Genomic DNA, 72,089 nt, shown 5'->3' on the forward strand with positions numbered 1-72,089 from the left:
AGTTAAAAGAGTTGCTTTTTGATTTTCGCTAAACGACATTGTTGGTTTAAAATGTGCGCTAAAATCAGTCGAATAATTTCAAAGTAAAGACCGGTGTTTATAAGAACAACTTTGTAACTCCAGCAGACAACAATGTAAGGAGAATTGTAACTTAAGGGTACTTGGTAAATACTGTATTGATTATCGAAACAGCTAATTTTCATGTCTATTTCATAAAAAATAAGTGTATTTCATAATAAAATAATAAATATACGCACGAGAAGCATGTGGAGTACATAGCGTGTTTACATTTTACGTATTTCCGGTACTGTTGGCATGCAAGTGACGAGACTGGCTGGGATTAGTCACCTGCCTACTATAACAACTGCCGCCTGAAACTAATCTCATAGTTATTATAATAGATAGATTCTGGCGAATCGCCTGATACAGCATCATTCCAATGACGAAAAGGTGTAGAAAATAATCTTGAATTTCAAGGAGTTTTACTAGGAAAACAGTCTCCAAAAAGGACACAGGATAGACAATATGCACCATCTTCTGAAGGTGAATAACCTGGTAGCCAGGGGAACATCAAGCCACTGGTATTTTTCACAAGAGCCACTGTCCTCAAACCTGAATCTAAAAACTCTAGTAACACAGAAAAAGGAAAACGATTATTCAAACTGTTGCTGAATTCAGAATGCTTTTCAACTTTGTCTGAAAATATAGGGTGTTGGGCATAATAATCAGCATTTATAAAAAGCTAGATGGAAGTAAGCTTCCTTCACCAAACTGTTGTCACCTGCCAGAACCAATGACACAGAACTATAGAGACAATTCCTTGAAGCTTCTGGCCTAATATTGGCCATTTAATATTTACTACAGGTGAGACAGAGCTTGGCTCATGAATTACAAAAAAATTAAGTGGATATCATTGATATATTTATGATTATTTTGCTTAAACAGTTAAACCAGTGATCGAATATACTTGCTCAAAATAATCAAGCAAAATAAAAGGTAATATTTCAATAATGTTCCTTAAAATACTTTAGTATTGCTATAAAATATCACTATAATCCTATACGGTTTACACAATAACAATATGCTATAAATAGACTGGAATATTATAATACACATCGCAGATATTTTACATAATGCAAATTTCAACATCGCTTTATTATGTTAAATTAAGCTTCTACACTATTATCGTTTATCATGTAGGGTAACATTTATAAGTCATAACTATACACTGTATAAAGGAAAGATAATATACACTATTATGCACAACAGCGTGTATTTATAGAAATATAGCAGGGTGCTAAAGCCAGGCGTGCAACATGTATAGCAGTCAGTTGAACTCTAAAGGAATTTATATGTTGAAGTTTCTAGTTTGAACACCAACAATACTTTATACTCCATACCTTATAGCAGTACACAACTCCCCCTTCTTACCACGATTTTTAAGAGGCACATAGATTTCTGCTGAGAAATCCTGACTCAAGGCCTTCTCTTTGTCAAACAACAACATTAAAAGCTGATTGCTTGAAATAATTGTTGCAGCACGATAATCATCTTTTAAAGATTATCGTATTTTCTCAAGAGTGTTAAGATCCTCTTGAGAGATTGCATTTCGAACGTCTGCGTATATGTCAATGCTTGACATTGCAACAAATTTTTTTCACATCCAAGTTCAAACCTTCCTATCACACGAGATCAGAAGTAAAAAGGCTGGTTTGAATAGATTTTGCAATTTTCAAGGAGAATTAAAGACTCCCTTAAGATTCAACTCAGTCTGGCCACATCGCAAATTAGTCGATATAAGTCCGGTAAATTTAAACTGACCAATCACAATGCAATAATTGCACTTGACCCTGTTAAGGTCCAAATCAGTCTGGCCACCCCACAAATCAGTCAAGATAAGTCCGAATGGCTTCTCTACAAATAAAATAAGAGGGCAGGCCCACCCGACTCTGCAAATTTCTTGCAATTAACCACTGCGAGATAAGTCCAAATAGCTTCTCAACCAATCAAATAAGAGGGCAGGCCCACCCGACTCTGCGAATTTCTTGCAATTAACCACTGCGAGATAAGTCCAAATAGCTTCTCAACCAATCAAATAAGAGGGCAGGCCCACCCGATTCTGCAAATTTCTTGCAATTTCCCACTGCTCCAAGTAAAAGCACACATTGTTTTTCTGAAACTGAACCATTAACTGGACTATGATATGAATTTCCTATTACAATCCTGGAGGTCATTAATTATTCAGATTCAGAGATAAATTTGGGCTAAATTGCAGAATACCCGTCCACTAGTCATGGAAATGATGTAGCCACTATTTCACTGGATACGCGGATACGCAGTCGAAAATTGTAAAGCAATGAATAGGTCAGCGGTAACTCGTTTTTTTATGACGGGTATTTCATTCTTCCACAGATATATAGAACTAACATATTTACTGCATAAATTTATGCAAATGTAGCAGAATACCCCGCAATTTTTTAAGGGACGCGGTAATACAGCATAAGAAATACATGACGTAATATAAATGTAGGTATTAGTTTAAGTGGATACGCGGATACGTGGATACGCAGTCGGTTAATATTCTAAAGTTCATCAACCTTAAATCAAAGACGCTCGGTCGAGCATGCCGATTCCTAGTAAAACTTGGGGAATGTCAACAGATAAACAAATTGTGAATGATCATCACAAGACAATAACAATATTAAAGTTTCTATGTATATAATATGCGCTTTCTAGTCTTAACTTCATATAATAATACCAGATTATGAGGTAGTATAAAATATATTAAATTGTAACACTGTCAGTTTTGTAAATTATTGGCTACTCACTATTCCAATCTATTCCAGAAAAAACAGTAAGGATATCAATAAATTATGTTTATCATTCATTTGAATACAGTTATTTCATGCCTGCAATGCGCGGTCACTGCCATCCAAGAAAACGTATTTATTAAAATTCATGTCAAAATAAAACCATTTCTTCGAATGGCTAGTCCACTGAAATAAAATCCACTTAATTTGATTAAGCCGGCGAACGGTCTTGTTTTGCTCCCAATAACACGATGTCATTATCCATTCTGCAGCGAAACAAGGTGGACACCCATTTCCCACAAGAAACAGTAATAACTTAAAACATTCCACGTCGCAAATAGGTTTTTTCCAAAATATTAATTTCATGTCTTGCGGCCACAAAGCCAGCGAATAGAAAATATCGCCGTCTATAAGCTTCAGTAGAGTATGTCTTCTCTCTGATATTGCCTTCGCTGTCGCGGCGCCCACAAAGTCTTTGAACTTGAAAATATCAAAATCCATTTCACTAAATCTACTTAAAAAAGTTTGAAAAACTTCCAGGTCGTTAATTCAAATACTTTGTTTGTGAAGCGGGATCATTTAATTAACACGTTCACAGAAGTGGCAATCACATCAACCGAAACTTCTCCACTTGCCTGTTCCTCAAATTACAAACGACTGCATACCACACGTATCCGCGTATCCACATAAACTAATGCATACATTTATATTACGTCATGTATTTCTTATGCCCTTACTATCATATGCCTCGTTCTTTAAAATATTAACCGACTGCGTATCAACGTATCCGCGTTTCCACTTAAACTAATACCTACTTTTATATTCGCAGTCTTAAATTTATAAATGATCGTGATCACAAACGGTTTGCGGAAATTTGCATATAAGCTTCAGTATCAGTATGAATAAAATCTAAACTTTCACTAGTTTTAAATAGAAACTATATACTGAAGCAAAATCAAAATCTCTTTGAATCTACAATGTCTGTAGTCATGCATGCACGTGCACAAATTTTAGATATTCTCATAACTAACTGTTATTTCAATTAGCGATTTTTTATTCAGAATATATGCATAATATACTTGTTATAGAAGGGGAATAATGACATTTATATATTTTCAAACATTATAGTACTTAGCTATTTACATAATTAAAGTATGGATACACTTTAAAAATTTCCATACATTTTTAACGTCTACAAGAAATCTTAAAAATAGGTCACTTCCTTTGTGTTCATAACGCCACAAGAACTCTGCCAAGTGGGACGAAAACATGTATTTTCGTGTGCCAAAGTCAGGCATCTTTGTCTTTGCTTGTCGCCAATGACCTTCTATCTTGTTTGTATGATCGCCATCAGTGTTAACAAACTCTTTTGAGTGATTAACACACTTATGAAGATATCCATGCTTCTTCAGGTTCACATACGCTTTCCAGCAGTCTGAGACTATCGTGCTACCTTCGGCTATGTGACGCTTTATTAATGGCAACAAGGTCTCCTCGTCACGTTTCTCAACGGCTACCATAAAACTTCTTCGAGATTCTTCTTCGATTCCCCCAAATACCCATTGCCCTTCAACTTTATGTCCTCAATGGTATTTTCTCTTTCCAAACTTGCTTTCGTCGATTTGAACAGTCTTTCCTGGTCCGCCGATCTTTTCTTCTTTCTCTAGAAGTGTGACTTCGCAAATCTCTCGGCAAAAGCTATCCCAATCTACTGCCGTATGTTCGCTTATGTTGACTTTGTGCCGAATGTTCTCCTGGCTTACCCCTCTGCACCACCAGTATGTTAATTTCACAATTTCTGCAAGGGTTAGGTTGCTTTCCTCGAACCAACTGTCTTTTCGAATCGACATTTCAACCCTGTGTCGCTTCCCGTCAATTTGCCTCCTGCATTCCCACTTTAAACCGTCCGATCTGTCATTTGCGTTTACTAATTTCATCATCTCATTGCAATGTCCGCATTTTCGACTCCCGGCTATTAACTTCTCATCCATAAGCCAGCCAATCAGTTTATCCTTATTACACAAGATTTCTTCTTTGAGACGGTCATAAGTCCACTTATTATTTGTTTTGTTTTCAAGAAGTGGGACACTTTGTGATTATTTAACGTCGTCTATATCAATTGTATTTTAAACTATATGCATTGTTCTAATATAGCTTAGATTTTCTCTTTTCAATGTAACTTGCATTTTTCAGCTTGTCTCTGCAGACTGTCATTCAAGTATTATTAATTACTAAATAAGCCGGTAGCTACACCACGTAAGTGTTAAATACTGCAAAGCCCTCATCAGTGTAATAGCCCAAATGATGAAGGCCCGGTTTAACGGACTCAAAGCTTTGCAGTATTTACGTGGTGTACCTATACAAGCTAATTTACTTATTTTGCAAACTCACAAGAATATCATTTTTAATTATACTATTACTATTCATCTGCGATATTATGTCATCATAGTGTTGCATCAAAATTAAACACAAAGGAATTATCATGTTTCTCAAACTCGACAAAATTCTTCATCCGCGCCTTCAGCCGCTATTGCCGATTTGCCGCCCCCAGGTGTTAATACCAGCCGCGGCTGAAGTAAGTGTCTTCAAACGTTTCCGTTTTTGAATGTTTGCCCGACATATATTCGTTTACATTGATGTTTTTTTAATAGCCCCCTCAAATTGATGCGTTTTTCTTACACTTAGCGTAATCGTTCATTTTCAAACGATTACGCAAATAACGATGAACGCATTGAGATGCATTTCACACCTCTTGTGTGGCTCTTCACATGCAGTTATCCCATTAAATTCAATACACTGTATATGTCTATTCAAGTTTTTCTTAATTATGATTAACAATGTTACAACACAACGTTCAATTTCGAGTAACAATATTTCTTAATGCTGTGTGTGGCTGAAAAGTCTATTTTTCTTAGCGACGCTAATTACTCATAATCTGTCAAACACCAATGCCGCTTAGGTGGAACATTACACCGTTATACTACACCATGACGGTGCCGCTCCATGCACATAAAATGCGCAAGCAAGACGTGTTTGGTCACTTTGTTTTTACAACCGAACTCTACCCGCGATATCAGAAAATCGAAATGGCAACCTCGAATCCCATCACGAAAATCGGACGTCAGCATGAAAAGACATGGTCCCGTCTTCAGAAAAGATTGTCCGACTGTACCTTCGATTACTCCAGAATCATGCCGGATAATATAATCACTTTCCTGATCCATAAGGCCACAAGTGTCAACAGCTGCCTCGGCTATCTCCTACCGACGATCCTTGCCACTGTCTCCTACCTATTGAGCAGAGCAAAAGTTACCGTTTCAACAGTGAATCGTGATCAATCCACAAGCCTTTACACGATATTCGTCGGCTACCCTGGCACCGGGAAATCTCCTGCTATTGAACATGGCTGTATCAAGCCACTTCAAAGTGTCCTGCGAGACGACGTTAAAAACGGCCTTCTTGACCGAACAACTTCCTCCGATGCCGCTTAGGTGGAACATTACACCGTTATACTACACCATGACGGTGCCGCTCCATGCACATAAAATGCGCAAGCAAGACGTGTTTGGTCACTTTGTTTTTACAACCGAACTCTACCCGCGATATCAGAAAATCGAAATGGCAACCTCGAATCCCATCACGAAAATCGGACGTCAGCATGAAAAGACATGGTCCCGTCTTCAGAAAAGATTGTCCGACTGTACCTTCGATTACTCCAGAATCATGCCGGATAATATAATCACTTTCCTGATCCATAAGGCCACAAGTGTCAACAGCTGCCTCGGCTATCTCCTACCGACGATCCTTGCCACTGTCTCCTACCTATTGAGCAGAGCAAAAGTTACCGTTTCAACAGTGAATCGTGATCAATCCACAAGCCTTTACACGATATTCGTCGGCTACCCTGGCACCGGGAAATCTCCTGCTATTGAACATGGCTGTATCAAGCCACTTCAAAGTGTCCTGCGAGACGACGTTAAAAACGGCCTTCTTGACCGAACAACTTCCTCCGATGCCGCTTAGGTGGAACATTACACCGTTATACTACACCATGACGGTGCCGCTCCATGCACATAAAATGCGCAAGCAAGACGTGTTTGGTCACTTTGTTTTTACAACCGAACTCTACCCGCGATATCAGAAAATCGAAATGGCAACCTCGAATCCCATCACGAAAATCGGACGTCAGCATGAAAAGACATGGTCCCGTCTTCAGAAAAGATTGTCCGACTGTACCTTCGATTACTCCAGAATCATGCCGGATAATATAATCACTTTCCTGATCCATAAGGCCACAAGTGTCAACAGCTGCCTCGGCTATCTCCTACCGACGATCCTTGCCACTGTCTCCTACCTATTGAGCAGAGCAAAAGTTACCGTTTCAACAGTGAATCGTGATCAATCCACAAGCCTTTACACGATATTCGTCGGCTACCCTGGCACCGGGAAATCTCCTGCTATTGAACATGGCTGTATCAAGCCACTTCAAAGTGTCCTGCGAGACGACGTTAAAAACGGCCTTCTTGACCGAACAACTTCCTCCGATGCCGCTTAGGTGGAACATTACACCGTTATACTACACCATGACGGTGCCGCTCCATGCACATAAAATGCGCAAGCAAGACGTGTTTGGTCACTTTGTTTTTACAACCGAACTCTACCCGCGATATCAGAAAATCGAAATGGCAACCTCGAATCCCATCACGAAAATCGGACGTCAGCATGAAAAGACATGGTCCCGTCTTCAGAAAAGATTGTCCGACTGTACCTTCGATTACTCCAGAATCATGCCGGATAATATAATCACTTTCCTGATCCATAAGGCCACAAGTGTCAACAGCTGCCTCGGCTATCTCCTACCGACGATCCTTGCCACTGTCTCCTACCTATTGAGCAGAGCAAAAGTTACCGTTTCAACAGTGAATCGCGATCAATCCACAAGCCTTTACACGATATTCGTCGGCTACCCTGGCACCGGGAAATCTCCTGCTATTGAACATGGCTGTATCAAGCCACTTCAAAGTGTCCTGCGAGACGACGTTAAAAACGGCCTTCTTGACCGAACAACTTCCTCCGATGCCGCTTAGGTGGAACATTACACCGTTATACTACACCATGACGGTGCCGCTCCATGCACATAAAATGCGCAAGCAAGACGTGTTTGGTCACTTTGTTTTTACAACCGAACTCTACCCGCGATATCAGAAAATCGAAATGGCAACCTCGAATCCCATCACGAAAATCGGACGTCAGCATGAAAAGACATGGTCCCGTCTTCAGAAAAGATTGTCCGACTGTACCTTCGATTACTCCAGAATCATGCCGGATAATATAATCACTTTCCTGATCCATAAGGCCACAAGTGTCAACAGCTGCCTCGGCTATCTCCTACCGACGATCCTTGCCACTGTCTCCTACCTATTGAGCAGAGCAAAAGTTACCGTTTCAACAGTGAATCGCGATCAATCCACAAGCCTTTACACGATATTCGTCGGCTACCCTGGCACCGGGAAATCTCCTGCTATTGAACATGGCTGTATCAAGCCACTTCAAAGTGTCCTGCGAGACGACGTTAAAAACGGCCTTCTTGACCGAACAACTTCCTCCGATGCCGCTTAGGTGGAACATTACACCGTTATACTACACCATGACGGTGCCGCTCCATGCACATAAAATGCGCAAGCAAGACGTGTTTGGTCACTTTGTTTTTACAACCGAACTCTACCCGCGATATCAGAAAATCGAAATGGCAACCTCGAATCCCATCACGAAAATCGGACGTCAGCATGAAAAGACATGGTCCCGTCTTCAGAAAAGATTGTCCGACTGTACCTTCGATTACTCCAGAATCATGCCGGATAATATAATCACTTTCCTGATCCATAAGGCCACAAGTGTCAACAGCTGCCTCGGCTATCTCCTACCGACGATCCTTGCCACTGTCTCCTACCTATTGAGCAGAGCAAAAGTTACCGTTTCAACAGTGAATCGCGATCAATCCACAAGCCTTTACACGATATTCGTCGGCTACCCTGGCACCGGGAAATCTCCTGCTATTGAACATGGCTGTATCAAGCCACTTCAAAGTGTCCTGCGAGACGACGTTAAAAACGGCCTTCTTGACCGAACAACTTCCTCCGGTTTGATCAAACATCTCTCCGTTCACGGGACTGGATTTATCGTTTCTCCTGAGGTTTCTGATGTTTTAAATAAACTCTTGAAATCGGACGAGGAAACCTGTTCAGGAGACGCTATGGTGCTGTGCAAACTTTTCTCGGGCGAACAAATTTCGTTTCATTATGCGACTGAAAATACGAGAGAGATCGACGCAAACACACCCTTTTCCATCCTTGGTTCAACTCAAATGCCTAACGCTGCAAAACTTATTGCCAAGATGGACAAAGGTCAAGGATTACTGGATCGCTTTTTGATTTCGGTTCCAAGCGCACGGTGCCCAAAATCAAAAGAAATTGAACAATCGCTTCAATACCTATCCACCGAGTGTATTGACGACTTTGACAACATTTATCGCTTGATCACCCAGTTTCATACGGATAATGTGTTAAATACACGTTTGATGACGAGGCTGAAGACGCGATGAGAAACGAACGGGATGCCTTCATCAGTGACATCAACGATGCCATTGCCGACGGCGAAACAACACCTCCCAAGTCTAAGAAATTGGACCTGTTACCGAGAATGGCCGCAACCCTCCATGTTTTACAACATGCTATGGAATGTGCCTTAGCCGCTCAAGAAGACATGTCAACAATCCCTACGACCATACCTAAAGAGACGTTCGAGAAAGCGAAATTGTACGTGGATCATGTTGAGAATCAAAAACACATGCTGTGTGAGGTTAGTAACATATTGTGCCCACAAAATTTTCATACGCTTTCATAACATATCTTGCGATTATCGTCTCTACACTAATATAATATATTTATGTATATAAATTGATGGACAGATATATAGCGACCGTTCCCTTCCAAAACTCCCTATATAGGTTATATGTTTAACCTTCCGATATCTATAACTGCACTGTTTAACAATAATCTCAAATGCAAAATTGCTGTTTTTTAAAACGTTTCAGTTCATCAAGTCCATAACTAATGACACCTGTGATGAAGAAAGACCACAGCCGAACGCGGGGAACATTAAGTCGGGAATATTGATATTTCCAGGCCCTGTTGTTACGTACAGGGCTTTCGTTCAAAGCGGCCCCGTTTGACTAGGGGAATATCGAACGAAGAATTCGTTAATGCGACAGAGCAGCTAAAGGAAGATTATGGCCACACCATTAATGTCAGAGTTGCTAAGTCATCAAAAACGACGAGTCTGTTTGTCAAGAAAGCACCAAATCAATTCGAAGAATGGCCCAGTGAAATTTTGTGCAAAAGAGCAGAATACGAAAACAGCTACCATCGACCATGTCACAAGGCTATATCGCCAAGCATACGAAGATTGCTTCGCCAACAAAACATTTTGACCGAGGAACAACTGAACATGTAGATTTGGAAAATGTGCGCATAGATGTGTGCTAAGACATTAACATAAATTTTTAGCTAGTTAGAAACATTAAAAATATTTTCATTACATATATTCGTCAGTTACTTGTTGTCACCTTGACCTGATATATATTATTACATTAAACATTTTAAATTGGTTGATGAACAATTTGTTGAATTGCTATTATTTATAACAAAATTATCGGCTACTCATTATTCTAATCTATTTCAGTTATCAGTCATTTGAATAGAGCCACTTCATGCATGCTTGCGATCACTGCCGTCCAAGAAAACATATTTATTGAAGTTAATGTCAACTGAATTAAACTATTTTTTCGAATAGCTGTCACAATTTAAAAAATCCATCCTCACAAAACTAACACCTACATTTATCTTACGTCATACATTTCTCCTGTCTTATTAACTTATGCCTCGTTCTTTAAAATCTTAAACGACTGCGTATCCACGTATCCGCGTATCCACTAAAAAATAAAGCCTCTCTAGCTTGAGAATCTGATCTCTTTAAACAACTGTATGCATCGTTCTTTAAAATCTTAAACGACTGCGTATCCACGTATCCGCGTATCCACTAAAAAATAAACTACCTCTAGCTTGAGAATCTGATCTCTTTAAACTAACTGTATGCATCGTTCTTTAAAATCTTAAACGACTGCGTATCCACGTATCCGCGTATCCACTAAAAAATAAAGCTACCTCTAGCTTGAGACTCTGATCTCTTTAAACAAACTGTATGCATCGTTCTTTAAAATCTTAAACGACTGCGTATCCACGTATCCGCGTATCCACTAAAAAATAAAGCTACCTCTAGCTTGAGAACCTGATCTCTTAAACAAACTGTATGCATCGTTCTTTAAAATCTTAAACGACTGCGTATCCACGTATCCGCGTATCCACTAAAAAATAAAGCTACCTCTAGCTGAGAATCTGATCTCTTAAACTAACTGTATGCCTCGTTCTTTAAAATCTTAAACGACTGCGTATCCACGTATCCGCGTATCCACTAAAAAATAAAGCTACCTCTAGCGAGAATCTGATCTCTTAAAACTAACTGTATGCCTCGTTCTTTAAAATCTTAAACGACTGCGTATCCACGTATCCGCGTATCCACTAAAAAATAAAGCCTCCTCTAGCTTGAGAACTTTGATCTCTTTAAACAAACTGTATGCATCGTTCCTTAAAATCTTAAACGACTGCGTATCCACGTATCCGCATATCCACTAAAAAATAAAGCTACCTCTAGCTTGAGACTCTGATCTCTTTAAACAAACTGTATGCATCGTTCTTTAAAATCTTAAACGACTGGGTATCCACGTATCCGCGTATCCACAAAAAATAAAGCTACCTCTAGCTGAGAATCTGATCTCTTAAACTAACTGTATGCCTCGTTCTTTAAAATCTTAAACGACTGCGTATCCACGTATCCGCGTATCCACTAAAAAATAAAGCTACCTCTAGCTCGAGAATCTGATCTCTTAAAACTAACTGTATGCCTCATTCTTTAAAATCTTAAACGACTGCGTATCCACGTATCCGCGTATCCACTAAAAAATAAAGCCTCCTCTAGCTTGAGACTTGATCTCTTTAAACAAACTGTATGCATCGTTCTTTAAAATCTTAAACGACTGCGTATCCACGTATCCGCGTATCCACTAAAAAATAAAGCTACCTCTAGCTGAGTCTCTGATCTCTTTAAACAAACTGTATGCATCGTTCTTTAAAATCTTAAACGACTGCGTATCCACGTATCGCGTATCCACTAAAAAATAAAGCTACCTCTAGCTGAGAATCTGATCTCTTAAACTAACTGTATGCCTCGTTCTTTAAAATCTTAAACGACTGCGTATCCACGTATCCGCGTATCCACTAAAAAATAAAGCTCCTCTAGCTTGAGACTGATCTCTTTAAACTAACTGTATGCATCTTTCTTTAAAATCTTAAACGACTGCGTATCCACGTATCCGCGTATCCACTAAAAAATAAAGCCTCCTCTAGCTGGAGAATCTGATCTCTTTAAACAAACTGTATGCATCGTTCTTTAAAATCTTAAACGACTGCGTATCCACGTATCCGCGTATCCACTAAAAAATAAAGCCTCCTCTAGCTTGAGACTCTGATCTCTTTAAACAAACTGTATGCATCGTTCTTTAAAATCTTAAACGACTGCGTATCCGCGTATCCACTAAAAAATAAAGCTACCTCTAGCTCGAGAATCTGATCTCTTAAAACTAACTGTATGCCTCGTTCTTTAAAATCTTAAACGACTGCGTATCCACGTATCCGCGTATCCACTAAAAAATAAAGCTACCTCTAGCTCGAGAATCTGATCTCTTAAAACTAACTGTATGCCTCGTTCTTTAAAATCTTAAACGACTGCGTATCCACGTATCCGCGTATCCACTAAAAAATAAAGCCTCCTCTAGCTTGAGACTTTGATCTCTTTAAACAAACTGTATGCATCGTTCTTTAAAATCTTAAACGACTGCGTATCCACGTATCCGCGTATCCACTAAAAAATAAAGCTACCTCTAGCTTGAGAATCTGATCTCTTTAAACAAACTGTATGCATCGTTCTTTAAAATCTTAAACGACTGCGTATCCACGTATCCGCGTATCCACTAAAAATAAAGCTACCTCTAGCTCGAGAATCTGATCTCTTAAAACTAACTGTATGCCTCGTTCTTTAAAATCTTAAACGACTGCGTATCCACGTATCCGCGTATCCACTAAAAAATAAAGCTACCTCTAGCTCGAGAATCTGATCTCTTAAAACTAACTGTATGCCTCATTCTTTAAAATCTTAAACGACTGCGTATCCACGTATCCGCGTATCCACTAAAAAATAAAGCCTCCTCTAGCTTGAGACTTTGATCTCTTTAAACAAACTGTATGCATCGTTCTTTAAAATCTTAAACGACTGCGTATCCACGTATCCGCGTATCCACTAAAAAATAAAGCTACCTCTAGCTGGAGTCTCTGATCTCTTTAAACAAACTGTATGCATCGTTCTTTAAAATCTTAAACGACTGCGTATCCACGTATCTGCGTATCCACTAAAAAATAAAGCTACCTCTAGCTCGAGAATCTGATCTCTTAAAACTAACTGTATGCCTCGTTCTTTAAAATCTTAAACGACTGCGTATCCACGTATCCGCGTATCCACTAAAAAATAAAGCTTCCTCTAGCTTGAGACTTTGATCTCTTTAAACTAACTGTATGCATGTTTCTTTAAAATCTTAAACGACTGCGTATCCACGTATCCGCGTATCCACTAAAAAATAAAGCCTCCTCTAGCTGGAGAATCTGATCTCTTTAAACAAACTGTATGCATCGTTCTTTAAAATCTTAAACGACTGCGTATCCACGTATCCGCGTATCCACTAAAAAATAAAGCCTCCTCTAGCTTGAGACTCTGATCTCTTTAAACAAACTGTATGCATCGTTCTTTAAAATCTTAAACGACTGCGTATCCACGTATCCGCGTATCTACTAAAAAATAAAGCTACCTCTAGCTCGAGAATCTGATCTCTTAAAACTAACTGTATGCCTCGTTCTTTAAAATCTTAAACGACTGCGTATCCACGTATCCGCGTATCCACTAAAAAATAAAGCTTCCTCTAGCTTGAGACTTTGATCTCTTTAAACTAACTGTATGCATCGTTCTTTAAAATCTTAAACGACTGCGTATCCACGTATCCGCGTATCCACTAAAAAATAAAGCTACCTCTAGCTTGAGACTCTGATCTCTTTAAACAAACTGTATGCATCGTTCTTTAAAATCTTAAACGACTGCGTATCCACGTATCCACTAAAAAATAAAGCCTCCTCTAGCTTGAGACTCTGATCTCTTTAAACTAACTGTATGCATCGTTCTTTAAAATCTTAAACAACTGCGTATCCACGTATCCGCTTAAAACTAATACCTACATTTATATTACGTTATGTATTTCGTATGCCTTACTATCATATTCATCGTTCTTTAAAATATTAAACGACTGCGTATCCACGTATCCGTGATATTTAAAAAGCGTGGCTTGAAAAATTGCGGGGTATTCTGCAATCGCTCCAAATTTGAATATTTAATTACTTTTTCACTAAAAAAGTCATGTGACTGACTGGACTTACCCAAGATCCGCCGCTGTCTCTGTGCTATAAATTGTATTTTTTAATTTTAAAGATGAATTATAAGATCCACTTCAAGCTGAAATGGTTCTTGTCACACAACCAATGTATTGTCTGGTCTAAAATGCAATAGTTGCTCTTAACTGACTGGTTTCTTTTTGGTTTATTTCATTGTGGTACACACCATCTGTCTTATATATAGTAGGATTGTTGTTGGACACCACAGCACCATCATTAACAAATGATAATTTATGTTATATGTATACTGTGTATTGTATAATCTATAATAACTACATACCTCTGAATATCTGATGATGAAGATGTTTTTTCCCTCAAACCTTTCACATTCTCCTTGTTGAATCCTGCCTTTGGTTTGCATTAATTCTTATAGTCTCTAAGGACACGTTCATTTCCTACGCTTGTTATATCCACCTTCCAAGGGTCAAATTTCTCCTTCTTTGCTTCGTTGACAAAGCTTTCGAAAGTTATGGGGGGGGTAATTCACTTGGAGAGCGTCTGGAAGTTGACAGGGCTTCTTCCATCCTTACTAGGGGTCTCTTTCATTCTTTCTTTGTCTTTTGTGGCTTCTTGTGGGAATATTTTCAGTAGGAATGCTACCACACACCAAATCTTTTCTTTTTGGAGCTAAATAGATTTTTAAAAAATTAGCATATAATATTACAGTGGATACTTGAAAATAGTGTGTATCTATCAATTGATTCGTGGTGTATGTAAATTAGCCTTTCCATCAGCATCGAAAGGTTTGGTAAAGGGTTTGTTCTTATAAATTCAACAGTTACCTTTAGAGTTTTATGACCAATCCAACAGCTGTGAATGACCTTTGCATTCTGATAAATATTCATCGAGATTCATAACAAATCATGTAAGCGCAATTATAAATAAGCTAGAATACTTAATATACACATTAATACACTCAGGTTTGAAGCAAAGCTCGAAGAGGTGAATATTGTTGTTCTCTATCAGTTTTTTTCAGATCAGGTGTAATCTAGATCCCTTGTTCTTAAGGTGAAGGCACTCTCTAGCGTTAGGTGGTTCTTAAATTTGGGAAGGCAACAACAGTTGTACACCACTCCTTCTCAGTCCCAGCAAAATTAGCCAATCCATAAACAGTTAATAATATAATAACAAAACTGTTATAACTGGGATATATTATTCTAGGATGTATAATTTTACAGCTGTTTATTGATGAATCAAAGTCTGGTTCTTCCAAAGAAAGTTTAAAAGAGGACATGAGGTAGAAGAGCAAGCGCAGAAGATGAAAATGTCACTGTTATTTTTTGTGTATGAAGGGATAGAGTACATGTCTGAATTGTCTTGTATATATATCATTGGAGAATTTTTACATCATATATTATTTATATAAATACACAGTATATGAGTGCATCAGTAATTCTATTTCCCCAGTGAATTTGTCTGGCAGTGAAAATAGTATATGAGAATCCTAAGCCTCAATTCCATCCCACCAGTGGACAGGGTTTCTAAAATACATAGCAAAACCCGGCAGGCGGTCTTTCACCATTGTCACCTTGCACGAATTTAGAGATCGCTAGCCATGCAGGCTACTCTAGCATTTCTTTCAATGTTGATGATTGCCATCCCTGATGATGACAACGGGAAATTTTAAACAGCGAGATTTTCTTTCTAGCCATAAAAGGCACAGTTTGCACCGGGCATATCTTTATCTTACATCACTTACAAAAAGATCACTTACGATAGAAGGAAAGGCACACGCACCATGTAATTCTATACACCCTCAAAGTAACACCTGAATAATTGGAGAACAATAACATTGTCATCGACTAGCCTAACCTCTCCCTCCATTAACTGTGAATTTACTAAGTTAACATAATCATTACATCATAGTAACTACAAAAACCTTAACAATTTTAGGAAAGTCAGTTGAAGCTTGTTTAGCATAGTTAATCAGCATAGTTATTGTGCTTTTCTCTGTTTTGATCACCACATTATGCTTACAGGTTTTTTCATTGCTACTTTTCGCATTACTACTTGAATCTAATTGAGACACTGAACTGAATTGGCTGGATCATCAGCGTGGAGGTTAATTAATTTGTATGCTAAACAAATAAAAAAATTAACACTATATAATACAGCATTTGATAAGACAAATATTACGAAACAAACTCATGGAAAAATTCAAGAAATTTTTTACTCTGATGCACAAACTCTTTCTTATTAAACATACATAGTTCCATTTCTCTCTATATATATCTATATATCTGTACATCTGTAGATCTATATATCTATATATCTGTATATCTTTATATCTATATATCTATATATCTATATATCTATATATCTATATATCTATATATCTATATATCTATATATCTATATATCTATATATATCTATATATCTACATATCTACATATCTACATATCTACATATCTACATATCTACATATCTACATGTCTACATGTCTACATATCTACATATCATGGCCAGAAATGTAGGACATTGCGAATGAGCATGCGTTGGTACACTATGCCAACATTGTCCGACACGCGGTCAAAAAATATAAGGGCACCGCCGTTTGTTTCATACTTGTGCGATTATTATCGTAGTAATAAGGTTTGCAGACTTTCAAATCTCACAACCACAACATTGCTAATGAAATAAAACAAAAATAACATTGCAATCTTACCTTCAAGTGCGTACATTTCTAGCTGCTCTAGTGTTGATTTCGCTGCTATGGAATTGCATATTACCAGCTTCATTTTGCTCTGCAGCAGCAGTTTAGTTTGGATGCAGACGGCTTGTTTACCGTCTTACCCCATTTGCAGACTGCCTATCACAGACAACACAATACCACATATTCCTTCTATTATTTTCAGTTGGATGTGTTTTACTAAACAGCGTATATTTTAGCAGTGAAAACACGAAAATCTACCGCTTGGGTTCATACAATACGGCGATAATGTTGAGCCCAAACATTATTGAACAGCATAATTTCTTTCTTGATCTTTTGGCGGCCATGCTTGCATTTGGTATCAACAAGAAGCTTAGAAACTGAGCTTTTTAATGTGATGGTTAAAGAGGAACAAACAGTGTTCGAGAGTGACAAACGCTGCAATATACCACGCCTACCCCCTTATGACTCTCGCGCGCTATTCCGATAAAATTCGAATATCCAAACATGAATATGTAAATATGTCAGATATCCTGAAACAATTTAATTTAAATAACTTTAAGCAAAGGATTTCTTTATTTTCTTGTGTGTGCTTAAATCATTCTGGCAAAACTTTAGTTAATGAGAGTGATATCGCTTTGACTATTGGTATCCCAAACGAGTATTTGAGAAGTTGGTAAGATTTAAAACAAAGTAGCAGATTGACTGATAATTCATTCGTTGAAATTCTGAATGCATTCTTGTTGAAGCATGTTGTTCAACTTCATGAAAGTAAAAGGATTAACGAAGTACTGAGGAAATATTGCGGGGAGATAAAGAGTAATTGCGGCAAGTTTAATGGTTCTCAAAGGTCAACGTATCTTGCAAACGTTAAGCGGCTTTCTGTTTATCATCATGAGATAGTTAAGGCGACTGAAGCTCAACAGCAAGTCCATGAAGCAAACGAAAAGGTAGAGGCATTATCAAAGGAGAATCAAGGGCTGAAAAAGAAATGTGAAGACCTGTGGGAAACAATAGAAGCATTAAATAATAGCAAGACCACAATTGATCAAGCACTGGAGAGCAAACAGAAAGAGTATGAGACTGCTTTGGAGAAAAATGAGGAACTGACACATTATCTTGATAAACTTGGACATTCTGTCAGCTTTACGAACACAGGGAAAGAAGTTGCCGAGGTTGGTAAAAGGCATCAAAATCAAAAACTGAAGGAGCTGAAGTCATATGTGGAACGTAGTCTGTGGTTTGCTGAACCTTTTGGCCTTACTTTAAAATCAGCCTCGTTTGCTGACAAATGTGATTCAAGTTACACCTTGACGTATGGCAATACATCACAGAGAAAGGCATTTAAAGATCTTTCAGAAGATGAGAAGACCAGAATTAAAGAAATTCTCAAGTTCTGTAGTGCTGCGAGGCAGCCTATCATGAACTCACCATGACACCAGCTGGAGAAATATTGCGATGATCATACTTGATAAAACAATGTAAAGATTCATTGAATGAACTCACACACATCGAACGCACACCAGGAGAAGCTGAAGGTGTACAACTTAACTTTTATGATGCCCTCAGCAATGAAATTCAAAAACATGTAAGTATGTGGAATAAATTTTAATCTTTATAAATCTTTCGCACACTTTGTATTTACATATATTTCTCTTAGATCATGATCATGACTGTGACCCGACCACCACCAAAACCCTCTCCAACTCCAAACCCCAAAATGATTTTATTTAAACCTTAATTTTAAATTGTCCAATTGGAAAACAGAATTTGTTCCACATGACCAAATTAAATACAATGCTGAAGCTGGGAGCATTGAGGTACATTGCCCCATAATGAATTAATCAACAAGCATTCATTACAATACTAATTACCATAAAACACTCTTTTATTTAGATGGAAAAGTGTACCATGGATGGACTTGATGTCCCAGTCAAATACAGTATTAAACTTAGTGGCGACGGTGCAAAAATGACCCGACTCACTGGCTTCATTGTCATTTCTTTCTCTATTTTAAACAAAGGGGAAGCTGTATTATCATCAAAAGGTTAGAGACTGCTTTACTGCAAGTTATATGGAAAGAACTGGCACCTTTATATCTCCACCCCCTATCCTATGTGCACTGGACTTTTTATAGAAAATTATTTGCTGATGATTATACTATATTTACCCAAATGTTAACAAGCTGTCCCCTCCCCCCCCCCCTTCTAGTGACCCTTTGTTTGGTATTTTACTTTATGTCCATCTTTGTCTGACAGCAGGCAAGGATAGGGTGCTGTGTCCATGCTAATTAGGGCCAACCTATTCACAAACAAAATGTCATCATTTTAATTAAATCAAAGCATTGTTTGTCTTGCAGCGAATCACACGGTCGCGATTATTAAAGGAAAGGAGTCATATGAAATCCTCAAGTCTTCATGCGCAAGAATTTTTCAGGATGTAAACAAGATAGTTGAAGACGGATTTATCAAAGTAGATAAAAATAATGTACCTGTAGAGATGTTCCTTGGTTCAGACTATAAGGTGCTCAGTTTAAAACTTCACTTCCAGGGGTAATATGTTTGTGTAGATTTTGTATATAAAATTATTGTCAATTTTCTTAACAGTTCCTTTTGCTGTTACTGGGAATGAAGGCTACCTGCTCAGACTATGCCTGTATTTGGTGCAAGATTAGCAAGTTGTTAAGGTACTGGTAAATAAAAAAACTATTTTAACATTTTAACAAAGAAAGACAAACTGAGAATGTTGCTTGGGGGCAGTTGTGCCCCAGTTGGTTATCAATATTTGACAAACAGACAAATTTTAACCTTGTCTTGACTCACTGATGAGATATTACTGTAAGATCCAACCTTAATCATACACTTACTTGACAGATACGACATGACAAAGCCTGAAAACTTTTACTTGAAGGATGATATCAAGAGGACCTTGGATGACATTAGATCATGTTGTATAAAACAACAGTTTTCCTGTGTATGCACTCCTCTACTAAATATTCCATTGGAGAATATTGTCCTTGATGAACTTCATCTCATGCTGTGAATTACAGGTGTGTAACACTATCATTCACAATTGGATCAGGGAATCACAAAAGAATCACAAATTCCAAACAAAGTTTTTAATCCCAACCCTCGTACACAATTCATGACAGTAGCACTAGGTGTAATTTATTGTTTAATTCATCTTGAAGACAAGCTCATTGCTAACTTAGTCAAGGAAGCTTTACAACGAGATGTGAAAGAGAATATGGACAAAGCTCCACGCAACCGACAAGCATTCCATCTTGAAAACCTTGTCAGAGCTATTTCCAGTTGTGGTGTCACATTCTCGGTATGGGAGAAGCAGAATGCTGATGGCAAGGGGAGTGGTTTATACGATTTCACCAGCTTAACAGGTACAGATTAGAAGATTCTGCTGGAAAAACTACCTTCAAAGCTAGATGGTGTCATCAGCCCTGGAACAAGTTCTACAGTCACCAACATTTGGAAGGTACTGTTGAATTCTTTTTACAATAATTTTAGGGAGGGAAGTTTGACCAACCCCCCCCCCATCCCCCTAAACCCCAACCCTCCCCCAACCCTTTCTCTCCCCCCATTGACGATTAAGCCTTACAAGCCTTGTTATTTCTTTAACTATTATTTTGATTATTCCAGTTATGTTTTAATAGGATTTCAGCAGTATCTACAGTGACTTCCTACAGAAGGATGCTCTAGCAGAAGAAGTGAATACATATTTTGAAAAGGTACATTGTATTAGATAGCAATACTTCAGCTAATAAAAAGCAATGTCTGTCATGTAAAGTTATAGAAAATTGATGTTGGCTAGTTCTTTGTTATGTAAAATGCTTCAAGTACCATATATAGTCTACTGTAACATTGCATTGTTACACAATATTTTTTTTTAGGCTAAAGCCTGGGTAACCCTGTTCTTGTCCCTTGGTGGAAAACTTGAGGGCTATGCCAAAACAAACATTACGCCATACATTCATGCAATGGTTTATCATATTTCCCATTTCATGAGGCTTCATAAAGGATTAAGAAACTTTTCTGGGCAAGGTACAACAAAATTTAATGCATTTTCACAGTTGTATTAGAATGTACAGTACATGTATTACACCAACCAACACTACACTTGCCCAATGGTCTATTCAGCAACTTGCATCTTCTGGACTATTGTGGTATTTCCCATGGGTTTCCCATATCCCCATCCTGAGAGTGTAAGCAGTAATAGCATTGCTCAGCTTATCAGAGTTAATCTTTACCAAGTTTTTATCTTTACCAACTGTAGGTGTTGAGAAACTAAATGATGACTGCCGCAGGATTGCCAGTGGGATGCAGCCAAAGATGTGCTGCTTGCCGAGGAAAAGCTGAGAAATTTAAGTGATCTTCAGAGGCCGAGGAAAGGCTGAGAAATTTAAGTGATCTTCAGAGGACACCAAGACAGTACAAGAAAAAGGCAGAAGATTACTGGTCCACAGGAATTAGGAAGAGTCGAAGTAAGCGTCCAGGGTTATGTGATCAGGTACCAGCACAGGATAACAAAGGTACTGATACAGAAGACCTCTCAACGCTTTCTCCAAGAACACTTCGATCATGTTTTTGAAAGATTTAGGCATTGACTGAAAAGCAAAAAATGTCAAACAATTGCTCGACATGTACCAGATGGCTATGCAGCAATCCTCAAAATAAACAGGAACAGTTTTGGTATATAAGTTGTAAAATATATTGTAACAGGAACAGTTTTGGTATATAAGTTGTAAAATATATTGTTAAAGAGAATCATGTTACATATTACCAAAAAGTGTCTGAAAATGTTGCTGGCACTTTATAAAGTATACTCTTATATTCATTCATTCATTGATTGATATATATATATATATATATATATATATATATATACACCCATTTGCAAAAACGTTGGCCGCAGATAGATATATAGATAGATACTCAAAATCTAATTAAAATTGCATATGTTGTGTAATATTATAGAAATCCCATGCAAATGTAATCATATGCAATTGTAATTAGACTTCGAGTATCTATCTATCTATCTATCTGCGGCCAACGTTTTTGCAAATAGGTGTATATATATATATATATATATATATATATATATATATATATATATATATATATATATATGTTTATGATAAATATCAAAATTAATAATTGATGGAGTAATAAAGTAGCTATTAGCAGTACAATCATTGTTTTAGCTTTGCTTTGGAAACACAACATACTGTATATTTATTACATGAATGCTATATTATTATTAGCCTGAAGTGAATAATTGCTTTAGTATAACTATTACTACACAATTGCAGGCATTTTGGAAAAACACTTTTGTGATTATCGCGTAATATTCACCTCTTGGGCAACCAATCAGCATGCAGAATTTTCAATAATCGCATTTGTAATCATACTAAAAAGCATTATTTATCAGACAAACTTCTAGAAAAAAACTGCAACTATTGTCATTTACATATATATCCCATGTTCATACATTGTCAATATTACAAGCTTTCTTTCAATTGCTATTGAAATTTTTTCAAGTGGAAGTCTTAGTGCCTTTTGTAATTTTCCGTTTTTTAACAATAAATTTCGACGATGACTATGAAACGATTGGCTTTGCCTTGATTGGAAAGTCAACACACACACCTTCACCATGTTCATTAACCATGTAATACCAATCATCTGGCAATATATCAAAGCGCACAAAGTGCTCTTTATCATATAACTTGTAACCCTTGTGCTCAGATATTCTACCTTGGTTGAAAGTCATGTATCGCCACACATCAAGGTCCATGTTGACATATACTTGCCCAAAAGATTTCGACTTGAGGCCTGACTGGATTCCATGCATAAAATCTCGGTATGCTCGTTCAAATCTTTGCTGATCAGGTCTTAGTGGACGGTTATAACTCCTATCAATAAAATAGGTGTATTAAATTTAATGTTTGCCAGAATATCATTGATTTAATATAGCCGCTGACGTGAAAATAGATTCTCGTATAATAAATATAACAATCACAAAACAAACCTCAAAAGCGCAGGGGTTAAATTTTCTGACGGCTCCCAGGAACAGTTATGATATGGCCATCCTTCCCATTTGATAAGGAACTCATAGGTCTAAAGAAAGATGACAACGTCTTGAAATATTAACAACATTTTGGAAGGCAATCCTTACCACAGCTGAGCATCAATGAAATATTTATAAATTTCACAAATAAAATGTGTCACAGTTTACTTACATGGTGCCTTTTTCTTCGCTCAATGACTCTTTCAACTGCATAAAACTTTAAATTTCTCTTTTTGGGCCCAATTTCGAACAAAACAACAGACGAAAACGAGTTCATCTGCGCGTAATAGCCTTTCGCGCGCCTTTCCCTAGTAGCCATCTTGGAAAATGCTCCTGCGAACACGCGACCTGCATCTCATTTTCATACGAATAACCGCTGCGCAAACACTGGGCGCATGTCCCACATTTCTGGCCATGCTACATATCTACATATCTACATATCTATATATCTATGACTATGTGCACACGGTAACTTTTTCGAGCATTTTCATCTGTAACGTGTTTCAATAAGTGTTGTTTTTAAGGCGCGTACACACAAAAATGGGTGAAAACAGGGCGAAAACGGAATCTAATCCAGGAAACGCTTTCAATGCTGGAAACGTTTTCAGACAAGCGTTTTTGCTATGAAAAACGCAGAAACGCTAAAATTCAAAATGGCGCCCAATGCAAGAGTGGTGATATTTATACTGTTGACTAGTAGCTTAGTTCTTCAGTTAATATCCTTGGTTGTAACTACGATATTGATAACAAGAAATAAAACTAAACTGGCTGCTATTCAGGAGTTCAATGATTCAAAAAGATGCCTAAAAAGACACTTAAAAAGGCTTCAACAACCCCCAAGAAGGTCAAGAATTTCGTGCCGACCAGGCAGGACGTCTATCTGGTGGACTAATATTTGGGAGAACAAAGCAAGCATTCAGGAGTGGAAAGAAAATTTTAGAATGGCTAAAAGGAATTTTATGCAGCTTTGCGAAAAGCTGAGGCCACATTTAACTGGAGAAGATACTGTGATGAGAAAAGCAATCCCAGTAGAAACGAAAGTTGCAGCTACACTGTATTATTTAGCAGACAAGTCAAGATATAGAAAGGTACCATGATGATATAGGAATGTACCAAAGGTAAATTCAAAATGCTATACCCTTTAAGATCAATTTCCAAGGCAAAATTTTCTAACCCTTGGAGATAAACATATTAAATGCAATAGCCCATTGTGATTACTGATTACAACACATTTTCACTTTATCTTTAATTTAATCTCACTTCGTTTTCAGGTTGCAAATGCCTTTGGCATTGGAAAAACCACCTTATCAAAAATTCTTCGATCAGTTTGCATTGGCATAGTTAAGCATCTAGGAAAAGAGTACATAAAGATTCCAACTGATGTGGCAAGCATACACAAGTTGGCCAGCCAATTTTATGATAAGCATGGTTTTCCCCAATGTATAGGAGCTGTGGATGGAACACACATACGGATAAAGCAACCAATTGGAAAGGTACACCTGTGCAACATTGTAACCAGTCTTCTACTTCAGAGTATCCTGTTTTATTTCTCTGTTTAATATAGGTACCCCCCTGCTCTATTGGGGGATCATTTTAAAGCCCTTTTAGGAGAACAATAATTTGAATCCCTTTGGATGCATTTTTTGAAACATTGTCCAGTAGGATATCATAAGTACCTCTTTAATATATTTTTCCCCTTGAATAATCACAAAAACATCAATTTTTTGTAATTATGGGGCAAAATCACAGTCTACCCCTGGGAAAAATAAGGATGAAATATCCCTCTTTCTTATTGGATATCCAAACCCCTGAATGGAGGGGTGTCCCTATATATCAAATGGAACTGAAAATTTTAGGAAAAGGTGTCATATTGAATGTTAAATTCATTCATTTAAGGAACAAGCCTCAACCTTTATGACAAATATATTGTTTGGGTTAAAAATAGACTAAATCTAGACTGAATATAGATAGAATATGGTAAACCAAGCACTACCTTGATCTGTTAATGTGTAGGATATTAATTCAAGTAATAATTTTCCATGAACATTTCTTTCAAGGTACTTACAGTCTAAATGTTCAAGGAACATGCGATTTCAAGTACTGCTTTCTTGACGTTGTTGTCAAATGGCCAGGTAGTGTCCATAATGCTCAAGTGTTTGTCAATTTGTCAGTGTGTAAAATGCTTAAAGATGGAACCATTCCAACTTGCCCTAAAGTGATTGTTCAAAATTTACCTCCTGTTCCAATTTGCATTTTGGGTGATCCAGCCTACCCACTTAATACTTACCTGATGCAGGTAAGTATGAAGCAGGAGGCATAACAGAGGCTGAACAATTTTATGGGTTCAGACTGTCATCGGCAAGAATGGTGATAAAGTGTGCATATGGAAGATTGAAGGCCAGGTGGGGTTGTTTAAAAGGTGTACTAGATGTTGATTTGGAATTGCTTTCATATCTCATGTATGCATGTTTTATCTTCCATAATTACTGCGAAGTACATCATGACGGGGTAGATCAGGCTGCAATTGATGCAGCACTACGTTATGATAGAGAATTCACTCAGCCCAGAATTCAGAGCATTGAACAATTTAATGAACAACCTATGAACTGGGGGCAGCAAATAGAACCTTGCCCGAATAATGCAAAGGACATTTGTGAAATATTCAAAATGTATTTTGAATGAACTAGTGATTGCCTTAAACATATAGGGTTCACTTTATGTGGTTAACCTACCCTCCAAGCATCAACCCAGAATCTTTAAACTTGTTGCAAACGTGAAAAAATGTTTATTTGTTAATTAATAACAGTTGTACAAAATGGTAAACAAATAATATAATTTTAATGATAAATAATTACTTGTAAATATAACTCAACCAATATTGAAAATGATATTAAAATATTTATACAACAAAAATGTAATTATTTATATTACAATATAATATATACTATGTTCAAAACATGAAATGTTCCCATGGTGAACACAACAACTGGTAACTTAAAACAGCATAACAACTCTAAATTGCTTGTAACCATCACGCTTGTATTCTTATCACCAATATTCTTCAACATTTGAACTACCTGATTTTTTTTCACCAATTGCAGTAGCAATATTCTTAAAACCTTCTGACATAGATTGACCAATGATGGTAATTGACTCTGACAGTGCTTTTAGTGCATTTGCCTGTTGGCTGTCACTTTCAGCTATCTTGTTCACCATGAGTTCCTGCAACACAAGTTCTTTTTGTGCAATGTTTATCATCTGCTGATCAGTGGAAATTTTCTTATTCAACTTTTGATTTCGTAAATCAGAAATAAGATGACGGCGTTTCGGAGGGAGAGGGTCATCAAATGGAATGGTTGCACCAGCATCCTCTTCCAAATCCTCTTCTACATTCTCCTTGTCTTTGGCAGACGTAACAGCATGAACACCACTATGATCAGTTTCAATGGCTCCAGGTATTTTAGTAGCGGCTGCATTTCCACCAAATACATTTTGACATTCCTCATAAAATCTGTACACCTGCCTTCCACCACCACTTCTTTTACCAGCTCTTACAGCAGCAACAAACTTGTTTCTGAGTTGTTTGATTTTGCGAGCCAGTCGAGTAGGGTTGTTTTGAAACTCAGTATGTTTATGTGGATAATCGTCATTAGGTATGCCGTTTACAACCGCTAGCTTATCCACAAACATTTCATTCGGTATACTTGCTTTTACAACTGTCCCAATATATCCCATCGTTTGTTTTTTGAGTTTTGTATTCCTGTACGATGGAAAGAAGCAATTCTACTTCGGCGTCAGTCCATATGAAATTCTCTGTGGAACTTTGTTTATGTTTATTAGCATCAACTGTTTCGGCCATTGCAGTTTTTGGAGCAACTATTTTGCTTGTTTCTAACAACTGTTGTTGCATTTCAGTCAATGATTTTATATACATATACATATATATAATATATATATATATATATATATATATATATATATATATATATATATATATTTATATACATATATATATATATTTATACATATAAATATATATATATATATATATATATATATATATATATATTTATATATATACAATACAATTGAAGATAAAAAAGTTAAAAACCGTTCGCTCAGTTACTCGAGTTTCACGCCTTTAAAAAGCGATCATCAGACTGATCATCAGACTGATGACCACTTTTTAAAGGCGTGAAACTCGAGTAACCGAGCGAACGGTTTTTAACTTTTTTATCTTCAATTGTATTGTATTACAGCTCTGCCTCTTTGGCGTTGAGCTCTGTCGACCCAGTGGCAAAAATGTTCTCCGTGTTTACCATACTTACCCTTGACGGGCATAGAATGGACGTATGGCTTGGGTTGTGTGTGTGTTCCTTTCTCCTTTTAAACCGCCTCCTAGGGTCCCAAGGCCTAGGCACTCGTAATGAGTGAGCTGGTGAGGGAAAGGGACAAATTTACATTCTTAGGTTTGAATATGCCCGTCAAGGGTAAGTATGGTAAACACGGAGAACATTTTTGCCTATATTATTACCTGTGTTGCAACTCCAAATTTACTTTGGAGCAAATCATGTTCAACAATATATATATATATATATATATATATATATATATATATATATATTTATATATATAAATAAATATATATATATATATATATATATATATTTATATGAATGGTTAACAGTTCTTCTTTAGACATTAAATTTTAATAAAACTATATATTAAAAATGTCCAAACGTTTCGCCGGGTAGGCTAAATTGAATTTCAAAGGCTAAGCCTTTTTGATACGAACTGTATAGTTTATTTACCTGCATGGGTTTTTAAGTGAGGTCATCTGTGTTAGAGCAGCCAGAACATATTTACATATGATCTGATACCATGCAACTGAGGGCAAGGTAGAAAATGTGACTTCCTGTTATCTTTTCATTTTAATATATTGACTAAAATTATCCTTTAAATATAGGCAGCCTGTTTGCGGGAACCAATTCATCCGCTGCTAGTTAAAAATATTAAGGAAATGGAATTAATTGGTGTTCGCAGCACTGCAGAAGTTTGTTGTCACTTGAAGACATATATAGTACAGGAGCTATTTAAAGGAGAAGAACGACCATCCAAATTAAGCAGACACTTTTACCCAACTGATACTGACATCTGCAACATTCTATATTCTTCTTGAATGGGTGAGCGTAAGGCTCCAGATGATCAAACAAACCTTAAAATTAAATGCAAGGAGTGGAAGGAATTGAATCTAGATGACTTCATTTTTTTATAGGGTAAAACAAATAACATCAATCTTTCGTTGTGTTGCAACACCTCCGCAAGATTGCAAAGAGTACGAACCAAATTGATCTTGCACAAAATATCACATTCCAACAAGAATGTCAAGTTTGGAAAGAATCAGTAAAACTGCAGAAATATTTTAACGAATTTTGGGGTCTACATCTGTGGGTAAGCTAGTTATATTCTAGAATAAAAAAGACAGTCAATGACAGGAAAAACACAGACATGCTCCCTAGATGATAAAAGAAAGACAATTGTCTTAATTATTATTGACAGTAATCTGACACTCAGGTTGATCAAAATGAATAGCTCTGATCATCAAGTCTGATGGCATTTCTTTACCTCAGTATGGCAGTGGCAATATTATCATTCATCATTGTATGTGGACTGAGTGTTTCTAGGTCATGTAAGGAAATGTCAATGTCATTAATGTTGATAGTTGCAGGGCTTGTACCACTCTCCTCCATCTCTGGTTGGCTCTGCTCTTTAATTACCAAATTTACCATGTCACTAGGTTTTCATGTAACCATAATTATTGGTAAAAGATTAGAAAACTTAATTGCTAAATACATAAATATTGTAAAAAAGCTAAAATTGTATTTGCTGTGCCTTTTGGTATATTTCCTTCAATTAATTCCTCATTTCCAGCAGATGTACAGGTTTCATCAGGATTACTTCCTAAGAGAGAGGGGAAATGTAGGCAAAGGTTACATGCATGTATACATAGTGTAGCAGCTAGACTATTCTTGGTTATCAATAGATACTGTTTAATTATCAGTACCTTACCTATTTCCTTATTACATCTGGAATTAGCAATGGTGCAACCTGGGCAATCCAAACTTTTCCAGTTGGAGACACACTTTCATCATAAATGCTATGTCATAGGGTATTTCAATGCTGTAAATTCCCTTGTTTGTCCACACAACAAAGTTACACAAACATAAACCACTCACAAACATCTGCATATGGACTTACCTACAATGGAAGTACCTACAATTGGTTTTTAGCTGAAATTTGCCATCAGAATAGACTCCAATTTAAGGGGTAAGAAATGCCTGCTTACTATCTTTATCCTGATGTAACCAAGAGCACTTGTACTCCACAACAACTCTACTGCAACCAACAACACACCACAACTACGAATGTTGTCAAGGCTTGCTCCCATGAATGGTTTTGCAGTCGATATAAGAAAACCACAATTGTGCAATTTGATGTTGTCATGTATGTGGCTCTGCAGATCAAGGTATGCTCTTCTGGCTTTTTCTTCATTTTTCAGTCCCCATTCTCTTGCATTATCAGGAGTATCTTCTATATTTACCATGGGTGTTCTTAAAAAATATTAATTGACATGGTTTGTCTTAAAAGTTGTGTAATGTCACTACAATTGGTTGATTCAAGCGACTTTTGTCTGGTGAAGTAATCCTCACATTTTGAAGCAGTAAAAAACCCTTGTTTGTTGACATACCACTCCTTGTACTGCCACTGTTTAGTTGTCAATTGGTCGATCTTGGTAGTTTCGGCCTCAGTAAACGTTAGTGCAGCTTGTAGTTGTACTGGGTTGAGTAAGGGAGAATTTTTCAAAAGTTCAGTTACTTTTTCCGCCATCATGCCTTTACCACTTACTTTGTTTGATACAGCAGACTTTGAAGGAGTCATTGATTTAGGCATGGGGTTTTCCGGGTTTGGGTATAATTTTTTTCAATAGAGGAAAAATAGGGGAAGTGGGATTCAGGGATTCCATTCTAATGGCAATCGCAGACAAGTCTTCTTGTGTATTTGCCCTCTTGTGTCGGTCCTGACGCAGATCCATTTCTTTGTTTTGGAACCACTTGTGGGGCTTTTTCTTGCCTTTTAACTGCAGAATTTCCGACTTGCTGATGAGTAAGTCCTTTACTTCACAAACTTCCGAGAGGTTTCCTTATCCACTGACAAGGACCACTAGTTAAGCTGTCGCTTCCTCGGCTGTTTAGAAAGTCTTCCAGCAAATACATTGCCACAGCGATATGTTTACAACCACCGTCTCTTCACCTTTATATTTACAAAATTCTTCCAAGACGCTTCCTCTACTTGCTCCTTTGCCTTCAAGTATGAACCACACCTGGTTGGCCATTGACAGTTTTGGACTTCATGGCTCGCTTTACTTTCCCGACATATACTTGCACTCCACAATCTTTCAGTGTCACTGTTTCCAACGATTCGACGTAACCATCATCGATAACCTGTAGTCTTTGTACGACTTGTAAGAAGCAAGTCCTTGCTTGTCGTACTCAGTCGAAATGATATATTAAATGATTGAATATATCGTACAATCCGAATGGTGGCGAATCGATTAAGTCATTGACCATCTTCATGGAGAAGGGAGCCTTAATTTGCATTTCATGAATACACAATCGTCGATCAGGGCTTTTTTGGTTGCTATCCTTTCGGAAATTGGGATCAAGAGGTAAACCCATCTTTTCCACAGAACTAGCTATTTCAACCAAAACTGGCTTTAAGCAACCGCTTGTAGTAACACCACAGTCCGCTAAATATTTTTCCAATTCCTTCTTGATTTTACATGCGACTTAATTCAAGCACAAATAATAAACCTCAAGTTGAGATGCAAATCGATCAATTTTATTCAAACCACAACGCTTTAACTACAACTAAATTAAAGGACAACGTCACTGAAGGAGACACTTGACATAACTTTGTATGGTAGTACGAACTTTCGGCTTTGTTTACATATTTTGACCACGTGATGACTACACATAGTTTCCAGCGTAAAGGTGGTGAATTGATAAAGCATATGGAGTGTATGGAGTTTTTCTATCTGTTTGATTCTCATGCATGTAATTGTTTTGGAATGCCTGATTCTAATGGGACAGCAGTGTTTTGCACTTTGCAAACATTTTAGATTTACAGAAATATTTGTATATTCTTTCTGAGGCATTGCATTCTAATTTGTTTGAAAATTGTCTCTGTTCAGTTTGCATCTAAATTGCAACTGAAACAAATCTGGAAATTCGAGTTAAAAATTCGAGTGATGCAGAAGGGGCTAGTGCATCGTCAGGGTCAGGGACAGAGCGAACAAAAAGCTACACTGATCTACTCGAGAAAGCTATACCAGCCGGCGAATTCAGAGATTCTGCAAATGTGAGGAAAGAGATTCATGAGTCTCTCAGCAAAATTTGTGGTGCTGTAAGTTCATTATTAAAGAAGGTAGGTGCTTTCGCTTCCAAAGAGAAAACACAATGATGCATAATTAGTTGAAAATTGGTTGGCTCTTTGATTAATTTCTTCAGCATTTGCAGCATCTGCAATAATGAATTTTTTCATTTGGTGATTATTTTTCTTCTGATGTTTTTGCTGTTCTTTTTTGCATTTTTTTGCATTTGACATTTTGGATTTCAATTTTTTTTACTCCCATTACAACCATTTTTCTCTTAATTTTTTTAGTAAATAATTTTAATCCCAAAATAATTGTCAAAATAATTTTCTATAAATTTTATCATATTTTACATTTCGCTTTTTAACATTGGTGCTAATATCTGGAATTTAAAATTGCATCACCTTATATCTATTTTTTAGAATTTCAGGAAGAATAAAATGTACTACATTATCATCTCTTTCGTAAAAATTTATAATATCGAAGAATATAAGAACATATTGTCTCATCATCAACTTTGACATCAAACATTGTATACTTATCCCCTTTTATAAAGTATACTTCAATTGTAGGGATAATATCCATGTTAACGAGATATGGGAAGTGTGTGTTTTAAGGCAAAAGATCCTTTATTGACATTTAAATGCAATTGTGTAATGGTTGCTCATTCGCCTAATGCTGAAATAGGTACATGTATAAAAATGGATAATAAAAAATCTAGAATTAACTAAATTTATAAAAACTAGCTAAATTTATTTAAAAATTATATTTAGATATTCCTGATGGAGTGACTGAAGAGGGCAGAAACACTCAAGAAAAAGAAAAAGAGAAAAATAATTTTCCGAATTGCTGCTGTTTTGTTTCTTCCGTTTAATTGATAAAAAATGAATGATTTATCGGATGATGATGTGAGAAGATTAGTAGTGCTGTATCTGAAAATCATGAAATTTTACAAGCAAATGATAATACGTCATTTTCATTGGAGCAAATTCATGAAAAAATAAAAAAATATGAAAAATTTAAAAGTAAAATTTTAACGTATGTAGTTAATGTACTCAGAATTCAAGACATGATTTTCTTTGATTTTATTGATAGTTTAAAAGAACTTTTTGAAGCGCTTTTGAGTGTTGCACGTTTAAAAAGCACAAGTGATAAAAACTATGCGCATTTTGTTTTTTTTTAAATCAGGGGCGTGCTGGGTCTTCAAGAAGAACAACGAATGAGTAACACTTTAGGGGCCCAAGGGCGCGATCCAAACAAAAACAAACTAGACAAACTGTCTCCACTTTATTATACTGTATGATGATGTGTTCTATTGGGCACTTGACGTGCATTATTTGATAAATTAAGCAAATTATGATGTATTGTTACTTTGTTTAGTTTGTTAAATGAAATTGATGAAAATCAACCATTTATTATATTATAATCAAGCAAGTACTAGGGAAACAAAAGTCGCTTCATCTCATTACTGTCGGCATATTCTTTAATGATATCCTGCTTGTTCAACTTCCACATTAGTTCATACTCTGTTGCTAGTTGAATCCTCTGGTTCAAATTTTCATGTGTTAATCTGCTTGCCAGTCTGCTCTTTATTATCTTCATTTTACTGAATACCCTTTCACATTCGGAAGAACTGCTTGGGATAGTGCTCAGAATATGATATACTGTTGTTAATTCGGGAAAAACAGAATCCAAGTTCTTGGACTTCAGGAATTTGTATGTATTAATGAAACTTGCTTGTATTGGGTCCAAAATATCAGCTTCATAACTAAGGCAAATGCTTGAAAAATGAAGCAGCTCTTTCAATATAATCTCGGAGTCCATTTGATATTTTTTCATTAATGGCTCTATATTCTGCTTCAAAAGCTGCTTATCAGTAGCTACCATTTCCTTGAATCATTGAGGCTGAAACAATGACATTGATGCCAGCACACTGCGTTGACTTTGGAATTTCTCCTGTAGGACATTGATGGCTGAGTCTATAGCTGTGTAAAATACTTCTACCTTCCAGTTATCTTTTGCTGAGGTAGATCTTTCATCTACGCCCTCATCCAGTGTCTGCCTTTTCTTCCTACGTACTCGTTGGACTTCAAATTCCGTTGATGAAAGTTTCAACTCTCTTGCCAACTTCTCTGCTTTGGCTATCATATCTTGTGCGGCTGAATCTCTCAATAGCTGCAGTTTTTTACTTGCATTGTCCACAATAGATATTGCAACTAGCAAGTCAATACTTCTAGTCTGAAGAGATAAGTTGAGTGGTGCCAGAATTTCAAACAGGTCGTCAAAAAGTAGCAGCGTTGCAAGTGTATCAAATGAGTCAAATTTGTTGAGGAGGCCTTCAGCTTCAGATCGCACTGTTGCATCAAATTCATCAGTGTTCTCATAAATTTGTAGCAGTGTATCCAAAACAACTCTGTAGAGTTTCAGACCTCTATCTGTAGCATCATGAAGTGATAGAAATCTGATTGTATGTGTGCCTGCCAGCTCAAGGGAGCGAAGTTTGCTATTTGTGCACTTCTTTTTGTTTTCTTGAAATATTTGGTTACGTTTTCGAGCATTGCCATACAGAAATGAACGAAGTTTCTGCAGTTCACCTGGTTTTGCATCTGTCCCATATATATTCACAGCAGCAACAGAAGAGTGACAGCAAGCTTTCATTACTAAATTTGATGCATGTGCACCACAATACACATTAATTGACATTGGTGCAAGTTCTTGAATACGAGTGGCAACTCCTTTATGCTTTCCCTGCATATTTGATGCTCCATCAAAAGAACTCCCAACGCATTGTCCCAATGGAATATTGTTTCGTTCTAGAGAACATTTAATTTCCTCAGTGATTGCTTCTCCCGTGGTTACTTCACATTGAACCAGACGCAGAGTTATGGCCATTTGTTCACATAATGAAATATCAGTGGTTCCATCAGCAGATATACTATAGAATACTGCATCATTTACACATTCAACAATTTTTTTCTTTACCAGATTACCCATTGTTTTGACAAGCTTGTCTTGTGTATTATTTGACACAAGTGATATTTTACTTCCTCTCCCTTTTGGACCTTCTCCAGGTCTGTGTTGATAATGCTCTCTAACTTGATGCAATTTTGTGGACACAGTTTTATCATATATTCCTAACAAATTCACCAAATTTAGGAATTTCCCAGCACCAGGTTGAAAAGCTTCATTTTTATCAGCTAATAGATAGAAATTGTTCTCATCACTTCCTCGATGAGGTATTGACTCTGAACACATATATCGCAAACAGTCAATGATTCTGTGCAAATACTCATGTAGAACTTCGGCTTCTCTTTTGAACTGCTGTACTTGTTCTGCACATTGCTTAGAAATTTGTGAATATATTGTTTTATCACACATCACAGCTAATAATGTCTCACAAGCAGCAATATGGTTCTTTTGCATTGGATGTTCTTTTATTCGGTTGCTAACATTAACCCACTTATTGTAACCATCACGGAGTACATTACTATCATCCTTTTTAGCAAAGACTAGACAAGTTGTACAAAATATTTTATCAAGTTCTTTAGAATAGCTCAACCATGATCGTTTTTGTTCTATTGTCACTCCACCCACAACCTTCATTTCAAAATAATATTTCTCCACAATATGTGGTGTAGGAAACTTTGGCTGAGCTGGCCCAAGCTGAATAAATGACTTTTTTGTTGAATGGTCGGATGTGACAGTTGAGTGAATTTCAGAGGGTCATTTTCATCGACTATATTTTCTACAATTGATTCTGTCAAACTTCCAAGTCTATTATCAAAATATTTACTAGATGAGGAAGGTAAACTCATGGAAGTAGTACTACTATTCATACTGGCACTTCTTGAAGTTAAAGCAGAAGTCTGTGTCTGTTGTGCAGTACTAGAAGAGACAGTGACAATGACAACTGTTCCTGAATTTGTCATAGTTGGTATTGCTGAAGTTGTAGAAGGTTGGACATCAGTAGACATGGCCACTGGCACTGCCACAGTTTTATCTGTGGGAAAATGTGGATATAAGAAGAATATTTCAGAAAAAATCTTAATTATTATGTTTATTACTCTATTATAAGAAGATTTAACTATTTAAGGCATTACAAGAAAATTTTCAACATGAATATTCAAACAAAAATATTACATCTCAATATCACATCAATTCTAATTCTTCTTTTATAAAGCTATAGAAATATAAAATGATTTAAGAAGATATAAGAAGAAATTTAGTAAAAAATTAAATCTTAAAATAGTATAAGAAGATATATTAAGAAAAAAGAATATAAGTCGATTTCTGATCCTTACCTGTGGCTGTGGCTGCTTGTACTGCATATGCGGATGCCGAAGCAATCGTATTCGTGAATGAAGTTATTTTCTTTGACTTCTTTGCATCTAAAGCCAGAAGTAATTTCTCCCTTTCCTTCCTTTTTTGAGCTCCTGACTTCATATTGACATTATATCAGGAGTATTATTTTGCACAAAATATTCAGATAATTCAATAATTCATATTTGTTGTTTGGTGCGCCTGCACATGTTTAGGTCAATGCAAAGGTTGCAGGAATACTAGTACTTCAAGTAACCTTACACGGTGACGCGATTCTGTAACGAGACGCAAACTTTGGCCACGTACTTGATATGCAAATAAAATAGCTCTTAATAATACAGGCCTAGGACATCATGATTTAGCTAATATACAACTCTTCTATAAAGGTTGCTTTTACAAACTGTTGTGTATTTAACACTTTTTCAAATTTCAATTTATAGTCTAAAGGGCCCATTATGCCAGGGGCCCACAACGAGTTCCCATTGTCTCGACCCTGGCCAGCACGCCCCTGTTTTAAATGCACCTTCATACCCGTTTTCAACACTTGTTGTGAAATTGAGCAATTTTTCTTGGATATGTTTTCAAATATGATGCAAAGTGGAGATAATGCAGTTGCTTCTGCAGCGGGTGGACAACATCAGTTTCAATTTCGATATTTTCACCGGAACATGCAAAAGCTAAACGGGAAAAAAAACGTAAAAATAATAAAAAATCAAAAACTTACACGTTTCTGGGTAAAGGTTCAGGTGGTGCACGAGTTCGATTGTAAAAAAAAATGGTAGAATGTACACGCATGGTGCATATCAAATTAACTCTGTTGATTTCAAAATTTCAGGATGTTGCTTTGCCCAAAAAAGTTTGAATTACTTAGAAGGGATAATAAATTGATTAATGTTTTTATGGAAGAAAATATTTATGATATTTACGAAAAAATTAAAGATAATATCCAGTCGAATCTGAGCATGCGCAAGCTTTGTTTACATTTTCAGTTGACATCCATTATATATGAGCGTACACGAAGTACAATGCATCTACATAATAAGACTTTTCCATAACAACGTGGTGGACTTCACTCTTTGGTGGAAAAATACAGTGGAATTTATGGGAATATACAACAGTTAAATGTGCGTAATAAGTTGGCTATTCTGGGTGGCTTTAATAGGCAAATTCGATAATTGATTTCACCAATGATTTCATACTTAATATGAATTAAACTTTGAACTGACACTTTTGTGTCAGAACCTAAAGTGGCAAAGATGGGGACGCATCCTGTTTATATTTACACAAAGTCGTTGGTCTCATTGTGGATATGTTCAAAATAATATGGCGACAAACACCTGGTATTCGATATTATTTTGTTGCTCTCAAAATTTAATACCGCGTCGTATGCATGGAAGTGTCCTTTACGCTAGAGCAACAAGATGACAATGAGTTCATCCAAGCATCTGAAAACTCGTTTAAGGACAAGATAACGGCTTGTAAGTGTAAACCCAGCAGGTTTATGTGTTTACGAGAAAGGGGTCGTAATGCGTGTCCGTGTAAAAACGCTGGACATTCCTGTTCTTCTGCGTGCCATGGGCAAGAGAACAAAGACTGCCTGAACAGAATGCAACTATTGGATGGGGATTTCTCTTCATCTTCTGAAGATTCTCTGGTATGTACAGTACAATTACGCTTTTTATGCTATATTTAGTTAAATTTGTGCGAAGTACTGACATTATATTAAAATGAATGGATTTGTTATATAAAAGCCCACTGATTCACATGCAAAATTTGTCCCAGGACAACAAAATGTGTATTTTAACTGTGTAATATTATAGTATATGCTACATTTGCTGCCTACATGCATGTTGTGTTGTATCCTCTATTTTTTCTGCCTCATGTATTGTAAACATTTGTTCAACATATACTATTTTGTATTAGGACCAAGAATCATCAGATGAGATGTTTCAACCTCCTGAACCAAAACGTGAAAGAGGCACAAGAGGTAGACCATCAAGTCGTGGGCATTCAAGAGGTTCAACAGCTTCTAGAGGTCGAGCAAGGCAACCCAGAAGAGCCCGCGGATCAACAAGAGGTGGAAGAGGGCGTGGTAGATTAGTGGCTGAAGAAAATTCAGATGAAAGGTAGGTTCAGCATGAAGAGCAGATACAGGTATTGTAAGTCTGCATTGCAATAAGTCTGGAAACATACTATTCAAGTGTGTTCCTCTGTTTAATACTAGTGGATTGTACTTGTCAGTAGGAATACAACTAGGATGCCTGTTCTTTTAAATGTATTAATATTTGACTCTATCAATCTCCTGGTGATTGTACTTGTCAGTTGTCAGTGCATGCTCATAGTGCTGCAAGTTATGTGCTAAAAGAGATGTTCACAAACTATATCTAGCAACTAAAATGGACTGTAACTAGTCAAGGCCCTTTATTCAGGATTACTGTAACTTGTGCAATTTGACCAAAGACACGGTACCTGGCAGTGTCTATTTAATAAATAATTAAAAATATATTATTATCCTTCAAATATTTGTAGGAACTCATAAGTGGCCTAAATGAGGAAGCAGTTAGACGCTTGGCTGTTGAACTGCTAAGACGACAACCTGCAATGTTTGTTGATTTAGTAAATGGTGAGTTACCAAACCCAGGTGCACCAGTAAACCAAGGACCACCAGAGGACCCAGGACCACCAGAAGACCCAGGACCACCAGAAGATGACAATAATTCACCTGATTGGTGTAAGTGTGGTTTGCGTGTAGCTATGCCAACACAAGCTGAAAACAAATGTTGCACACAAAGTGTTCGGCCATGTATAACAACAAGCCCATTATTCTACCAAATTGTCTTGGATGGGAACATATTAGATGTGGCAATGAGGTACAGGGAGGATATGTTGGCAATGGAACATCCCCGGAATAATGAGAACTTTAGGCATACAGCATACAGGCAATTTGTTCTTTGGCAACATGGTAGACTTGGACAAGGTAACCGGAGAGTTGTCCCAAGTTGCTGTGTGAAGGCAATCAGGAATTGTTACCCGTCACCTAATTGTGTTTATGTAGGCTTCAGGCCAGCAAGATTATAATTATAAATAATTGCTTTGTAAATATGTACAGTATGAACTCTCAAAATCGAGACTTATGCTTTTCTAACAACTGTGTTACTGTTGGCCTTGGTGCCACTGCAATATTGGGAGCAATATTCCTTGGATCCTCTGCACTCCTCACTTGTTTTTGGTTAACATTACCAGTTTTCACTTGCTCTTCAAAGATCTTCACAATAAGTGAAGGTATATATGCATACTCTTTGGGTACAAGAACAGCTAGAATAATACATAGGTTCGCTTACTGTGTTGGGCACGGTGTCTGATAGATTTAAAATAGAGATTACAGTAGTTGTTCGGGATTGATGCAGGTATCTGTTAATACTGTAAACGTATCTAGATATATTTGTTAGCCAATGTATTATTTTTCCAAAAGCAATCTACTAGTTACTTACACAAGTTCTCCACCATAGTTCCTATAAGGTTGCCGATTTCTATGACTGTTAAAGGCAATAAGAGCAAGTAGATTGCGCAGCTTATACCCAACATACCTGTAAAGTAAATTTTAAGTTCACTTTAACATTTTGCTAAAAATGTATGAAACTAGAGCCAGGTACAGAATTTTAAATATGTTATAAATCATTTTGGTAAGGTACCAAAGTATTTTTTAAACTAATTAATAACCATACATATACTTACGAATATGCATGCCGTTTTTGGACAATACATCAGCATATGGTTGTGAAAAGATTCAAGGAATCCTGTGTGCCTAGAGTAATATAAAAGAAAGTCATACTGTAGGTACAATTAAATTGGTTTGTGATTATTAAACAAAATGTTAAAACTGCCAGCTAAATGTAATATGGTTATTAGACTGTAAATTACAGTGTCAAGTTATACTGTATTTATGCTGTTTACTGACATTACTAACCTTAAGTTGGTATAATAGTGAAATGTATTTAGGAATCGCTTGCTCAACACAACAACCTTTTGTAATGCATTGTGTGCTTTACTGTTTTTCTTCAACCAAGGCTTTTGTCTTTCTTCTTCAGTGAGACTATCATGTCCACATTTCCCAGAGCTTTTGCCATCATCTAATGCCCATTCATGCTCATTTACAAAATGGTGAAGTATTCCTCTCCATAAATCCTACAAAAATATTCACTTATAGTATGCATAGGTATAGTTTGTTTAAAACAATCATTTAGTAGATTAACAGCTGTAGTCATGCAGTATCGGAGAAATGAAGGCTATTTTATTATATCCATTGCTAAACTAAAATGGTTATATCAAAGTGCTATTATTGTTATTTTTTAAGATATTTTTATACAATGTGTACCTTGAAATCATCAATATTCCCATCACAATGCCGACTACAATACCAAAAATGGTTTTTCACAGCCCCTGCCCATTGGGTTAAATCTTCATTTCCTTTTTCTTTAGAAACCTACAGTAAAGCCAGCAAAAAACTGTTTGTTACTAAATTATGCAATTGTAAACATTATACAAATGATGGACATGGGAAATGCATGAATTATATTTTTTTAAATAAGCAACCAATACCAGAAAGTAACCATTTAATAGATACAGTAGTAAAATCATGAAGTGTTTGATAAAATACAGCACCACTTACTATGGCACCATTTAATCAGCTTGTTGCCAGTAAGTTGTTGCAACAATGGATGCTACTGCAATTTTTTACCTTGTATACGGTAACAATGACACAAGAAATTTTATTGGTCAAGAGGTACGTATTAGTGCATTTTGATTCTGGTTACCAGAAAAATACAACCAATTTCTACACACACTGTGCAGGATATTGAGTTGATAAATAAAACTTACACTTGTGACTTTCTTCCCAATTGACTTTCCACCATGCCAAACATCTCGCTGATGCACAATGCCAGCATACTTATCAGAATGACCTATAATATAGGACAATTTTTAGAACTTCTGCTAACCATATTTACTGTATGATTGTTTAATGCAAACCAATATCGAAAAATGCTAATAACTAGTTAGTCAAAAGCACCAGTGATTATAATACATTGTAAATATTTTATAATGTTATCCATATTAATCACTCACTCATTAATGCTGCAATTCCTGTATGCCCATCTGTAATGACCTCCTTAATGATAATGTCAGTGCTTAATAGAGCATCCATACCCCTCTGGAAACCAATACTTTCCATGTTGGTACTTTTCCTGCCATCTACCTCACGAACATCCAGAACATTCTGCTGCAATATAACCTCATCAACCATATCTGCAATTGTATATGTGCAATATTGTGCACAGTGTCCTGGCGAGTCATTCCTAGCATCTGAGCTGAGCAGAATCTCTATATTTATCCTCTCGTCCAATAGGGTTTGCCTCATCGAATCCCAGTGGCTCTGAACAACTGGTGCAACATAAAGGCATTGATGTTGATAAAACAGGCTCTTTGAAATAAACTCAAGGTTAAGGAATTTGAAAAGTAGTGCAGTTTTGGTGAAGGAATTTCCAAATAACAACAGACATGAAGACAATAATAAGTTTCCAGCACGCATTCTATTAGTCATTGGTTGTGCTGACCAGCTTCCTCCAAAATGGCCTGAAGAACACTTCCATGTCACCACAACACAGCTACCAATGTATGTTTTTCTGTATTCCCAATGCTTATCACAATCTGATCTATTACAATCAGCACCATGTATTGTCTGTAACAGTTCGAGTACCCGATTTGTAAATACAATACACTTCTCTATTTGTACAAGTTGTAAATGGGGAATATCTGTGGGTACATTGGCAGGTGGTGGGTCTTCTGTAGGCAGTGATAGATCCGGATCTTTGTTTTCTTCCTCATCGCCCAACAGTGTGTCAAACACTTCCTCTTCTAGGGAGATCTTCTCTAATCCATCAACATTCATTCTACCAGAATTGAAATTGTCAAGAATATAAAATTATTTCAATTAAATAAATACAGATCTGTTCATTATAACAAGTGTAGTGCAGTATTGCCTTAGCAGTATAGAGCATTCATTTAGCATTATGTTCTTTCATCATAGATAGGAGTAAATCCATTTCATGCAAGCTTTTTATATAATTTTTATTCCTGTAACAATGTATGTACAGTGTAGTAGTTCATACAGCAAGGAATGATGAAAGAACATAACAACATACAGTAACTTGGACCTACAGTATAGGCCCCTATATAACACTATACACTACAGAATGTGAGAACATCCTGATACCCAGTAATATGTTTATCACTATCAGGATAACATTGTTTGATTGGTAGCATAATAGAGACTGAAAATGGAAACTTTGATGTTTGGAATATGCAGAATATCACTGTTTGGTACAATTATGAATTATAAATAAATTCAATTTGACAGTGATGAATTATGCAGCATAGTAAATATATGTTGTTTTGTTTCATTTATACCATTTGTTAATTACAAATCCCACACTAATAAGAAAGGACTATAAACAATTAATCAACTTTAATAAAGTTACAAAAAATATTCTGTTAACTCACAATGTACTTTGTTCATTGAAATCTAAATGCAGACTATCATTTGAGGAATATGCTGGATCCTCAGGGCCTGTCAGTGTCTCCTCATCATCTTGACTGATGTTCAATCTGAAAACAGAACACCACAAAATTAGACCCAACACCAACATACATTCAATCAGTTCAATCAACCACTATAGGTAATATGACTAGATACAAAATATTAATATATAATAATATAATATATATATAATATATAATATATATATATATATATATATATATATATATATATATATATATATATGTGTGTGTATATGTATATGTATATGTATATGTATATGTATATGTATATCTATATCTATATCTATATCTATATGTATATATATGTATATATATGTATATATATGTATATATATATATATATATATATATATATATATATATAAAAATAATACCAAAGAAATAATAATATATAAGTAAACAAGAGTAAAAATAATTTAATTGTTACATGGAACAATCGGTGACAGCGATTCTGCAGGGAGCAATGTTGACTCAGGTACATGTAGGAAGGAACTATTGTCTGTCAGTGTTTTCGCGTCGCTAAATATGCAAAACATGAGGTTAAATTGACTATTGAATTGGGGTCAAAGAAGGCCGAAGCATATATAGCATTATCAATAGTATAAAATCTATTTACATACCACTTTCCAGCAGTATTCCGTCCAGATAAATATGTGTTTATCAAAAACTCAGCGAGCTGTTTGTGGGTGTCAAAATTTAGTTCACTTTTTAACTCTGTCCATGGAACGAATTGTTCGTGCAAGTTTACTCTTGATTTACCACGTTTAACATCATATTCCATACGCTTATATTTCGTGTCAGTCGGATTTGGATTTACTGTCGAACTTTCTGCGATATTTTCTAAAATATCTTCCTCTCCTTCGTCGGCCATGGTTTGATAATAGTCGAGACAATAGTTTTCTCACTCATCAAGCAAAGTGGCAACAGATCATATATCAACACAGCCTCAAAACTTAATGTAATATGTAGTAAAATAAATTGTTTGCGGGGGCCGCAAATAGACTTTTCCGCGCATCCTCAGATTCGACTGGATATTATCTTTAACCTTACCATCGGGAAAGTTTCAGGATCAAATTATGAGTCAGTCTATGAGAATTACCTAAAACAGGAAAATGTTGATCTTTGTTGTTTACTCCGATAAGTATTTTAATCAGATTGTTTTTGACATTTGGGGTGATGAGAATGGTAACATTTCACGCATAACAAATGATGTTATTTTTCTATGGTTGAATAATAGTCATTACGATATTATTACAAATTCACAAATTTTCTGTAATAATCAATATTCATGTTTTCGTTGTATGAAACGATTTTCATGTTTTGAATTTCAACACAATCATATTTGCAACCCCACATTATTGTGTAGAATGCGTTACTCATCGCCAACAAAATGCGTAAAAACATGCAACAACATTAAATGCAGTAAATGTAATTTGATCTTTAACAATCAAAAGTGTTTCACATCTTTTTAATGCCGTTTCTAAACACAATAAAGCTACGCATGACGAACTCAAAGCGATTCAATCAAGCCAAGATTTCATTAGCAATAAGTTCGACGAGTTATTGAACTCGTTCAATTTGCTAAAGAAAGAAAACAGCCACCTAAAGCACAAAAATGCCCAGTTGAATATCCAGGCAAGAGAAATGGCAATTCGAATATCCAAATTAGAAGACGAACAAGAAAATCTGAATCTATACTCTCGAAGAGACTGTTTAGAGTTCCATGGAATACCAGAGACGCCGGACGAGAATACAGACGAGTTGGTCAAGCAAATCGCCGATTTAATGGCAGTTGAAATTAACCCAACAGATATCTCGACAAGCCACCGTTTGCCTTCCAGAAGAGGCATCATTCCTACAATTATTGCAAAGTTCGCAAGACGAAGTACTAGAGATAAGCTTTATAACTCGAAGGGAAATTTAAAGAATCGTAGCTCGTCTGACCTTGGTTTTGTACGGTCTGATAATAAGTTATATGTTAATGAAAGCCTTACGCCGAAAGCTAGAGAACTGTACCATCAAGTAAGACAAGTTCGAAAAGCCCATCGTTTTAAATACGCTTGGACAAAATATGGTAAACCCTATTTAAAGAAGGACAATGCCTCTCGAGCTATATCATTCGCATTGCTGAAAGAACTTGATGATTTCAAAGCAAGCATACCAACTCTATCTGGGCAAGTACCATAATTTTATAGTTGCAAGAGTAATTAAATGTGATTATATTACATGTAAACTATGGCTGCATCACTTAGAGAACTACCCTTTTATGATTTGGATAATAATAGTTTTAACTTGTTAATGTTTGAAATGCAAAATGGCGCGATCAACTTTTTTATTATGATAGGTTAGCCAGTATGAGTTACAATCCTCTATTCTCTGATACAAACCAACAACGTAAATTAACGAGAGACTATGATCCAGATTTGTATTTTTCCGCTGATTTAAATAAAAACTGTGAGTATTTTACTGAGGATCAATTCAATGCTATGTTAAAAGAGGAATCCCAGTATGACTCACAATTTTCTACTTTACATTTAAATATTCGCAGTCTTGTGCGCAATTTTCAAAATCTGACTGATTTATTGAACAATCTAGATATGCAATTCTCTGTTATTGGTATAACAGAGACTTGGTTACAAGATTCCGCTCATTTAGTAGACATTAACAGCTTGAAATTTTCTCATAAACATTGACCTAATAAAACAGGAGGCGGTGTTGGTTTATATTTGTCTGATGATTTCGAATCTAAAGTGCGTGATGACCTTTGTTTTGTTAATGAGGAATTAGCTGAGTCCTTATTTCTTGAGATTCCTAGGGCTCAAGGGAAAAACATTGTCGTCGGTATTATTTATAGACCTCCTAATCAAAGTGTAAGGGATTTCTTATTTGCATATAATGAGATAATTGAAAAAATTTCTAAAGAGAACAAAATATGCTACGTAATGGGGGATTTTAATTTGAACTTGATGGATCACCAGTGTCACTCTTTAACTGGCGAGTTTTTGGACGGAATGTATTCCAATATGTTTTTCCTCTAATAACTCGTCCAACTAGAATAACATCTTATACAGCTACTTTAATTGATAATATATTTACGAACCAATTATTTCCTTATTTAAAAAGTGGCTTATTGTTCACTGACATTTCGGATCATCTTCCGATCTTTTCAATTTGTTTTGATGACGATATGAAAAATCAAAATGTTAATGATGTAATTGTTTTTCGTGATAAAAATGCACAAAATTTAGTGAGGTTTAATGAGGAATTAATGAATGTAAATTGGTCGCAGTTAGATGGGTATGATGACCCAACTACATCATACAAAACTTTCTTATCTAAATATACTGAAATTTATGACTCATGTTTTCCTCTGAAAAAAATAAAGACTAACACAAGATCAATCAGCAAACTGTGGTTGTCAAAAGGCCTCTTAAAGTCTGTAAAAATAAAAAACAGACTATATAAAAAGTATTTGTCTAATCCTACACCAGAACATGAATATAAATTGAATCACTCTATAAGAATTGCTAAATCCTTATACTATACAAAGAAATTAGAGTGTGTAAAATCCGATACAAAAGCAACTTGGCGTGTACTTAATGAAGTCATTAATAAAAAAAATATAAGACTAAATTTCCATCTTCCTTTAAAGCTGATGACAATACGGAAATATCTGAGCCTGTTGAAATTGCTAACAGATTTTGTAATTACTTTACTAATATTGGTCCTAATCTGGTTAGGAAAATCTCATCTTCTAATTCTCCTCAAACGTTTTTATCCGGAAATTTTCCAAATTCAATTTTCCTCAAGTTAGCAACTGAATCAGAAATCCTGGTCGTAGCTTCCAGTTTTCAGTCGGGAAAAGCTGTAGGCATTGACAAAATTCCTATGTCTATTATAAAACAATCAATAAAAGCAATTTCTTAACCACTGACCCATATTATAAATTTGTCCATAACTCATGGTATTGTTCCTGATGAGATGAAAATAGCTCGGGTAATCCCTATTTTCAAAGCTGAAGATCGCAATGCTCTTACTAATTACAGGCCCATCTCTATACTCCCCAGTTTTTCCAAATTTTTAGAAAGAATTATCTATAACCGTTTTGGGGAATATTTTAATAAATATAATATTATATCTGATAAAGAGTACGGTTTTCAGAAAAATCATTCAACTTCCCTTGCCCTGATAGATTTGTATGATAAGATTTCAACTGCAATTGATCAAAAAGAAATTGCGGTTGGGATTTTTCTAGATTTATCGAAAGCCTTCGATACAGTGAACCACTGCATCCTTTTTAATAAACTAGAACATTATGGAATTCATGGTCTAGCTTTAGAGTGGGTCAAAAGTTACTTTTGCAATCGACGTCAATTTGTTCAATTCAATGATTGTTCTTCTGCTTTAAAAAATATAAGCTGTGGAGTACCTCAGGGTTCCATACTAGGTCCTTTATTCTTTTTATTATATATTAATGATGTCGCTAATGTATCAAAACTTGTGGACTTAATCCTATTTGCCGATGATACGAGCATATTTTTATCACATAAAGACTTAAACCATTTGAACAATGTTTTGAACAGTGAATTAAGGAAATTATCCGATTGGTTTAATGTAAATAAACTTTCCTTAAATCTAACGAAAACGAAATTTATGATATTCAAACCAAGACAAAAAACACGTTGCATAAATGTTCTTTTGACACTTAACAATTACTGTATCAAACAGGTAAATGAGACGGTGTTTTTAGGAGTAATATTAGACGAAACTTTGTCTTGGAAATCACATATTTCTCATATAGCTAATAAAATATCAAAATCAGTGGAAATAATTTTTAGGTCAAGTTTGTATTTACTTGACATTTCCTTACGTATTTTATATTATTCAATTATTTATCCATATCTTGAATATTGTAACTTAGTCTGGGCTTCGACATATTCATCCAACCTTCGTCATATTACATTGTTGCAAAAACGAGCTATTCGAATTTTAAATAAGAGCAAATTTCATGCTCATACTGACCCGCTCTTTAAAAAATTAAATATTCTGAAATTTGAGGATATTCGTTTGTTGCAATTAGGTCAGTTTATGTATTGTCATAAAAATTTTCTTTTGCTGAAAGGCTTTAACAGTATGTTTGTTTTAAATAGTCAAGTTCACACCTATAACACAAGACATTCGATAGTTTTTCACGTGCCATTTTGTAGAACAAATATTAAACAGTATTCTGTGAGATTTCAGGGCCCAAAACTTTTTAACTCTCTTCCATTTGATCTAGTTAATTCTACTTCTTTGTCTTCATTTAAAAAAAAACTGAAAGATTTTTTCTTCTTTAAATATTAAAAACTTTTAATCTTTTATAACTCCAACTGTTGTATTGTATAACGATTTATAAGTATGATGATCATGTACTCCTGTCTGTCAAAAATTAATACTGTGTAATTAGAATAAATGTTAATTACTACCCCAAATGCACGCGTGCCCAAAGGGAGCCTAAATCTCGATAAGCCCATTGGTTTCTTTTTAGGCTTCCTTGTTGCTAACATATCATGATTTAAATGTGTGTTTATTAATTTATATTTATTTTTGTAATACTAATTAATGTATATGTATAGCAACAAATCAAAAAATTTATTATTAAAATTTTTGAGTATACAAAGAAAAATATCACCAGGTTAACACCATATCAAAATGTTAACACCATGTGATTACTTTTTCTTTTGTGATACTTGTTTTAAAATTGTCCCATGCTTTTTTTTGTTTTAAATCAAAAGAATAGGCGTAAATTTTACTATCACAGTTAAGTGTAAAACATATGAAAAAAATCATAACTGTTTCATGAAACTGCTTAGGGAAAGTAATGATACAGCAACATTTCCGACATTTTTTTTTTTTACTTTGAAACAAAGACTGATGAAAATGATTAAATTATCCCCTTCTATGCTGTGATTCAAAAAGTTTGTCAATATTGTGAAAAACAGGAATTTGGAGGATGTGAAGAGAAAGATCCATTTATTTGCAGATCCATTTATTAAAAAAGCAAATTGTTCTAATTGTGTTTGCGGATATAGACAGTATGTTTTGGATAATAATGGAGATAATATTATTTCAGACTTAATTAGCTTTACAATTGAAGAAAGAAATAGTATTTGGATTGCACACAACGAAAGTCGTTTTGACAGAATTTTTTTATTACGAAAATTAATTAATGAACAGGAAATAATTCCTGATGTTATAATGAATGGGAAATAAGGTAATGCAATTAAATGTACTCTTTGTTAATGCAACATTTCTTAATAGTTACTTGTTTTTGCGTATGTTGTTAGCTAAATTTCCAACTTGCTTAGGTTTTGAAGATTTAACCACTATTTTTTTTATGATTTACAATACAAAGGTGCAATGATTGATGTTCCATTTTTTGACTAAACAAAAATGGGTGATGAAGAAAGAAAGGCATTCAATTCTTGGTATAATAAGAAATGTAAATCAACATATGTATTTCGAGATGAGATTTATTATTGTTTGGATGTTAATATTTACAGTGGCCTGTATGTGCAATGCACAAAACAAATGTTCAATGCAAAATTAATGTTAACAATGCATGATAATATATAGAAATGTACCGAAAACAACATAGATCTCAATTCAAGCTAAAGAAATACAATGCAAAATAAAATCGATTTTGATAGAAAATAGAATTGACCGCAATGCAAAAAAACTAATCCTGATGCAAAATAAAGTTTGATCAATGCAAAATAATTACCGCTATCCCAAGACAGTGTGGCTGCACACTGTCTTTCCATTTTTTTTCCTTACATCTCTTGCCAGGAAATTTGCGTGGAAATGTGAACAGTGAGAAAGCATGCATTTTATTAGCCCATTCTTACTTCGAGCCAAAATCGAAAAAAAAGGGAATTTGGGAAGAACTTTCTCGTTAAGCTTTGTAAAGACATGAAATAAGACGAAGTTTTAAAGAAATCATTAAAGAAATGGGAGAATTATGAACGAACATTCTCAATAGAGCGAGGTTATGTTTTGGTGTATCCTGATGGACAGTTAGCTCGCACTATTCCTGGCACAAATACTCAATTCACCTTAAAGGAGTACAAAGAAGGGATAGGAAAAGCATATTCAATATTGATTCTGTATTTGGCTCCAGTGCTGGAAAAAGACAAATTAGAAGAGGAAAATAGTGAAGTTACAACAGAAATCGAGGTAATTGGTAGTGATGAACCAGAATATTTTGGCGAATCTCATTTCAGTACTAGTGATATGTCATGTGATCAGTTGGTAGCTGGTGTTTTGGAGGATCCCAACATAGTCCCTCCATATGAAGTCACAGATTTTTTGTAAGTATTACTAAGACCACCTGATGATTCCTATATAGACATATAATAATAAGTTTTACAATTCCAAATTTAGGCCTATTGGTATAGATAAGAGTGATGCTGTTCAAACAGCTATAAAAACAGTTTGACTACAATTGAACAATTTGAAGATGATAATCTTAATTATGATGAAAGTGATAATGCACCTGCTCTATCTAGCAATGATATTCAGTACAAAATCAAACAGTTTGCAGATACCAAAGTCTATGGGCCAATCCGTACCATTGTCAGCCGCCTAAGTATTTGGCAGACAGCACATTCATACTTTAAGAGAATGGGATTCCTGAAAGGGTCAGGTTTATTGCAAGTGACTTTTGCCACTTTTGAAAGTGAGGAGGATGCTGTAAACCTGGGTGGACCCAGAAGAGAATTTTTTCATCTTTTATTAGCAGCAATTGCAAGATAAAGTGGAACAATAACAAGTATGACATGTTTATATGTTTGCAGTATGTTACAGCGCTGAATTACTTCTGATAATCTGATTTCCAGACTGATCAGTTCTTATATATTCCTGTAGCACTTGGTAGTATGGGGCTTCCGTACATAGTGTGTATTGTAAGAATCATTAATTGCTACTGAATGTTAATCACTTATACATTTCAAAGTAATTTATTACATATCACTTAATTTACATCCTAGCAACTGGCCTACACCACTCCACCCACTGCACAAAACTGCCTTGGATCCACTGCAGCAGCAAAACAAAACTGACCTAGATCAATCTATTGATAGTACCTATAGATGTCTAAACCCTACCTAGCTGCCAATTAGTATGAATTTCCTGATTCTTAAATTTGTTGAATATATATTAAAATAAAATATTTTAAATATTTTCTATAGATACTGCTTGTGGGCATGTCATAAGATGCAATGTTGGTGCATCACAAAATGATTCTTTTATTGTCGTTGGCATAATGTTAGCGACTATGGTTGTGAAGGGGGGGGAAGTTCCCCATCTTTTTAGCAATTCCATCTGTCAGTACATCCAAGGTGGATTTGATATGTCCATTTCCGCAATAGATGAAGTACCAGAGAAACATATTCGGGATTCACTGAATAAGGTATTTAATAGGATAGATATATAGTTGTATGCTCTTTATTGATATAATTATGCTAAATGCATATCTAAATGAATCTGCATGAACTTAATTAGATAGATTAATTGTTGCCTTGATTTGGTAATTAAACTACTTGCTAGCTTAATTTGCAAAGAGAAGTATCTAGTATTTCCAGGACTTTAAATATTACCCACTCCAAAGCCAGACACTAGATTTTTGCCAGGAATTATGAATGAAAATATCTATAGAACTGAAACTGAAGAACTGATAGAAATATCTATATATATTGGCAACTAAATTAGGTCAAGTCGATTAAGAGTATATGCATTTAAAATTTTCAGGACATTTTGAGATTCTGAAATTGCCCTAATATTTGAATAATCATTTTGTTTTTTAGCTGAAGGAGAGTAAAACTCAGGAGGAAGTCAATACATTCTTGGCAGAAAGTCAATGGAGATACGAAATTGATGGATTATGTGTCACAGTCCCATTTGAAAAGAAGGATGTGTTCATTTGTGAAGTAGTGAAATATTTTGCGATTATAAAGTGCCAAGCCATATTAGATCACCATTTGGAGGGACTCAAATATTATGGCGTAAGGGGCATTAGTTTATTATTATTATGCATTTCTCTTATGATAATTAGGTTATCACTTCTCCTAGTATATGGCATTTACAGGAGGAAGAGATACTTTTTCCCTGTCACAAATTTTATATTTTGTAATGTGCTCTTTTACTTCATTACTTCTTGAATATTTGGTTAATATATCAAACTATATAATATAAACTCTTTTTTTCGCTGGCATTATTCTTACAATCTAAAAAACAATCATACCGAATTAAAAATCGCATCGATCTCCTAACATCTGTTCATGTCGAGCAAACAAACCGTTCACATAAACAACACCAGCATACATGAGAGATTTTTGCGGATCATCTGAGCTGCACCCGCATGCAACAGACAAAGAATCTGAATATTTTATAACTTCATTATCTACACAAATATATATATATATATACACAAAGTCTACTACAAATCAAAGTATATTTGAACTATAAATATTAAAGATTATATATTAAATTTTCGATTGTATTTCACAATCTGACGAAGATTGCAATAAAGATTCAAATTATCATCATACAAACAAGAAAAGATATCAGGACGTTGTAGAATAAGTAAGGATTTCAAATCAGATTTTTCACAATTTAAAATTTTATGCAAAACAGTATTTAAACTAAATTGATACTTAACTCCACGCTCAATAAGACAATTAAAACACACTAATAATTTTTTAATGCGTAAATATAAAAAAGACAAAAACATGTATTTTTTTTACATTGAGAGCAATGAAAAAAATGAAAAAAAAACAAATCTGAATTTGTATATCAAACGCCAAAATTATAATTCCATATTTCAATCCAATTAAAAATGAATACTTGCACATCGGTAAATTTGAGTTTGCACATACAAATGTTCATTGAATTTCTGAATATGGTAAAAAATCATGAATTTTGTTTTGATTTTCCTGTAAAACACATGCAGAGGCACCAGGATGATAAATAAATTAATTTAAACAAAAATAATCTGGAAATGATATCCTTTGCGTTTTATCAAAGCATGAGATTAAACTTTTTCTCCCTATCCCGTTACAAAGATGGGAAATACAAAATTGGGGATAAATCATAATTATCCGAATTTAAAACACAAAACACTCTATACCATTGATAGGGAATAACAAAAACAGAAGTAGAAATATTAACCACCATGGGTATAGATGATAGAGATTTTCTTACTCTCTCCCATCCCAAATTATTTAGGAAAACAAACACAACATAAGCATTAACACGAAGAAAAAGTTCATAATCTAAATGCAAATTTGATTTTTTAAAGTATTCTTGACATCCTTTAACAACAAAATCACCATATATTGACTCCGTCCAGACATTATTTAATTTTATTGGTCTTCTTTTACTTGAAAGTGTTGGTTTCGCTCTTCTCAAAACTGAACATACATCATACATAAAATCAAAACCAAAATATACACCATCGATTTCATCCCCTCAATGTGAAGCAATAAAAGAAATGCAATTAACAAGTTTTTTGCTGGAGGTAGACGCAATCAACAAAATGACCTGTGATGAAGTTGGAGTAATAGTATGTGGGATAATTCATAAAAATGGAATAACACCGTATGAAAAAGAGGATCCCAAAACAAAATGTGTGCATGTTGTGGCATCAACAAATTGACTCTTTCTCTCTAGAACATTTCAACCACGTTCAAAAAGAAGACATAGACAACATCTTAAAGAAATGGTACAAGAATAAAAAAAATATATAATCAGATACGATAGTAAAGTAATAAATTCATTGTAAATCTCAATGATTATAACACAATGTACAACATTCACAATTCTCTAAATTACAAAGTTCACAAATTACATTTTCTCTTCTATCGTTTTCTGTCTACTTCTTCTCTTTACTAAAAAATGGTCTATGATAATCATAAAAGTCTTGTTCATAATTCTCAGGATCAGTCCCCTTACAAAATGTTCGAATAGAATCCCATAAATATTTACATTCCTTCTTACTACTGCATATAATTTTAAGTTTTTTTCCATCAATAGGATTAAATTGAGTAATTATTTCCACAGCGTCAAAATATGATATATGTTCAAAATCATTAAGAAGAAAAGCAGCAAATTTCCGTAAATGAAATTGATCGTGAACAATAATACTTCTTTGCTAAACATCTAAAAATGAATAGAATCCATCATACGTCCACTGCAATGATAAGCTCTTCTAGAACTAGTATAATCACGCAAAATAATTTTCCAAATACTGTTAGCTTCTTTCTTATTTTCAGAAAACAAAACTCACTTCCAATTGATTGTTGATTTTACCCTCTCAAATCGATTAAACATTGAAATCAAATCAGAAAGATCGTCAAAAAATGAGGAACATAAAATGTGAATAAGAAATCTTCTCATCTCACAATCAGTGTCAATTTCAACACAAAAAAGTACTCATTTTTTTGCACACTTCTCATGTTCAACTTGAACTCAAATGAATAGAAAAATAACAAAACTTGTAAGTCATTTCTTTGTTTGCCGTGTCGCTGTGTGTCGCATATCAACTACATTTTCAACAAGTTAATACTTTTTTATAATGCTAAAAAGGAATTCAACCGCAATCAAAAAATTTGTTTATTCTCTCACTTTATCCCGCCATCGGTACTGGTTACACTCCACAAAAATAAAAAATCATAATTTTTTTACAGCTCGACAAAAAAAATCGAAATCTTGAATTATTTTCTCAATAAAATAGTGCAATAGTTTTTCCCCTGTTGCTTTTAGCCTTTTGCATAGTCACCGCGAAATTTAGTCTATTTTCAAGCGCTTTTGTGTAGAAAGTTTTGTTTTAATTCAGCAAATAGAAATAATTTTGTGTATTTTCATAACAATTTTCTTTACTACGCATGCGGCTGCGCGCCGTTCTTGCTTGAGTTTGAATGATACAAAACCTTGAGTTGTTGGGGTTTCATTATACGGGAAATCGACTGGCGGGGTTTTAAAGCCTACCCAAGTGCATTTTTCCGGTTGTTTGGGTTTATCGAAATATGACACCTCAGCTCGAGGGTATGCTACACTATGATGTCGCTACGCTAGGATTTTGTATTTTGCTATAACTTCGGTATTTTTTTAGTTATACGCTTAAAAATGTAGTCAAAATGTAGAACTTTTTATGGAAAATTCAGCTTTGTAAAAAGAGATGAAGCAAAATAAAAAGATAAGATGAAGATAAATACGGCAATAGATGCCGAATATATAATTAGTTTAATTAAGTGTACAAATTCGTTATTCTGGCTTTCAAAACATATTATTCGCCTATTCTCCTTGTATTTACGATTTCACTTCCTAATTTTGTCGTACAGTTTCATATGCTGAATCAGGCTACCTAATTTTAATGAACGTAGCTGCACATAAAAGCAATGATATAGCAGTGTGAAATTACCCGTCGAATTTGACTTAATATGATCACGGCGCTGTAGAAAAAATTATTTTCTTCGGATTATTTTTACAAAAAAAATTGGAAATTTCAATTTTTCCTTAAAAAAACTGGAAGCTCAAATTTCAACATTCCTGGGATTAAAGGGATATATATAAATAGCAATCAGAAATCAAAACACAATACAGCATGTCCGATAAAGATTCCCTTTACAATAAATACGCATACAAAAAGCGTGAAATTTGTAGAGTTATTTTGATACTTATTGAGAAAGAAAACATGGCTAACAAGGAATTTCAGGACAAACTGGAAAAGCTATCATCCTATTTCTTCGACCCTGAAAATCCAGACCCACGAAAAAGCATACATTGTTTAACATGTGGCTTCAAATCTGTGCGCACTTCCAATGAAGCCCATTTCTTAACGAAGAAAAAGTGCAAAAATCTGGCGACAAAGAATTTGTATGGTGTGAACATCTCGAATGCAAGATTCTGTGTTTGCGTTTTCAATTTTGCATAGGATGCATAAAAAATATGGAAACAATTGAAATGACAAGTGAAGAACCCATACAACTTGATTCAATGTTCCAACAAATCTCCCACTTACAATCTATAATTTTTTTACAATCTTTTTTTCCTTTCAAAAATAAGGATTCATTTTCCTAAAAAAGATAGTGGAAGGATGAAAGTTTTCACAGAAGAAGGTGAAGATGTGCTCTTCCCTCACCATATATGTTATGCAAAAAAAGAAAGCAAATACACAAATGAGGAATTGGCGAGTATGGAATCACCTCCACAAGATGCCGATGAAGAAATTGAGCATCTTACCTTATATGGTGAGCTTGATTTTGTCCCGCACAAGAGAAACAAAGGCTTCAAAATCACACAGGCAGAGCAAAGTTTCATTTTGAAAGCATGCGGGTGCAATTGCGAAGTTGAAAGATTTGAAGAATTCTTTGAAAATGCATAAACATACTGTTTTTTTAGGAGATCACCTTGACTTTACCTTTTCCCCTTTAAAAATCGTAAGAAAAAATCCTTTTTTTAAAGACATACTCAATGCTTAAAATCATATTATATAGAGTAGAAACTGATATGGGTAGAAATTACAGACAAATCGAAACACAGAATAATGAATGAATTCAACTTTTTTCAAATTACCCTTATGCTCAACCAAAAAGGCGTTGAGGATCCATTATATTATTCTCTCCAAAATCCTAGATCCTGATAGACAACAAAACCGGATAGAAAATCACCGACGAAATCTTCTTCATTCTAGGATTTGTCAATGGACACAAAATCAAGCATTATGTTTGACTACTTTGCACAAACAAACTGCTTTGAACAATTAACTGCTTTGCACATATTGTACTCATTATTCAAATTATTTTTTGTAATAACATTTTTTTATTCTTGAAATAAAGTCATTCTTTTGTTAAAAGCTGTTATTGTTTCGTCAATAGCTGTTACAACATTTCAGATTTTAATAAATAAACTATTAAAAGCTGAAAGTCGAAGTTCCGGAGTACAGAGTCCCGGAGTACAGAGTGAATTGTTCAAAACTTTAAAACACGGAGTGGTAAAAACACAAAGTCAACGTAAAAAACCCAGAGTGGACGTAAAAACATGGAGTCCATGTAAAAACACGGAGTCCACGTAAAAACACGGAGTCCACGTAAAAACACAGAGTCCACATAAAAACACTAAGTCCATGTAAAAACACAGAGTCCACGTAAAAACACGGCATGGTAGAAAACACGGGTACCGGAATACGGATTACAGAGTAATTATTCGACTCCTTCGCAGGGATTGAACCACCCAGGAAATCTCCGGTTTACTTGAAGGAATTATTGGCATTTATTAAGGAAAATGTTCTACGATTAAATATTCTACTTGCACAAGTGAATTCAGTGACAAGTAATTAATAAACCATTTACAGTAGTTGTTACATAATTGACATTTATTCGAGTTACATAACAGTTACATAGTTACTGAATAATAACAAAATGTTACATAGTTGGCACCTATTCGAGTTGTCGGAGGCATTTGTACAACAGCCCCTGAGTTTTAAAAGGCTTACAAATGCGGACATTTATGAATAAAGAGAGACACAAACGCCTGGAAAATTACAACAAAAATTTGTGAACAGAAGAAAAAAATTCAGATTGTAGGAGTGGAAACACTGTTCTCTCACTGAGCTCGACCCTTTGTTGTTCTGTGCTGCCTCAGAAAAAGTACAGTAAGTTTCCCTTATTTTTTCTTTATATACCCTATTTAATGTAATTTGTTTAGATTTTGGTTCAAGTTTTGTAATTTTACTTTATTTCGTAAATTGTTTTGAAGTTTTGCAATGAAAGTTGGGCATAATTCGGTCATTGCTCTTCAGTCCAGGAAAGTTCATCTTTCATCGTTAAATACTGTCCTAAATTAGTGCAATGAAAATGTATGTATTCATAAATTTCTCCAAGCAACTTGAGACCAAAGTGGTAGGTTGCAGTTACACTCTGCTAAGCCTAAACCTTTTGTTTTTTTATAAACAAACCTCAGGAATTACTCCCATTTGCCGGTTTGAAATGCATTGCGTCTACTCGTACGTTTGACTTGTTATGCCGCTTTTAATTAGGAACGTATCATATACCGGTAGGCGTTAGAGTTTTAACGCACACTTTTGTAACCAACCAAAAAAGACACATGTTTTAAACAAACAAACTGGTTTTCACATTACAGCAGTTAACAGTAAATGGTAATATCAAAACAGTTAACTTACAGCATTGTGGAGAAAACAATCCGCTTGGACTGTAATAAAATGAAGCCAGTCAAGAAATTTTAAAGTTAAATGCTAATTGTGGCGTAAAACGAAAAAGAGTATAAACCATGTCTATATTTGTCTATAACACAACACGACAAGGCAAACTCACCTCATGTTGTATCTTTGCTTAATTTAAAATTTACATAATTATTATTGGAAGAAAAGCAATGTTGATAAATGTCGGTATTGAAAAAATTAATACTGCCTGAAAAAGTTTTATTACATTCAAGTCTGACATATACCATTTATAGTATTACTATAATACCGCATGAGTGGAAAGGCTTCTCACTTGTCTATATGTGGCAATATCTCTCTGGTAGAGCTAGGAATAGGAGGAACTATACAACATCTTTGATTATCGTTTCTATTTTCGTTGATGGCTTTTAAGCTTCCAATATTAAAATCCTCCCAAGTAAGGACAATTATCAATTTACCTTCCTTCAAACTTGAAGAGGTTAAAGAGAAAGATTTTATTGGGCGTGGTTCTTATGGGACAGTTTTCTCTGGAAAATTTAGTGATGAAACAGAGGTGATCAAACAACTTAAGAGAGATAGATAGATAGATAGATAGATAGATAGATAGATAGATAGATAGATAGATAGATAGATAGATAGATAGATAGATAGATAGATAGATAGATAGATAGATAGATAGATAGATAGATAGATATATCTGTTATAACCATGAAGGCTAATCAAGACAGGTGGATATTAATATATTACAATCTTTCATTATTTAATTAGAGAGTGATTCAATAAAAATTAAAAAGATTAGAGAACAAAGTTACAAAACACACAACTCTGGCAAAACAACACAAACAGAATAAAACAAAAAACAGTACAATACGAAACAAAACAGGGGAGGGATGGCTCTTACACGTAGTAATAACACGAATATCTAGACTAGCTAGTAGTGATCAATTAACTGTTGTTTTAGTTTTTTTTTAAAAGCAGATTCACTCAGATATTTAATTGACTCATCAGTATCATTCCAGGTCTTAGGGCCGATAAATCGTATATTAAATTTTCCATAGTTAGTGCGAGGTTGGGAAAAAGAAAAGGATGATTTTGCAGAAAGCCTTGTATTATAATTATGCTTGGAACTAACTGGTGAAAAAAGTTCATAAATGCAAATGGAAGTTTATTGTTATTAAATTTATGCATAAATAATGTTGTATTAAGTAAGACAATATCAGGAAATTTTAAGAGTTTGAGTCTCTTAAACATAGGTGAAGTGTGTGCCCAATAATGGGAAAATGTTATTATACGTATTGCTTTCTTTTGTAGGGTCACTATTGGCTGAATATTTGTCTTGTACGTATTTCCCCATATTACTACACCATATGAAATAAATGGGAAGATAATGGAATAATATAATTGCACTAAAATATTAGTAGGAACAAAATGGCGCAGTTTAAGCAGAACTCCAACACTTCTCGAAACCTTTTTTGATAATTCATACACATGTTCCTTCCAGTTAAGATGGCTATCAATAATAATTCCCAGATATTTAATATTAGATTTTTGTAAAATAGATGTATTATTTATTTTAAGATCTATGGGGTAGTTTATTCTTTTTTGTGGTGTGTGAAATAATACAAAATTTGACTTTTCAACATTAAGTGATAATTTATTTGCGCATAACCATTCATTTATATTTTCCAGCTCATGATTAAGTTTAGTTTCTAGTCTTTCCAGGTTACTTTTCGAACAGAATATATTTGCATCGTCAGCAAAAAGATGAAAATCTAAATCAGGTGCACAATTATTGAAATCATTTAGATAAAGAAGAAATAATAGTGGACCCAAGACTGATCCCTGTGGTACTCCACATGAAATGTGTACTAACTCAGATGATATATTCTCGATAGTAACAAACTGAAATCTATTATTTAAGTAAGAAACAAACCAGTCCTTAGCAATAGCCCTTATTCCGTAGAATTCAAGTTTCCTTATTAGAATTGAATGATTTACAGTATCAAATGCTTTTCTCAAATCCAAAAACAAGCCACAAGAATATAACTTTTTTTCTATAGCAGTCTGGATTTTGTCGACAGTCAAAAGAATAGCGTGTGTAGTAGAATGATTAGATCGAAATCCAAACTGACCTTTAAAGAAAACATTATTTGAATCCAAAAAAACTACAAGTCTCTTGTGCATTAGATAAGAAAGTAGTGATATTGTAGTGTATTAAATACAGAAAGTAGTGATATTGGACGATAATTAGAGACAAGAGTTTTGGGACCTTTTTTGTGGACAGGTATTACCCTTGCAATTTTTAGTTGATCAGGTACAACTCCCATCGAGAAAGACACATTGAAAAGATATGTCAATGGTTGCGCCAATATATGTTTTAGAATTATCAAAAGATTGACAGGTATGCTATATGGACCAGCAGACTTTGATGGATTTAGTCTAGAGATTTCTTCGATGATTTCAGTAGCTGTCACTGAGAAAATAACAAAGCTATTACACAAGGAATGAGTCATGTATCTCTCAATAGGTGTATTAGCAAAAGGTATTGTAGATTCCAAGTTTGATCCTATAGTTGAAAAATACTTGTTGAAGGCCTCGGCAATAGCTTTCTTATCAACTATTTTTGAAGATCCTACTTGTAATAAGTTGGGACTCGTATTATTAGCATATTTTAAAGTAATCAATTGCTTAATACCTTTCCATACCCTTTTCATGTTATCCTTATTTCTCAAAAAATAGCAACTATAATAAGACTTTTTACTAATATTCAAAAGATGCTTTAGTTTATTTCTATAGAATTTAAACTTAGTTAAATGATATTCATTTCTCGATTTTAAATAGGATTTATAAAGCTTATTTTTCATGGCAATGGAAATTTTTAGACCATTAGTTATCCAGGGGTTAGTCTCAAATCTCATCTCTCGTTTAGATAATCTTTTCAAAGGAACATGACTATCAATAACTTCAGATATTTTCCTGTGAAAAGCACTGAATAGATCATTTATATCAGATTCAGCAGGAAAAACCTCTTCCCATCTAATTGACTGAGCGTCGGCTATAAATTCATCTAAGTTAAAATTTGAATAATTCCTTTTTTTATTGCCAGTTTTTAATTTGTCAATAATTAAAAAGTTTGGGAGGTGGTCGGTTATATCATACACCAGGTTTCCGCTAATTGTTTGGTGATCAAGTGAGTTGAAATAGATGTTATCTATTAGCGTAGCAGAGTGATCGGTTATTCTTGTGGGTTTGATTATATATGGCTGGAAACAGTATGTAGCCATAGTATTCACAAATTCGTCTGTGTCGGTATGATTATCAACATTTAGCAAATTCAGGTTGAAATCACCCATTGAACAACACAATTTACCTTCCCTTGAGATTTTATCAATAACATCCATGTAATAGCTAGTAAATGCATCAAGATTGCCGTGAGGGTGACGATAAATTATAGAACAAACTATATTGCGAGAGCTGTTGTGTATCTCCAACCACATGCATTCATAATCAATAGTTGAAGAATTAAGATCATCTCGAGAGTGATATTCAACATCCTCCCTTATATAAGCACACACTCCACCAGCATTGCTTAGTGTAGGCTGAGAAATAAGATGATAGCCAGGAATGGCTAGGTTGATTAAAGGTTCTCTGTTTACATTAATTTTCGTTTCAGATAATCCTATAATGCTAAATTTAAAATCCAGATTAGCCAGTAAAGTGACTAGATTATCATGATTAGCAGAAATACTCCTTATATTACAATGAAAAACTGAAAATAAGTTTGTAGAACTTTTAGACTGGTTAATGGACTGGCAACTTTTGAATTGTAAAGGGCTATAGTAATCAAAATTTACATCTGTTAAAAGATTAATTTCTCCATCAGTCTGAAAATGATTTGGTATATTTTTTAGTCTTGAGATTAATTCGTATCTGGGTAAGGCCTCCAGGTCATCTATATTGGCATTAAACATTTGGAATCATAAACCTAAGATATAGTAACAGGGAAAATAAATACCCTATAGCTGTTAACATCAATATAACGGAAAGACTGACATGAAGACAAAACATATGCATACAATAATATACAAAAGAGACTACACATAGCCACACTAATGAAGTAAAGCGAATAATTGAAGATAAAAACATCCAAAGGACAAAACATATGCATACAATAATATACAAAAGACTACACATAGCCACATTAATGAAGTAAAGCGAATAATAAGATAAAAACATCCAAAATAAACAAATGAATGGGCAGAAGAATTGCCCCAACCATGTCAAAGAATGGTAGAAACAAAAGCGTGACAGATAAATAGGCGACAGGTCAGCATTGGTTATAACAGGTAGACTGTCCCTAATTAGCATGAGATAATAACATGACATAGTTTTTTATACTGTATAAGTCTCTAACAAAATTATAATACTTATAGTATATATCGTACTTATCTTGATGGAATTAGATTTTCCAAATCATGTCGCGTAGCAATTAGCCTTGCTGGTGTATCATTGTTTTTACGCAAATAGATTCGTCCTTGCTGAGTCCAGATGAACTTAAAGGCATTATCGCGTCTAAACTGCAAGCAAGCTTTGAATAGCTCATTGTTTCTTGGACTAAGGCTTTCGGATACATAAATATTATTTTCAGATAGTCTTGCCAGTTTAAGGTCTTTCGTAGTTTTATTCTTCAAGTTCTTACGGCCTTTATAGAATTGCTCTTTCTTCTCGCGTCGTACGAATTTCACAATTACTTTTGGTATATTCAATGCAGGGCTTCTTGCTCGATTTGAGTCTAAATTATTAGATATCGGCAGCCGATGTGAGACAGATATATCACTCTCATCTATATGTACCCCCATAAGATTGGCGACTCTGATAACAAGTTGATTAGTATCTTCGTGAGGTTCAACTGGAAGGCCCGAGATTTCACTACAGTCGCGTCGGCCATATTGATTCATAGCATCAACATTTTTAGCGAGATCGTCACCAACCTTAGAAAGCTTCAAAATTTCTGCCTTTAGAAATTTATTTTCTTGCTGTACCAAATTGTATTTCGATTCTAATTCATCAACCCGGTTATTAACTGAGTCATATTTATCGCTCAGAAATTGCATGCTGTCCTTAAGATCGTTGACTGTTTGGACTATTGGACTGAGCTTTTCATCAAGCTTTTTCTCCAAAATTTCTTCAAGGATTTCCTTAGTGATTTGAGTCATGATAACATACACAGATTTTGAAGTTATAAAGATATAAACACGAAAAAAAAAAAATCGTACACAATAAGACAAAAATATTAATATTTCAAGGCGAGCATTAAACACGACCGCCATCTTGTACACACTCTTCACTTTGAGAGAGTCAAAAGACGAAGAAAAGTGCTTCTTAAAAGAGGCAAAACTGTTAAACGCTATGAAACACAAGAATATCGTCCTCTTTAAAGGTTTTTGTAATTCGCCATATGCCATTATGATTTTTCCCCATTTGATGTTTCCAAATGAGTTAACAAATTGATTGATTTCATCAACTACATGGATAAAATTAATGGTTTCCAAACTTTCCAAGATAGTTTAATGCTTCAGATTGGCCATCAAATTTCATCAGGTTTGGCATATTTGCACAATAATAAGATCACACATGGCAATCTCAAAGTTGTCAAACGTCTTGGTAAGTGACTTGCATTATTATTGCTACCTAACGAATGAGGAAGAAAGGATAAATATCTTCCAGAGCAAACCAATTGTTTGCAAGTTGGCTGATTTCAGAGAAAGCAGATCAAGACAAATTCAAACAGCCATTGCTCATGCAATGACGAACAACAGAATTGATAGGTAAATCAATTTTATATGAATTATAGTTGCGTTGCGTTGGTCGCGGTTAGGTTGCGGTTCGGTTGCAGTCAATTTAATCAACAACAACAACAACAACAAGAAATTTATTTAGCACCATCACATTGTACAAAATATATAAATGCACTGTAAATGCACTGTACAAATATAGAATTTACCATATTGTACAGGTTGTCTAAAATAACTATTGTTAATCGAGTCAGACAACCTCTGAAATATTTGAGACATTGTAAGGTCGTAGAAATAGAAAATAAATCGAAAGTGCTAATCATTATAAGATATAATGTATATTATGTACCCCATTAATTTTTATAGCAGTTTATTATTTTATTACATATAATTTTCTTAAATTTGGACTTAGAAGAAGTTCTTAACTCTACATTTAAATCATTCCACATTTTTGGACCTTGAAATCTTAATGAAAATTTTCCATATTTAGTTCTGACTGATGGTAACAATATGACGGTTTGGAAATTAATTGAGTATTATAGTTATGTCTCACATTAACAAGTAAGAAAAAATCTTTAAATGGAGAAGGTAGTTTATTCTTGTGCTATTTCATACATAAATAACAAATAGTGCAGCACTACCAAATCTAAAAGTTTCAATAATCCATGTCTTTTAAATAAGGGCTCAGTATGTTCATCAAACTTTGAAAAAGTTATAATACGAAGGATTTTTTTTTGAAACAAAATCAAAGGCTTCAATGTAGATATATATGTATTACCCCAGACAATTATCCCAGAAGTAATGAAGGGATAAACTAATGAATAGTACAACTGTATGAGTAGTTGACGTGGCACGTAGTGTCGTAATTTCAATAACATCCCAATACTTCTATTAATTTTTTTAGCCATGTATTGTATTTGTGTTTTCCAATTTAAATGTGAATCAATATAAATTCCTAGATACTTTGTGGAATTCTCCTGTTTCACAGACAAGTTATCTATAAATAATTTAAACATATAATCTATCCTTTTTTGAGCACTATGGAAAATGACAAAATTTGTTTTATCTATATTTAAGAACAGTTTATTTGCACCAACAATTAATAGACCTTACGCAGCTCAATATTCACTTGTTGTTCAAGGACATGTCTATTATCATGTGAATAAAGCAGATTAGTGTAATCTGCAAATAAATGAAACTCAAGTAATTCAGAGCAATTTTGAAAGTCATTGATATACAGAAGAAAAAGTAAAGGTCCTAACACACTTCCTTGGGGTACCCCACAGGTGATACATTATTCATTTGACTTTATATTACTAATTGACACATATTGCTTTCTATTATGTAAATACGATTCAAACCATTTATTGACTATACCACGAATACCATAACATTCTAGTTTTTTAAGCAGAATTCCATGATTTACTGTATCAAAAGCTTTACTTAAATCCAGGAAGATTCCACAAGAGTACTTTTTATTCTCAATTGCCTTTTGAATTTTATCTATTATTAGAAGAATTGCTTGAGTAGTAGAATGATTTGACCTAAATCCAAATTGATTATTAAATATAATGTTCTTGTCTTCAATATAACTGATCAACTTTTCTAATATTCTGTTAAATACTGATGATAAAGCGATGGGGCAATAATTGTTCACACAACTACAAAAAGCCTGTTTTGAAATTTGGAACAATGTTAGCTAATTTAAATTTATCAGGCACGATTCCAGTTGCAAATGAGCAATTATATAATATTTCTAGAGGCCTACTTAAATTAACATGCAATAATTTTAACAAATTGGATGGTATACTATATGGCCCAGTTGATTTACAAGTATTCAGTTTACATATCTCAATTTGTATCTCCTCCCTAGACACAGGTAAAAGAAAAAAGCTATCCGAGTATACAGTATCCATATAATCGAGAGGCTATTTAGCAACTACTTCAATCCGATTACCTACAATTCATTCCAATAGATGCAAAATATTTATTAAATTTATTTGCTATTTCATTTGGATCTCGTATCTCTGAATTATCCTCTTTCAAAATTATTGGGATGCCTTGTGTACCTTTTTTGTTCAAATTAATAATTTCTTTTATTCCGCACCAAATCCTCTTTATGTTGGAGGAATTTTGAATAAAGAAGTTTTGATAGTAGTTTCTTTTGCTTATTTTCAATAGAATAGTGAGTTTATTTCGATAAGCTTTGTACTTAAATTGATTATATGGGGTATTGTTTGTCATGAATTTTTTGAAAAGTTTATTCTTCTTTCTAATAGAGATCATTAAACCTGAAGTAATCCAAGGCTTAAGATTAAACTTAGCTTCCCTATTAGATAGCTTTTTTAGGGATGCATGATCGTCAATCACTTTAGTAACTTATTGTAAATGTGATTAAATATAACATTGGCATTATTACAATTTAGGAGTTGGTCATCCCAATTAATTGTCTCTATCTCATAATTCTATTTTAATTAATTTTTGTATATTCTTGCCTATATATCTCAGTTTTATTTTTAGTTATACATCTTTTTTTAATAATTAAAAAGTTTGGCAAATGGTCAGATATGTCAGTTACAATATTACCACTCGAAGTGTCATATTCAATAGAATTACAGAATATATTATCTATTAGAGTTGCAGTGTGGTCTGTTATTCTAGTAGGTTGATGTATTTGTGGAGTCATAAAGTAGGTATATAAAGTATTGATGAATTCTTCAGTTTGTTGGTGAATGTCATAATTTAGGAGATTAATATTAAAATCTCCTAGCATGATACACAGTTTGTTGGGGTTTTGAATTTTATCTAATGCAGTGTATAAATAATTAGTAAGATTTTCAAAATTTGCCTTAGGATGCCTATATATGACAACACATAAAATCTTTTGGCCTTGATTTTCAACTTCGATCCACAATGTCTCAAATTTATTATCAGAGATACTTAAATCATGCCTTATTGAAAATTGAAGGTCATTTCTCACATAGAATCCCACACCTCCTGCATTAGAGAGTGAAGGCTGAGATATGAATTGATTTTAGGGTCTTCCCCGAGTCTAATTTTGGTTTCAGATAAAGCGATTAATGAGAATGAGCATCTCAATTCACTCAACATAATCAATAATTTATCATGGTTAGCAGCTAGGCTTCTTATATTACAGTGCAAAGTACATAAGGAATTATTTTTACACGTATTTTTAATATCCTGGTCATTACAGAAATCATCATTACTGTAATACTTAAAATTCACATCGTTAGGTATCTGTCCATCAATATCTACATCCCTAAGACATGGGATTTTTGCTAGGGAAGATACCACATCAAAACAAGGAAGATCATACATGTTAGAATCAGACATTTCAATTTATATAGGTATACATACCAATTATATAAATATTAATTAGTATTATCAGATTATTCAATGAATACTTATCTGTAAGTAGCATGACCTTTAAAGTCTTTCCAATTGTTGTGGATGTGATTTTTCAATTGCAGGACTATTTTCATCTTTTCGCAACAAAATTTTCCCATGTTTAGTCCAGCAATAACGATATCCCTTATCTCGCTTTACTTGTAAAGAAGCCTTGAATAAGTCTTTTTTACATTTCGTCAAACTTTCCACACTAAATAGTTTAAAAGGAGTTGATCTGATATATCCCAAATCTTTAGATGTGACATCTTTCAAATTAAATCTAGCATGATACAACGTATCACGAACATCTCTTCTAGTGAACTTTACTATAATTGCCAAATTTACATTGCTCCGTTTTGTTGGTGCCTACCTTGGTTGATATGTCTTCTTTATGTCTTCTTCCGGGAACTTCTGGAATTCCCCTAACTTCTAAACACTCGCGTCGTCGGTATTGCTTGAGATTGTCTTGTGACTCCTTCATATTTTTAACATCACCAGTTGTCCAAAAACTGTTACCCTAAAGAGAGAGTACTACACTCTAAAACACGATAATGATTTTAGGAAGAGGACAGATGTCTTGTATTGTAAGTACAACGCTGGACTGGAGTTTTACTTATCGCTGACTGTATATTCACTATACTGAACAGATATTAAAGTTCTAGTACTTGTACAAATAGATTTCATGTTCTTTCTCTTAGTACTCGGTGGGCAGTTGCATAGGTATTGCATAGTGCAATACTCATTTAAAAGTGGTAAAGAGCACCCAAACCCTCACATGCCTCATGGAAATAGCAAGAAGATGGATCATTTTGTTCGCAACTGTCTAAGCACAGAAGAATATATGGATGATGTTCCAGGAAAGATGAAGCCATGCGAGGCAGTACACCATACAATATCTAATGACCTTGGAGGACTCCAGTCATGCGCTGGTATAGGCCAAGTCTCAAGGAGTAGACAACAAGTTTCCTACATGGCCAGTGTTACGGGATTAGTTATGTGTGTAATGGACAAAAGACAGTTTACGCTAATGGTATGATAATGAAGAGATGTTAGACTGTATGTAAATAAAGTATATATGTATATAGGTCATGTTGTAGATTTAGGATGATTATTATTGTGCTTGTAGTCATCTTTAATAAAATGTTTATTTCTGTACTTGTTCGCTTATACTAACGAGCACGAAACATGGTGTCAGGTGTGAGTTTTAGACTTTAAAGTATGTCTAAACAAAAAGATAGCGAGGGTACCACTTCGCAAATGGCAAAACAGACGATACAGTCAGTTGGGTTTCAAAGCAGTTTACCGTTGCCACCGTGCTTGGATTTAAGCGAAAATATTGCTGAAAATTAGAAGAAATGGAGACAAAGATGGGATTAATTTGAAATCGCCTCTTGTTTGATGGCTCAAGAAGATAGATATCGTGTTGCAACATTTGTAACCTGTATAGGGGACGAAGCGATTGAAATATACAATGCATTGCCATTTGAACACGAGGAGGACAAACAGGACATGTCGAAAGTTTTAAGGCTTATGGATCAGTTTTGTATGGGTCAAACAAACGTTATTTATGAACGCTGTTGCTTCAATAATAGCAGCCAGGAGGCCGGTGAATCGTTTGATTCGTATCTCACAGCTGTGAAAAGCCTCTCAAAGACGTGTAATTTTGGAATACTAGCTGACGAGCTCATACGAGACCGTATCGTTTGTGGAATACAAGATATGGGGATTCGGAAGAAACTTTTACAAGAGGCTAAATTAACTTTGCAAAGATGCATAGAGATATGTTGTTTTGCAGAAGTAACAAAAGTTCAAAAAACACGGGAATTTTCACCTTCGGCCAGCGAGGAGGTCTATAGCGTGAAAGATAAACAGAATAGTTGCAACCTACAACGCCGTACTGTACAGTTCGTAGAATGTCAGTATTGTGGTAGAAAGCACAAAAACGCCAAACCACTTCCCTTAATTGTTTCGGGTTTTTTTCTTTATTGACTATTTTTATAACCCTAATTACTATATACTATAAGTACTGAATCGGTAAGTCTGTTTAAAAGGGGTTTTTCTTACTCTTTAAAGTTTTGTATTTATCTTTTTAATAAGATTTGTTGTAGATCATTAATTGTCTTGCATTGATGTTTCCATGATTATATTATTTCTAAGAATAGCTTGTTACATGTTAGCCTGCGTGCAGTCCCAGACTTCCAAAGGAAGAAGGGACTGCGCAACTTGGGCCGAAAGCTTGCTACGCCAGCTTTCCCGATTTTGGGGAAAATAATTTATAAAAATATTTTCATAATCATTAAAAATTGGAAAAATCCAATTTTACGGTCGTTTTTCACCATGTTCAGTGTGGTCATTGTACTCTGAGAAGACGATGACAAATTTTACCCCAAAAATATTTTCATAATCAATAAAATTTAGAAAAATCCAATTTTAGGCTCGTTTTTCACCATGTTCAGTGTGGTCATTGTACTCTGAAAAGACGATGACAAATTTTACCCCAAAAATATTTTCATAATCATTAAAAATTGGAAAAATCTACTTTTAAGGTTGTTTTTCACCATGTTCAGTGTGGTCATTGTACTCTGAGAAGACGATGACAAATTTTACCCCAAAAATATTTTCATAATCAATAAAATTTGGAAAAATCCAATTTTAGGGTTGTTTTTCACCATGTTTAGTGCGGTCATTGCATTCTCAGAGGACGATGAGAAATTTTACCCCCAAAATATTTTCATAATCATTAAAAATTGGAAAAATCCAATTTTAGGGTCGTTTTTCACCATGTTCAGTGTGCTCATTGTACTCTGAGGAGACGATGACAAATTTTACCCCAAAAATATTTTCATAATCATTAAAAATTGGAAAAATCCAATTTTACGGTCGTTTTTCACCATGTTCAGTGTGGTCATTGTACTCTGAGAAGACGATGACAAATTTTACCCCAAAAATATTTTCATAATCAATAAAATTTAGAAAAATCCAATTTTAGGGTCGTTTTTCACCATGTTCAGTGTGGTCATTGTACTCTGAAAAGACGATGACAAATTTTACCCCAAAAATATTTTCATAATCATTAAAAATTGGAAAAATCTACTTTTAAGGTTGTTTTTCACCATGTTCAGTGTGGTCATTGTACTCTGAGAAGACGATGACAAATTTTACCCCAAAAATATTTTCATAATCAATAAAATTTGGAAAAATCCAATTTTAGGGTTGTTTTTCACCATGTTTAGTGCGGTCATTGCATTCTCAGAGGACGATGAGAAATTTTACCCCCAAAATATTTTCATAATCATTAAAAATTGGAAAAATCCAATTTTAGGGTCGTTTTTCACCATGTTCAGTGTGCTCATTGTACTCTGAGGAGACGATGACAAATTTTACCCCCAAAATATTTTCATAATCATTAAAAATTGGAAAAATCCAATTTTACGGTCGTTTTTCACAATGTTCAGTGTGGTCATTGTACTCTGAGAAGACGATGACAAATTTTACCCCAAAAATATTTTCATAATCAATAAAATTTAGAAAAATCCAATTTTAGGGTCGTTTTTCACCATGTTCAGTGTGGTCATTGTACTCTGAAAAGACGATGACAAATTTTACCCCAAAAATATTTTCATAATCATTAAAAATTGGAAAAATCTACTTTTAAGGTTGTTTTTCACCATGTTCAGTGTGGTCATTGTACTCTGAGAAGACGATGACAAATTTTACCCCAAAAATATTTTCATAATCAATAAAATTTGGAAAAATCCAATTTTAGGGTTGTTTTTCACCATGTTTAGTGCGGTCATTGCATTCTCAGAGGACGATGAGAAATTTTACCCCCAAAATATTTTCATAATCATTAAAAATTGGAAAAATCCAATTTTAGGGTCGTTTTTCACCATGTTCAGTGTGCTCATTGTACTCTGAGGAGACGATGACAAATTTTACCCCAAAAATATTTTCATAATCATTAAAAATTGGAAAAATCCAATTTTACGGTCGTTTTTCACCATGTTCAGTGTGTCATTGTACTCTGAGAAGACGATGACAAATTTTACCCCAAAAATATTTTCATAATCAATAAAAATCCGGAAAATCCGTTTTTAGGGTCGTTTTTTACAATGTTCAGTGTGGTCATTGTACTCTGAGAAGACGATGACAAATGTTAGCCCAAAATGATTTCATAATCAATAAGAATGCGGAAAATCCATTTATGGTCGTTTTTTACCATGTTCAGTGTGGTCGTTGTACTCTGAGAAGACGATGACAAATGTTAGCCCAAAAATGATTTCATAATCAATAAGAATGCGGAAAATCCATTTATGGTCGTTTTTTACCATGTTCAGTGTGGTCGTTGTACTCTGAGAAGACGATGACAAATTTTACCCCAAAAATATTTTCATAATCAATAAAATTTAGAAAAATCAAATTTTACGGTCGTTTTTCACCATGTTCAGTGCGGTCATTGTAGTCTGAGAAGACGATGACAAATTTTACCTCAAAAATATTTTCATAATCAATAAAATTTGGAAAAATCCAATTTTAGGGTCGTTTTTCACCATGTTTAGTGCGGCCATTGTACTCTTAGAAGACGATGACAAATTTTACCCCAAAAATATTTTCATAATCAATAAAATTTGGAAAAATCCAATTTTAGGGTTGTTTTTCACCATGTTTAGTGCGGTCATTGTACTCTGAGAAGACAATGACAAATTTTACCCCAAAAATATTTTCATAATCAAAAATTTGGAAAAATCCAATTTTAGTTTCAATTTTCACCATGTTCAGTGTGGTCATTGTACTCTGAGGAGACGATGACAAATTTTACCCCAAAAATATTTTCATAATCATTAAAAATTGGAAAAATCCAATTTTAGGGTCGTTTTTCACCATGTTCAGTGTGGTCATTGTACTCTGAGGAGACAATGACAAATTTTACCCCAAAAATATTTTCATAATTATTAAAAATTGGAAAAATCCAATTTTAGGGTCGTTTTTCACCATGTTCAGTGTGGTCATTGTACTCCGAGGAGACGATGACAAATTTTACCCCAAAAATATTTTCATAATCAATAAAAATCCGGAA

General features: G+C 34.7%; 3 protein-coding genes and 2 pseudogenes across 3 annotated transcripts; 2 read left to right on the forward strand and 3 right to left on the reverse strand.

Annotated features, from left to right (window-relative positions):
* Positions 1-3,949: 3,949 nt before the first annotated feature.
* LOC114535470 lies at positions 3,950-4,801 on the reverse strand (annotated as a pseudogene).
* A 14,825-nt stretch (positions 4,802-19,626) lies between these two features.
* LOC114535471 lies at positions 19,627-24,012 on the forward strand (annotated as a pseudogene).
* Positions 24,013-33,532: 9,520 nt separating this feature from the next.
* LOC114535472 lies at positions 33,533-36,079 on the reverse strand. The gene is made up of 3 exons (XM_028556777.1): positions 35,938-36,079; positions 35,475-35,636; positions 33,533-35,145 (listed from the first exon to the last, which is right to left on the reverse strand). The coding sequence occupies exons 1-3, from the start codon at positions 36,077-36,079 to the stop codon at positions 33,533-33,535; spliced, it is 1,917 nt and encodes a 638-aa protein (XP_028412578.1).
* Positions 36,080-44,218: 8,139 nt separating this feature from the next.
* LOC114535473 lies at positions 44,219-44,761 on the forward strand. The gene has a single exon (XM_028556778.1). The coding sequence runs from the start codon at positions 44,219-44,221 to the stop codon at positions 44,759-44,761; it is 543 nt and encodes a 180-aa protein (XP_028412579.1).
* Positions 44,762-62,254: 17,493 nt separating this feature from the next.
* LOC114535474 lies at positions 62,255-63,025 on the reverse strand. Its single transcript, XM_028556779.1, has one exon. The coding sequence runs from the start codon at positions 63,023-63,025 to the stop codon at positions 62,255-62,257; it is 771 nt and encodes a 256-aa protein (XP_028412580.1).
* Between the last annotated feature and the right edge of the window lie 9,064 nt (positions 63,026-72,089).

This window comes from Dendronephthya gigantea, unplaced genomic scaffold (genome assembly GCF_004324835.1).
Source record: "Dendronephthya gigantea isolate DGI-Jeju-01 unplaced genomic scaffold, DenGig_1.0 000118F, whole genome shotgun sequence".
Taxonomy (NCBI): domain Eukaryota; kingdom Metazoa; phylum Cnidaria; class Anthozoa; order Malacalcyonacea; family Nephtheidae; genus Dendronephthya; species Dendronephthya gigantea.

Excerpts from the sequence above, each read along its gene's own strand:
- LOC114535472 (XM_028556777.1), bottom strand. The coding sequence starts at position 36,079 with ATGAAGTCAGGAGCTCAAAAAAGGAAGGAAAGGGAGAAATTACTTCTG. Across the intron at positions 35,637-35,937 it reads ACAAGCAGCCACAGCCACAG|ATAAAACTGTGGCAGTGCCA; the intron begins GTAAGGATCAGA and ends ATTTTCCCACAG. Across the intron at positions 35,146-35,474 it reads TTTAACTTCAAGAAGTGCCA|TCTTTGCTAAAAAGGATGAT; the intron begins GTATGAATAGTA and ends CAACTTGTCTAG.
- LOC114535473 (XM_028556778.1), top strand. The coding sequence starts at position 44,219 with ATGGCAATTCGAATATCCAAATTAGAAGACGAACAAGAAAATCTGAAT.
- LOC114535474 (XM_028556779.1), bottom strand. The coding sequence starts at position 63,025 with ATGACTCAAATCACTAAGGAAATCCTTGAAGAAATTTTGGAGAAAAAG.